Source organism: Triticum urartu, chromosome 4A (assembly GCF_056163025.1).
Source record: "Triticum urartu cultivar PI428250 chromosome 4A, HENAU_Tu73, whole genome shotgun sequence".
Classification (NCBI taxonomy): Eukaryota; Viridiplantae; Streptophyta; class Magnoliopsida; order Poales; family Poaceae; genus Triticum; species Triticum urartu.
In genome coordinates this window covers 26,386,856-26,458,944 of record NC_141876.1, presented here as the reverse complement: position 1 = coordinate 26,458,944, position 72,089 = coordinate 26,386,856, and the positions used below count along the sequence as shown (strand labels likewise).

General features: G+C 43.1%; 2 protein-coding genes across 2 annotated transcripts; one reads left to right on the top strand and one right to left on the bottom strand.

Annotated features, from left to right (window-relative positions):
• Nucleotides 1-31,286: 31,286 nt before the first annotated feature.
• LOC125550385 (Phosphatidylinositol 3- and 4-kinase family protein) lies at nucleotides 31,287-53,280 on the top strand. The gene is made up of 26 exons (XM_048713373.2): nucleotides 31,287-32,220; nucleotides 32,370-32,711; nucleotides 32,799-32,960; nucleotides 34,466-34,636; nucleotides 34,752-34,910; nucleotides 35,008-35,135; nucleotides 35,878-36,178; nucleotides 36,701-36,869; nucleotides 41,201-41,412; nucleotides 42,026-42,184; nucleotides 42,267-42,449; nucleotides 43,003-43,479; nucleotides 43,555-43,914; nucleotides 45,272-45,486; nucleotides 46,151-46,319; nucleotides 46,813-46,949; nucleotides 47,040-47,193; nucleotides 48,235-48,501; nucleotides 48,752-48,829; nucleotides 48,983-49,030; nucleotides 49,720-49,892; nucleotides 50,013-50,208; nucleotides 51,414-51,554; nucleotides 51,690-51,898; nucleotides 51,976-52,137; nucleotides 52,725-53,280. Exons 1-26 carry the CDS (start codon nucleotides 31,489-31,491, stop codon nucleotides 52,981-52,983), a joined length of 5,763 nt encoding a protein of 1,920 aa, XP_048569330.2. The 5' UTR covers nucleotides 31,287-31,488; the 3' UTR covers nucleotides 52,984-53,280.
• A 4,149-nt stretch (nucleotides 53,281-57,429) lies between these two features.
• LOC125550386 (zinc finger protein CONSTANS-LIKE 16) lies at nucleotides 57,430-59,568 on the bottom strand. Its single transcript, XM_048713374.2, has 2 exons — nucleotides 58,497-59,568; nucleotides 57,430-58,374 (listed from the first exon to the last, which is right to left on the bottom strand). Exons 1-2 carry the CDS (start codon nucleotides 59,454-59,456, stop codon nucleotides 58,102-58,104), a joined length of 1,233 nt encoding a protein of 410 aa, XP_048569331.2. The 5' UTR covers nucleotides 59,457-59,568; the 3' UTR covers nucleotides 57,430-58,101.
• Nucleotides 59,569-72,089: the final 12,521 nt, after the last annotated feature.

Here is a 72,089-nt window from a genome sequence, read left to right as displayed (position 1 = left end):
GAGTCCGGGGATCGTCATCGAGCTGAACGTGTGCTAAAACTCGGAGGTGCCGTAGTTTCGGTGCTTGATCGGTCGGGCCATGAAGACGTACGACTACATCAACCGCGTTGTGCTAACGCTTCCGCTGTCGGTCTACAAGGGTACGTAGATCACACTCTCCCCTCTCGTTGCTATGCATCACCATGATCTTGCGTGTGCGTAGGAATTTTTTTGAAATTACTACGTTCCCCATCAATGGTATCAGAGCCTAAGTTTTATGTGTTGATTTTATATGCACGAGTAGAACACAAGTGAGTTGTGGGCGATATAAGTCATACTGCTTACCAGCATGTCATACTTTGGTTCGGCGGTATTGTTGGACGAAGCGGCCCAGACCGACATTACGCGTACGCTTACGCGAGACCGGTTCTCCCGACGTGCTTTGCACAAAGGTGGCTAGCGGGTGTTAGTTTCTCCAACTTTAGTTGAACCGAGTGTGGCTACGCCCGGTCCTTGCGAAGGTTAAAACAACACCAACTTGACAAACTATCGTTGTGGTTTTGATGCATAGGTAAGATTGGTTCTTGCTTAAGCCCGTAGCAGCCACGTAAAACTTGCAACAACAAAGTAGAGGACTTCTAACTTGTTTTTGCAGGACATGTTGTGATGTGATATGGTCAAGACATGATGTTAAATTTATTGTATGAGATGATCATGTTTTGTAACCGAGTTATCGGCAACTGGCAGGAGCCATATGGTTGTCGCTTTATTGTATGCAATGCAACTGCGATGTAATGCTTTACTTTATCACTAAGTGGTAGCGATAGTCGTGGAAGCATAAGATTGGAGAGACGACAACGATGCTACGATGGTGATCAAGGTGTCGCGCCGGTGACGATGGTGATCATGACGGTACTTCGGAGATGGAGATCACAAGTACAAGAAGATGATGGCCATATCATATCACTTATATTGATTGCATGTGATGTTTATCTTTTATGCATCTTATCTTGCTTTGATTGACGGTAGCATTATAAGATGATCTCTCACTAATTATCAAGAAGTGTTCTCCCTGAGTACGCACCGTTGCGAAAGTTCTTCGTGCTGAGACACCACGTGATGATCGGGTGTGATAAGCTCTACGTTCAAATACAACGGGTGCAAAACAGTTGCACACGTAGAATACTCAGGTTATACTTGATGAGCCAAGCATATACAGATATGGCCTCGGAACACAGAGACCGAAAGGTCGAGCGTGAATCATATAGTAGATATGATCAATATAGTGATGTTCACCAATGAAACTACTCCATCTCACGTGATGATCGGACATGGTTTAGTTGATTTGGATCACGTAATCACTTAGAGGATTAGAGGGATGTCTATCTAAGTGGGAGTTCTTTAAATATGATTAATTGAACCTAAATTTATCATGAACTTAGTACCTGATAGTATCTTGCTTGTTTATGTTTGATTGTAGATAGATGGCCCATGCTGTTGTTCCGTTGAATTTTAATGCGTTCCTTGAGAAAGCAAAGTTGAAAGATGATGGTAGCAATTACACGGACTGGGTTCGTAACTTGAGGATTATCCTCATTGCTGCACAGAAGAATTACATCCTGGAAGCACCGCTGGGTGCCAGGCCTACTGCTGGAGCAACACCAGATGTTATGAACGTCTGGCAGAGCAAAGCTGATGACTACTCAATAGTTCAGTGTGCCATGCTTTACGGCTTAGAATCGGGACTTCAACGACGTTTTGAACGTCATGGAGCATATGAGATGTTCCAGGAGTTGAAGTTAATATTTCAAGCAAATGCCCGGATTGAGAGATATGAAGTCTCCAATAAGTTCTATAGCTGCAAGATGGAGGAGAACAGTTCTGTCAGTGAGCATATACTCAAAATGTCTGGGTATAATAATCACTTGATTCAATTGGGAGTTAATCTTCCAGATGATTGCGTCATTGACAGAATTCTCCAATCACTGCCACCAAGCTACAAGAGCTTCGTGATGAACTATAATATGCAAGGGATGAATAAGACTATTCCCGAGCTCTTCACAATGCTGAAAGCTGCAGAGGTAGAAATCAAGAAGGAGCATCAAGTGTTGATGGTCAACAAGACCACTAGTTTCAAGAAAAAGGGCAAAGGAAATAAGAAGGGGAACTTCAAAAAGAACAGCAAGCAAATTGCTACTCAAGAGAAGAAACCCAAACGTATGTTGTTATGCGGTTTGAGCGATAAAGTGAAGGAAATATGCCCTAGAGGCAATAATAATGTTATTATTTTATTTCCTTATATCATGATAAATGTTTATTATTCATGCTAGAATTGTATTATCCGGAAACATAATACTTGTGTGAATACATAGACAAACTAAACGTCACTAGTATGCCTATACTTGACTAGCTCGTTAATCAAAGATGGTTATGTTTCCTAACCATAGACATGTGTTGTCATTTGATCAACGGGATCACATTATTAGAAGAATGATGTGATTGACATGACCCATTCCATTAGCTTAGCACCCGATCGTTTAGTATGTTGTTATTGCTTTCTTCATGACTTATACATGTTCCTATGACTATGAGATTATGCAACTCCCGTTTGCCGGAGGAACACTTTGTGTCCTACCAAACGTCACAACGTAACTGGGTGATTATAAAGGAGCTCTACAGGTGTCTCCAAAGGTAAATGTTGGGTTGGCGTATTTCGAGATTAGGATTTGTCACTCCGATTGTCGGAGAGGTATCTCTGGGCCCTCTCGGTAATGCACATCACATAAGCCTTGCAAGCATTGCAACTAATGAGTTAGTTGCGGTATGATGTATTACAGAACGAGTAAAGAGACTTGCCGGTAACGAGATTGAACTAGGTATTGGATACCGACGATCGAATCTCGGGCAAGTAACATACCGATGACAAAGGGAACAACGTATGTTGTTATGCGGTCTGACCGACAAAGATCTTCGTAGAATATGTAGGAGCCAATATGGGCATCCAGGTCCCGCTATTGGTTATTGACCGGAGATGTGTCTCAGTCATGTCTGCATTGTTCTCGAACCGTAGGGTCCGCACGCTTAACGTTACGATGACAGTTATTATGAGTTTATGCATTTTGATGAACCGAAGTTAGTTCGGAGTCCCGGATGTGATCACGGACATGACGAGGAGTCTCGAAATGGTCGAGACATAAAGATTGATATATTGGATGACTATATTCGGACACCGGAAGGGTTCCGGAAGAGTATCGGATAAAACTGGAGCACCGAGGGGTTACCAGAACCCGCCGGGGGGTTAATGGGCCTTATGGGCCCAAAGTGGAGAAGAGGAAGGGCCTGCCAGGGCAGGCCGCGTGCCCCCTCTCCCCCTAGTCCGAATTGGACAAGGAGGGAGGGGCGGCGCCCCCCCTTTCCTTCTCTCCCCCCCTCTCCCCTAATTGGACAAGGAAACGGGAGAGGAGTCCTACTCCCGGTAGGAGTAGGACTCCTCCTGCGCCCTCCTCCTGGCCGGCCGCACCCCTCCCCTTGGCTCCTTTATATACGGAGGCAGGGGGGCACCCTAGAACACACAAGTTGATCCACGTGATCGTTCCTTAGCCGTGTGCGGTGCCCCCTGCCACCATATTCCACCTCGATCATATCGTTGTAGTGCTTAGGCGAAGCCCTGCGTCGGTAGAACATCATCATCGTCACCACGCCGTTGTGCTGACGAAACTCATCCCTGAAGCTTTGCTGGATTGGAGCCCGGGGAGCGTCATCGAGTTGTACGTGTGCTAAGAACTCGGAGGTGCCGGAGTAACGGCGCTTGGATCGGTCGGATCGGGAAGACATACGACTACTTCCTCTATGTTGCGTTAACGCTTCCGCAGTCGGTCTGCGTGGGTACATAGACAACACTCTCCCCTCTCGTTGCTATGCATCACCATGATCTTGCGTGTGCGTAGGAAATTTTTTGAAATTACTGCATTCCCCAACAGTGGCATCCGAGCCTAGGTTTTATGGTTTGATGTTATATGCACGAGTAGAACACAAGTGAGTTGTGGGCGATATAAGTCATACTGCCTACTAGCATGTCATACTTTGGTTCGGCGGTATTGTTGGATGAAGCGGCCCGGACCGACATTACGCGTACGCTTACGCGAGACCGGTTTCCCCGACGTGCTTTGCACATAGGTGACTTGCGGGTGACGGTTTCTCCAACTTTAGTTGAACCAAGTATGGCTACGCCCGGTCCTTGCGAAGGTTAAAACGGAGTCAAATTGACAAACTATCGTTGTGGTTTTGATGCGTAGGTGAGATTGGTTCTTGCTTAAGCCCGTAGCAGCCACGTAAAACTTGCAACAACAAAGTAGAGGACGTCTAACTTGTTTTTGCAGGGCATGTTGTGATGTGATATGGCCAAGACATGATGCTAAATTTTATTGTATGAGATGATCATGTTTTGTAACCGAGTTATCGGCAACTGGCAGGAGCCATATGGTTGTCGCTTTATTGTATGCAATGCAATGGCGATGTAATGCTTTACTTTATCACTAAGCGGTAGCGATAGTCGTGGAAGCATAAGATTGGCGAGACGACAACGATGCTACGATGGAGATCAAGGTGTCGCGTTGGTGACGATGGTGATCATGACGGTGCTTCGGAGATGGAGATCACAAGCACAAGATGATGATGGTCATATCATATCACTTATATTGATTGCATGTGATGTTTATCTTTTTATGCATCTTATCTTGCTTTGATTGACGGTAGCATTATAAGAAGATCTCTCACTAAATTATCAAGAAGTGTTCTCCCTGAGTATGCACCGTTGCCAAAGTTCGTCGTGCCCAGACACCACGTGATGATCGGGTATGATAAGCTCTACGTCCATCTACAACGGGTGCAAGCCAGTTTTGCACACGCAGAATACTCAGGTTAAACTTGACGGGCCTAGCATATGCAGATATGGCCTCAGAACACGGAGACCGAAAGGTCGAGCGTGAATCATATAGTAGATATGATCAACATAACGATGTTCACCATTGAAAACTACTCCATCTCACGTGATGATCGGTTATGGTTTAGTTGATTTGGATCACGTGATCACTTAGAGGATTAGAGGGATGTCTATCTAAGTGGGAGTTCTTAAGTAATTTGATTAATTGAACTTAAACTTATCATGAACTTAGTACCTGATAGTATCTTGCTCGTTTATGTTTGATTGTAGATAGATGGCTCGTGCTGTTGTTTCGTTGAATTTTAATGCGTTCCTTGAGAAAGCAAAGTTGAAAGATGATGGTAGCAATTACACGGACTGGGTCCGTAACTTAAGGATTATCCTCATTGCTGCTCAGAAGAATTACGTCCTGGAAGCACCGCTGGGTGCCAGGCCTGCTGCTGGAGCAACACCAGATGTTATGAACGTCTGGCAGAGCAAAGCTGATGACTACTCGATAGTTCAGTGTGCCATGCTTTACGGCTTAGAATCGGGACTTCAACGATGTTTTGAACGTCATGGAGCATATGAGATGTTTCAGGAGTTGAAGTTAATATTTCAAGCAAATGCCCGGATTGAGAGATATGAAGTCTCCAATAAGTTCTATAGCTGCAAGATGGAGGAGAACAGTTCTGTCAGTGAGCATATACTCAAAATGTCTGGGTATAATAATCACTTGAATCAGATGGGAGTTAATCTTCCAGATGATTGCGTCATTGACAGAATTCTCCAATCACTGCCACCAAGCTACAAGAGCTTCGTGATGAACTATAATATGCAAGGGATGAACAAGACTATTCCTGAGCTCTTCGCAATGCTGAAAGCTGCGGAGGTAGAAATCAAGAAGGAGCATCAAGTGTTGATGGTTAACAAGACCACTAGTTTCAAGAAAAAGGGCAAAGGGAAGAAGAAGGGGAACTTCAAGAAGAACGGCAAGCAAGTTGCTGCTCAGGAGAAGAAACCCAAGTCTGGACCCAAGCCTGAAACTGAGTGCTTCTACTGCAAGCAGACTGGTCACTGGAAGCGGAACTGCCCCAAATATTTGGCAGATAAGAAGGATGGCAAGGTGAACAAAGGTATATATGGTATACATGTTATTGATGTGTACCTTACTAATGCTCGCAGTAGCACCTAGGTATTTGATACCGGTTCTGTTGCTAATATTTGCAACTCGAAACAGGGGCTACGGATTAAGCGAAGATTGGCTACGGACGAGGTGACGATGCGCGTGGGAAACGGTTCCAAAGTCGATGTGATCGCGGTCGGCACGCTACCTCTGCATCTACCTTCGGGATTAATATTAGACCTAAATAATTGTTATTTGGTGCCAGCGTTGAGCATGAACATTATATCTGGATCTTGTTTAATGCGAGACGGTTATTCATTTAAATCAGAGAATAATGGTTGTTCTATTTATATGAGTAATATCTTTTATGGTCATGCACCCTTGAAGAGTGGTCTATTCTTATTGAATCTCGATAGTAGTAATACACATATTCATAATGTTGAAACCAAAAGATGCAGAGTTGATAATGAAAGTGCAACTTATTTGTGGCACTGTCGTTTAGGTCATATCGGTGTAAAGCGCATGAAGAAACTCCATACTGATGGACTTTTGGAACCACTTGATTATGAATCACTTGGTACTTGCGAACCGTGCCTCATGGGCAAGATGACTAAAACACCGTTCTCCGGTACTATGGAGAGAGCAACAGATTTGTTGGAAATCATACATACCGATGTATGTGGTCCAATGAATATTGAGGCTCGTGGCGGATATCGTTATTTTCTCACCTTCACAGATGACTTAAGCAGATATGGGTATATCTACTTAATGAAACATAAGTCTGAAACATTTGAAAAGTTTAAAGAATTTCAGAGTGAAGTTGAAAATCATCGTAACAAGAAAATAAAGTTTCTACGATCTGATCGTGGAGGAGAATATTTGAGTTACGAGTTTGGTGTACATTTGAAAAATTGTGGAATAGTTTCGCAACTCACGCCACCCTGAACACCACAGCATAATGGTGTGTCCGAACATCGTAATCGTACTTTACTAGATATGGTGCGATCTATGATGTCTCTTACTGATTTACCGCTATCGTTTTGGGGTTATGCTTTAGAGACGGCCGCATTCACGTTAAATAGGGCACCATCAAAATCCGTTGAGACGACGCCTTATGAACTATGGTTTGGCAAGAAACCAAAGTTGTCGTTTCTTAAAGTTTGGGGCTGCGATGCTTATGTGAAAAAGCTTCAACCTGATAAGCTCGAACCCAAATCGGAGAAATGTGTCTTCATAGGATACCCAAAGGAGACTGTTGGGTACACCTTCTATCACAGATCCGAAGGCAAGACATTCATTGCTAAGAATGGATCCTTTCTAGAGAAGGAGTTTCTCTCGAAAGAAGTGAGTGGGAGGAAAGTAGAACTTGACGAGGTAACTGTACCTGCTCCCTTATTGGAAAGTAGTACATCACAGAAAACTGTTTCTGCGACACCTATACCAATTAGTGAGGAAGCTAATGATGATGATCATGAAACTTCAGGACAAGATACTACTGAACCTCGTAGATCAACCAGAGCGAGATCCGCACCAGAGTGGTACGGTAATCCTATTCTGGAAATCATGCTGCTAGATCATGATGAACCTACGAACTATGAAGAAGCGATGGTGAGCCCAGATTCCGCAAAATGGCTTGAAGCCATGAAATCTGAGATGGGATCCATGTATGAGAACAAAGTATGGACTTTGGTTGACTTGCCCGATGATCAGCAAGCAATTGAGAATAAATGGATCTTCAAGAAGAAGACTGACGCTGATGGTAATGTTACTGTCTACAAAGCTCGACTTGTCGCAAAAGGTTTTCGACAAGTTCAAGGGGTTGACTACGATGAGACCTTCTCACCAGTAGCGATGCTTAAGTCTGTCCGAATCATGTTAGCAATTGCCGCATTTTATGATTATGAAATTTGGCAGATGGATGTCAAAACTGCATTCCTGAATGGATTTCTGGAAGAAGAGTTGTATATGATGCAACCGGAAGGTTTTGTCGATCCAAAGGGAGCTAACAAAGTGTGCAAGCTCCAGCGATCCATTTATGGACTGGTGCAAGCCTCTCGGAGTTGGAATAAACGCTTTGATAGTGTGATCAAAGCATTTGGTTTTATATAGACTTTTGGAGAAGCCTGTATTTACAAGAAAGTGAGTGGGAGCTCTGTAGCATTTCTGATATTATATGTGGATGACATATTATTGATTAGAAATGATGTAGAATTTCTGGATAGCATAAAGGGATACTTGAATAAGAGTTTTCAATGAAAGACCTCGGTGAAGCTGCTTAGATATTAGGCATAAAGATCTATAGAGATAGATCAAGACGCTTAATTGGACTTTCACAAAGCACATACCTTGACAAGATTTTGAAGAAGTTCAAAATGGATCAAGCAAAGAAAGGGTTCTTGCATGTGTTACAAGGTGTGAAGTTGAGTCAGACTCCATGCCTGACCACTGCAGAAGATAGAGAGAAAATGAAAGATGTTCCCTATGCTTCAGCCATAGGCTCTATCATGTATGCAATGCTGTGTACCAGACCTGATGTGTGCCTTGCTATAAGTTTAGCAGGGAGGTACCAAAGTAATCCAGGAGTGGATCACTGGACAGCGGTCAAGAACATCCTGAAATACCTGAAAAGGACTAAGGATATGTTTCTCGTATATGGAGGTGACAAAGAGCTCACCGTAAAAGGTTACATTGATGCAAGCTTTGACACTGATCCGGACGATTCTAAATCGCAAACCGAATACGTGTTTACATTAAACGGTGGAGCTGTCAGTTGGTGCAGTTCTAAACAAAGCATCGTAGCGGGATCTACATGTGAAGAGGAGTACATAGCTGCTTCGGAAGCAGCGAACGAAGGAGTCTGGATGAAGGAGTTCATATCCGATCTAGGTGTCATACCTAGTGCATCGGGTCCAATGAAAATCTTTTGTGACAATACTTGTGCAATTGCCTTGGCAAAGGAATCCAGATTTCACAAGAGGACCAAGCACATCAAGAGACGCTTCAATTCCATCCGGGATCTAGTCCAGGTGGGAGACATAGAGATTTGCAAGATACATACGGATCTAAATGTTGCAGACCCGTTGACTAAGCCTCTTCCACGAGCAAAACATGATCAGCACCAAGACTCCATGGGTGTTAGAATCATTACTGTGTAATCTAGATTATTGACTCTAGTGCAAGTGGGAGACTGAAGGAAATATGCCCTAGAGGCAATAATAAAGTTATTATTTATTTCCTTATATCATGATAAATGTTTATTATTCATGCTAGAATTGTATTAACCGGAAACATAATACATGTGTGAATACATAGACAAACTTAGTGTCACTAGTATGCCTCTACTTGACTAGCTCGTTAATCAAAGATGGTTATGTTTCCTAACCATGAACAAAGTGTTGTTATTTGATTAACGAGGTCACATCATTAGTTGAATGATCTGATTGACATGACCCATTCCATTAGCTTAGCACCCGATCGTTTAGTATGTTGCTATTGCTTTCTTCATGACTTATACATGTTCCTGTGGCTATGAGATTATGCAACTCCAGTTTACCGGAGGAACACTTTGTGTGCTACCAAACATCACAACGTAACTGGGTGATTATAAAGGAGCTCTACAGGTGTCTCCAAAGGTAGATGTTGGGTTGGCGTATTTCGAGATTAGGATTTGTCACTCCGATTGTCGGAGAGGTATCTCTGGGCCCTCTCGGTAATGCACATCACATAAGCCTTGCAAGCATTGCAACTAATGAGTTAGTTGCGGTATGATGTATTATAGAACGAGTAAAGAGACTTGCCGGTAACGAGATTGAACTAGGTATTGGATACCGACGATCGAATCTCGGGCAAGTAACATACCGATGACAAAGGGAACAACGTATGTTGTTATGCGGTCTGACCGATAAAGATCTTCGTAGAATATGTAGGAGCCAATATGGGCATCCAGGTCCCGCTATTGGTTATTGACCGGAGATGTGTCTCAGTCATGTCTGCATTGTTCTCGAACCATAGGGTCCGCACGCTTAACGTTACGATGACAGTTATTATGAGTTTATGCATTTTGATGTACCGAAGTTAGTTCGGAGTCCCGGATGTGATCACGGACATGACGAGGAGTCTCGAAATGGTCAAGACATAAAGATTGATATATTGGATGACTATATTCGGACACTGGAAGGGTTCCGGAAGAGTATCGGATAAAACCGGAGCACCGAGGGGTTACCGGAACCCCCCGGGGGGTTAATGGGCCTTATGGGCCCAAAGTGGAGAAGAGGAAGGGGCTGCCAGGGCAGGCCGCGCGCCCCCTCTCCCCCTAGTCCGAATTGGACAAGGAGGGAGGGGCGGCGCCCCCCTTTCCTTCTCTCCCCCCCTCTCTCCTAATTGGACGAGGAAACGGGAGAGGAGTCCTACTCCCGGTAGGAGTAGGACTCCTCCTGCGCCCTCCTCCTGGCCGGCCGCACCCCTCCCCTTGGATCCTTTATATACGGAGGCAGGGGGGCACCCTAGAACACACAAGTTGATCCACGTGATCGTTCCTTAGCCGTGTGCGGTGCCCCCTGCCACCATATTCCACCTCGATCATATCGTTGTAGTGCTTAGGCGAAGCCCTGCGTCGGTAGAACATCATCATCGTCACCACGCCGTTGTGCTGACGAAACTCATCCCCGAAGCTTTGCTGGATCGGAGCCCGGGGAGCGTCATCGAGCTGTACGTGTGCTAAGAACTCGGAGGTGTCGGAGTAACGGCGCTTGGATCGGTCGGATCGGGAAGACGTACGACTACTTCCTCTACGTTGCGTCAACGCTTCCGCAGTCGGTCTGCGTGGGTACGTAGACAACACTCTCCCCTCTCGTTGCTATGCATCACCATGATCTTGCGTGTGCGTAGGAATTTTTTTGAAATTACTGCGTTCCCCAACATATTATTTGGGCCACAACATTTTTAGATGCCAAATACTATTAGGTCCCACTTGTCAGTTTCATCCCAGGTTTCAATTTCCATAATTTGAAGCAATATTTCATTGAGAACAGTTAACAATGAAAATTATCAATACACATGCCAATTTTGGCTAATAGCACAATCTTTACATAGTACATTTCACCCAGATACTATCACAACATATAACTAGCTCTACAAGTATACTTCTGCTTTCTTCACTTTCAGGTTGGAGCTCTTGTTTGTAGAGGCTGAACATACAAAGGCATCTAACAATTGCACAATCTTGTCTGGAGAGGCATCTAACAATAAACAAAAGGAGTTAGAAGCAGAATAAAAACAAACATACAAAGCACCTAGGGACTGAATCATGAAGCATATGTACATGTAACAGTAACAACCACAAGGACAACGCAACACAAGAGAAGAAAGCACAGTTGTAGCATTAATACCAACATGGACAGAATGGTTCTAGATGTTGAACACAAAAAATGATTCATTCTCAGATGGTTCATTAAGCATGCCCAAATGACTTAAGATAACAGGACAAATCTATTGCTAGATGCTACTCAGAATAAGAAATAAAAATTAGATTAATGCAATGAGACTAAGGATAGGATAAATGGTTTATCAAAACTTATTTTCAACATAATCATCCTCATATAGTTAAGTATCACAAAGAGGCATCTATAAAGCAATACCAAGCAAATTATGCATTCAAACAGATTATTATTAGGATTTAGGAGTGCTGATACAGGAGCTAGAAGACAAATTTGTGAGTGGGTTTTAGTAATCAAAGATGAGACATAATACAAGTTTGATATCAGACCATGAAAAATGAGCAAAAGAATTATGGTACAAGTTTAATTATGGTAAAAATGGAACTTGATCCATTTGTGATGCACGGCATGAGCTAACAAAAAACACATTCCAAAACTATCTGTATAAAACATTTATGGATGGATACATTCAAGAAATAGAAAAGTTCAAATAGTTTTATAAATGCACAAATAACTTGAGGAAAAGTAGCCAACTTATGTATGAATCCTGTTCAATAGAGCATTTTATGAAAAAAATATGATGGCCATGGAACAGAGCAAGGTACTTCTACAGCAGCACAAAAGAGGGAGCTAGAGGTAGGAGGTGGGCTCACCAGAGAGGAGGCTGTACTTGATGCTGCAGACAACCGCGGCCGCTGTACGTGGTAGAGGAGGTTGTAGCCGAGTTGGACCATGTGCGGAGCGTCTTCGTGGTGGTGGATGCCCTGGTTGTCATCATTGTCCACTAAGGATGCCTGCTGCTCCAAAACGAACAAACAGGTAAGAGCTGGTGTTGTTGAGCTAAGTATATAAACGAATTAAAAAGAGAGCCCATTAGTTTGAGAGGACAATCCTTTTTTTAACTGATTGGGACATAATCATGCAACTACATTTTGATTGCAGCAGTAGGCACTACTCTCTATACAGGACAGTGATGGCATTTTAGCACTCTTTTGCGTAGGACAGTGATGAATAGCCTCAAAAGGCCTAAAACATTCAGCAAAAAAACATGGTTAAAGATGCAGTTGGTTTGGGTACTCAAACTCAGGCAATTAGTAAGAATCTGACAGGTTCAGCGAGATAATGTGGAAACAATTATCAGAAAAGCATCTGCACTAATCATTTCAGACATCTCAGTGAGGTCACACTTGTAGTTGGGAAGAGAAGAGTATGCAAATGTCTCCAAGTGAATTAAGCAGTAACGGTTTCCAAGTGAATTAGTCCTTCTGAATATAAACACATCAGGAATCTGAGCCAAACAAACAGTGCTCCAGCTGTAATTCTTGCACAAAGGCAAAGAGTATGAACTCTAACAGAGTCCAACAGTCCAATAGTCAGCCAAATTAGTGAATTTCACAGCAAACAAGGCAACTTTAAGTGTGTGCACACACTCCAACAAGGTTGCAACCTAGCATAGCAAGCTAAAAACACCACTAATCAGAACTCCATGTACCAAAAGACTACATGATATGCTTATCTAACATAGCAACAGTAGCAGCACAGCACCAATCAAGAAGCTGATTCCACTAACAAGCAGTCTAGCAACACATCCGAGTCGAGTAACAGCGCCAAAGCAGGGGAGGAACGAGGAAGCGGCAGTGCATACCTTCATCTTGGACTTCTTGGCCCGCAGCTTCTTGGCATGCTCCTCCTTGGCCTTCTTCTCCCCTGTAAACACACACACACGCACGCACACGATCAATTCAAACCCAAACAAATCAAATCACGCTCTTCATCTGAACCGCTACTGATCCATGGAGAAAGAAACCGACATGGAGGGGAGAAAGAGCACGAGCAGGCGGTCGAACACGATGATCGGGAGCGTCGCGTCCTCGGGCACCTCCTTGGATAGGTACAGCAGGTACCTCTCGGCCGCCTCGCTCCCCTCCTTGGGCAGCATCACGCCGTCCTCCTGCGCGCCGGCCTCCTCCACCGCCGCCGCCAAGCACCTCCCGATGGCCCGGATCCTCCCACTCCTCCCGTCGATCCCGACCCCCTGCCACCGCACGCCACACGCTGGGCTCATCGCCGCGGAGATCTTGGTTCGAGGGAGGGCGTGGTAGCGCGGTGGTGGGATGTTGGTTGGAGGTTGGAAGGGGAACTGGTTACCCGGAGCAGGAGGGAGGAGGACGTCGACGGGAGATTGGATCTCTTCTGATGAGGGAGGGGGGAGAGCCGAGGTCGTGGCCGGCGGCGAGGTGAGGGAGATGGGGGGGGTGGGTGGCGGCGATGGGAGGGATCTGGATCTGAGCGTTAGGGTTCGTCACGCGGGGAGAGAGAGGAGTGGTGTGCGGTGGGGCTGGAGGTGGAGGCCATGCGGAGGCGGACGGCGGCGGATCTGAGGGAGGGAGAGGGGAGACGGTGGGAGACAGAGGCGAGGCGGAGAGGGAAGGACGGTGGCGGTGGCGATCTAGAAAGGAGGAGGTGGCGGCTGTGATCTGGAAGGGAGGAGGAGTGGTGTGCGGGGAAGAGAGGGGCTAGGGTTCGCTGCACGGGGGAGAGGGGGGAGGGAGAGAAAGAAAGAAAAAATGGAGGCAGGGGGGTGGGTGGGTGGAAAATGTCCATGAGGATAGACCTAGGGTTTCGGCTCGGGTGGGTTTGGGCCATTGGATCCGGAAGCATCCGACGGTGGTTGATGTGTGATCCGCGTGATATGCTCATGGTCCAATCAGAACACAGCAAACCATTTGATGACCTTATGACCATATAAATTGGTCGTGATCGATTCAAGATAAAAAATTTCATTCCATTTTTCAGTGCTCAAAATGAGTATTTTTGTGAAAGTCCTATCAAATATTTGTTCAAATGATATCATATTTTGCACAAGTTTACATCATGGATTTGCAAACAATATTGACAAAGGGAGTTTTTATTTCCTTTGCACGAAAAATCAATTTTCCATTTTTCGAGTGCCCAAAATAAGTTTTTTTGTGAAGGACCTATAATATATTTGTTGCAAAATTGGACCAAATCATTTTTCTAAAATACTAGGCCATATTTAATGCACAATTGACCAAATGGTTGGGTGTAAAAAGTTTTGATCCACCTCTGGTGAAAAAGACAAATTCCCGCTGATTCAGTTGGAAGCGGGTCAAATTTGAACTGTAGCTGCCTCGTAGTTTGCTCTTTATTTTTTCCAAAAATCATTTCTAGATACATAAGTATCTTTTTAATCAGAGAAACACCAACAAAATTCCAAGATTCAACCACTAGCTAGGAACGGTCATTCCCGCCGTTTTGACCGCATTTTGAAACGGGCATAAAAAATTCAAAAAAATTCAAAAAATTGGGAAACCTTTGCATTGTGTCATCATATGTGGCCAAGTTCCTAGGAAAAATAACAAACTTGTAATACGGCAATTATTTTAAAAAAGTGTTCTCAGAAATGAGCTATCATGTGTGGAGATCAATGGCTTTCAAGCCAAATGATCAATCTTATGGCCACATTCATGGCATAGTTTGTTCAAATGATCTCATATTGTGCACAAGGGTGCATATTGGAATGGCAAACAATGTTGCCTAAGGAAGTTTTCATTTTCGTTGGACGAAAAAACCATTTTCCATTTTTCGAGTGCCCGAAAGGAGGTTTTTTTGTGAAGGAACTACCAAATAATTGTTGCAAAATTGGACCAAATCATTTTTATTAAATACTAGGCCATATTTAATGCACAATTGACCAAATGGTTGGGTGTAAAAAGTTTTGATCCACCTCTGGTGAAAAAGACAAATTCCCACCGATTCAGCTGGAAGCGGGTCAAATTTGAACTATAGCTGCCTCGTAGTTTGCTTTTTATTTTTTCCAAAAATCATTTCTAGTTACATAAGTATCTTTTTAATCAGAGAAACACCAACAAAATTCCAAGATTCAACCACTAGCTAGGAACGGTCATTCCCGCCGTTTTGACCGCATTTTGAAACGGGCATAAAAAATTCAAAAAAAATCAAAAAATTGGGAAACCTTCGCATTGTGTCATCATATGTGGCCAAGTTCCTAGGAAAAATAACAAACTTGTAATACGGCAATTATTTTAAAAAAGTGTTCTCAGAAACGAGCTATCATGTGTGGAGATCAATGGCTTTCAAGCCAAATGATCAATCTTATGGCCACATCCATGGCATAGTTTGTTCAAATGATCTCATATTGTGCACAAGGGTGCATATTGGAATGGCAAACAATGTTGCCTAAGTAAGTTTTCATTTTCTTTGGACGAAAAAACCATTTTCCATTTTTGAGTGCTCGAAAGGAGGTTTTTTTGTGAAAGAACTACCAAATAATTGTTGCAAAATTGGACCAAATCATTTTTATAAAATACTAGGCCATATTTAATGCACAATTGACAAAATGGTTGGGTGTAAAAAAATTTTATCCACCTCTCATGAAAAAGACAAATTTCCGTCGATTCAGTTGGAAGCGGGTCAAATTTGAACTGCAGCTGCCTCATAGTTTGCTATTTATTTTTTCCAAAAATCATTTCTAGTTACATAAGTACCTATTTAATCATAAATACATGGTTTGGTGGCGATACATCGAGGTTTGGGTGGTGGCCGAGGGCCCCAACTCTAGAGCGCGTAAACTCGCATGCCGGCCGCGTGGTCATCGCGTGACCTGGTGTTGCCATGTGTTCTGGGCGGCCTAGGCATGTCTAGTGGGTTGGGCACTCCCCAGGTAGGTGCTAGGAAGAAAATTACAACATAAGATTCTCACGAGGAGACCGATCGATGCTCAAACATGAATTAGCAGCCAAGTGTTTGATTAGCGGTAAGGGAAATATACATGGCTAATGGGCGTGAGTTTTGGCTGAGGATGATCAGTTACTAAGGAGACCGTCTTCACAAATTTTTAGCTCAAAAGGAGGAGCCTAGGTGGTACTTGCTTTGCAAACTACCACGCTGGACATGACTACGAATGTTGAAGCTCGGCTCAAAATAATAAATGGATTGAGCTGGCATTTGGTGAAGGATGGTTATTTGGGCATAGGAAAGCACTGTAGAAAATGGATACTATTTGGACATGCCAAAGTAGTACTTCCTTCACAATGCTCTTCTATGGACAGAAACTTGGGAAAACTAGTGAGAGAGATTGGATGAATGAAATGAGCTCAAAATTGGTGTAGGTAAGTTACTTAGGTATGGTCATGCGCTGGTAAATTTTCAGATCATTTCGGTAAGCCTAGCTAGTACTTACTTCACAAAGCTTCTCTCGAGGTAGAAACTTTGGAAATTTCCCGAGAAAGATTTACTAGGAAAATTGAGCTGAATATTATCATGTGGCAATGATTTGGGTATGGAAGAGTGCCCGAAAAGTTTGAGGGTAATAGGAGGGGTCTATATAACACTTGCTTTGCAACGTGCCAATTTGGCCATAAAATATAAATTGAACCCGGGCTCACATAGATGACTTGACTGAGCTGCAATTTGGAGGAGGGTGATAATTTGGGCATATGAAGGAACTATATAAATTTCATGTCATTTAGAGATATAAAAAAGGTACTTCCTTCACAATGCTTCTAGGTGGACAAAAACTTTAGAAATTTGCCGAAGAAGATTTGCTAGGCAAATGGAGCTGAATTTCGTCATGCGGTAATGATTTGGATAGAAAAGAGTGCCCAAAAATTCCGAGGGCAATCGAGAATATATAAATAGCACTTCCTTCATAAAGTGTTGTTGTGAACAGAATAGGAAAATGAATATTGTTGAATTAGTTTTGAACTAGGAAAGGAAGGATTTTTACATATTTGATGAAGATATGCCCCAAAGAATTTATGAGATTTTTTTGGGAATTTTGGGAATGATAGAAATATAAGTTGCTTCACAACCTAGGGCAAAAACTGCCACATGACATGACACATAGGCAAAACTGATGAGATGGCGCCTAGTCATCACAACCCACCACAATCTACAAGGCTATGACCATCTATATTGGTCATTAACAACTAGAAATAAGGCAGCGGACTAGCACTGTTTGCTTTGTGACCATTTCGTGTAAGGAAATTACGACCTTTCTGACCAAAATGGTCGCAATGGTTTAGGGTTTGGAGCCCCCTGAACAGCTTTTGACCAATTGGTCTAAAATGGTCATAAATTTATGACCAATTCTTCGAGGGTCACTGACAGAAGGTTATAAGTTGACATATTTCTTGTAGTGATGCATCACCATGATCTTGCGTGTGCGTAGGAATTTTTTTGAAATTACTACGTTCCCCATCATAAAGATCTTTGTAGAATATGTAGGAGCCAATATGAGCATCCAGGTTCCGCTATTGGTTATTGACTGGAGATGTGTCTCGGTCATGTCTACATAGTTCTTGAACCCGTAGGGTCCGCACGCTTAACGTTCGATGACGATTTGTATTATGAGTTGCGTGATTTGATGTACCGAAGGTTGTTCGGAGTCCCGGATGAGATCACGGACATGACGAGGAGTCTCGAAATGGTCGAGACATAAAGATTGATATATTGGAAGGTTATATTCTGACACCAGAATGGTTCCGAAGTGTATCGGGTATTTTTCAAAGTACCGGGGGGTTACCGGAACCCCGAGGGGGGGGGGTTAATGGGCCTTCATGAGCCCTAGTGCAAGAGAGGAGGCAGCAGCCAAGAGGAGGTGCACGCCCCCCAAGCCCAAACCGAATTGGACTAGGGGTTGGGGGCGGCCCCCCTTTCATTTCTCTCCTCCTCCTCTTTCCCCCTTCTCCTTGTAGGAATAAGAAAGGGGGGCGAATCCTACTTGGAGTAGGACTCCCCCCCTTTGGCGCGCCACCCTTTGCCGGCCTCCTCCTCCCTCCCTCCTTTATATACGTGGGGAGGAGGGCACCCTAGAACACACAAGTTGATCTTTTAGCCGTGTGCGGTGCCCCCCTCCACAGAAACACACCTCGGTCATATCGTCGTAGTGCTTAGGCGAAGCCCTGCGCTGGTAACTTCATCATCACTGTCACCTTGCCGTCATGCTGACGAAACTCTCCCTCGTCCTCAACTGGATCAAGAGTTCGAGGGACGTCACGAAGCTGAACATGTGCAGATTGCGGAGGTGCCGTGCATTCGGTACTTGGATCGGTTGGATCGTGAAGACGTTCGACTACATCAACCGCGTTACTAAGCACTTTCGCTTTTGGTCTATGAGGGTACGTGGACACACTCTCCCCGCTCGTTGCTATGCTTCTCCTAGATAGATCTTGCGTGATCTCGTAGGCAATTTTTTTTTGAAATACTACGTTCCCCAACTGTGGCATCCGAGCCAGGTCTATGTGTAGATGTTATATGCACGAGTAGAACACAAAGAGTTGTGGGTGATAATAGTCATACTGCTTACCAGTATGTCTTACTTTGATTTGGCGGTATTGTTGGATGAAGCGGCCCAGACCGACATTACATAACCGCGTTCATGAGACTGGTTCTACCGACGTGCTTCGCGCACGGGTGGCTAGTGGGTGTCTGTTTCTCCAGCTTTATTTGAATCGAGTTTGACTACGCCCGGTCCTTGTTGAAGGTTAAAACAGCACACTTGATGAAAAATCATTGTGGTTTTGATGCGTAGGTAAGAACGGTTCTTGCTAGAAGCCCGTAGCAGCCACGTAAAACTTGTAACGACAAAGTAGAGGACGTCTAACTTGTTTTTGCAGGGCTTGCTATGATGTGATATGGTCAAGACGTGATGATATATAAATTGTTGTATGAGATTCCCATGTTTTGTAACAGTTATCAGCAACTGGCAGGAGCCATATGGTTGTCACTTTATTGTATGAAATGCAATCGCCATGTAATTGCTTTACTTTATCACTAAGCGGTAGCGATAGTCGTAGAAGCAATAGTTGGCGAGACGACAACGATGCTTCGATGGAGATCAACATGTCATGCCGGTGACGATGGTGATCATGACGGTGCGTTGGAGATGGAGATCAAAGGCACAAGATGATGATGGCCATATCATGTCACATATTTTGCATGTGATGTTTATCCTTTATGCATCTTATTTTGCTTAGTACGACGATAGCATTATAAGATGATCTCTCACTAAATTTCAAGGTACAAGTGTTCTCCCTGAGTATGCACTGTTGCTACAGTTTGTCGTGCCGAGACACCACGTGATGATCGGGTGTGATAAGCTCTACGTTCACATACAACGGGTGCAAGCCAGTTTTGCACACGCAGAATACTCGGGTTAAACTTGACGATCCTAGCATATGTAGATATGGCCTCGGAACACTGAGACCGAAAGGTCGAGCGTGAATCATACAGTAGATATGATCAACATAGTGATGTTCACCATTGAAAACTACTCCATCTCACATGATGATCGGACATTGTTTGGTTGATATGGATCACGTGATCACTTAGATGATTATAGGGATGTCTATCTAAGTGGGAGTTCTTAAGTAATATGATTAATTGAACTTTAATTTATCATGAACTTAGTACCTGATAGTATTTTGAATGTCTATGTTGTTGTAGATAAATGGCCCGTGCTACTGTTCCATTGAATTTTAATGCGTTCCTAGAGAAAGCTAAGTTGAAAGATGATGGTAGCAACTACATGGACTGGGTCCGTAACTTGAGGATTATCCTCATTGCTGCACAGAAGAATTACGTCCTGGAAGCACCGCTAGGTGCAAGACCCGCTACAGGAGCAACGCCGGACGTTATGAAAGCCTGGCAGAGCAAAGCTGATGACTACTCGATAGTTAAGTGTGCCATGCTTTACGGCTTAGAACCGGGACTTCAACGACGTTTTGAACGTCATGGAACATATGAGATGTTCTAGTAGTTGAAGTTAATATTTCAAGCAAATGCCCGGATTGAGAGATATGAAGTCTTCAATAAGCTCTACATCTGCAAAATGGAGGAGAATAGTTCTGTCAGTGAGCATATACTCAGAATGTCTGGGTACCACAATCACTTGACTCAACTGGGAGTTAATCTTCTGGTTGATAGTGTCATTGACAGAGTTCTTCAATCACTACCACCAAGCTACAAAAGCTTCGTGATGAACTATAGTATGCAAGGGATGGATAAGACAATTCACGAGCTCTTCGCGATGCTAAAAGCTGTGGAGGTAGAAATCAAGAAGGAGCATCAAGTGTTGATGGTTAACAAGACCACTAGTTTCAAGAAGAAGGGCAAAGGGAAGAAGGGGAACTTCAAGAAGAACGACAAGCAAGTTGCTGCTCAAGTGAAGAAGACTAAGTCTGGACCTAAGCCCGAGACTGAGTGCTTCTACTGCAAAGGGACTGGTCACTGGAAGCGGAACTGCCCCAAGTATTTGGCGGATAAGAAGGATGGCAAAGTGAAAGGTATATTTGATATACATGTTATTGATGTGTACCTTACTAATGCTCGTAGTAGCGCCTGGGTATTTGATACTGGTTCTGTTGCTCATATTTGCAACTCGAAACAGGGGCTACGGATTAAGCGAAGATTGGCTAAGGACGAGGTGACGATGCGTGTGGGAAATGGTTCCAAAGTCGATGTGATCGCCGTCGGCATGCTACCTCTACATCTACCTTCGGGGTTAGTTTTAGACCTGAATAATTGTTATTTGGTGCTAGCGTTAAGCATGAACATTATATCGGGATCTTGTTTGATGCGAGACAGTTATTCATTTAAATCAGAGAATAATGCTTGTTCTATTTATATGAGTAATATCTTTTATGGTCATGCACCCTTGATGAGTGGTCTATTTTTGTTGAATCTCGATAGTAGTGATACACATATTCATAGTATTGAAACCAAAAGATATAAGTTTAATAATGATAGTGCAACTAATTTGTGGCATTGCCGTTTAGGTCATATTGGTGTAAAGCGCATGAAGAAACTCCATGTTGATGGGCTTTTGGAATCACTTGATTATGAATCACTTGATGCTTGCGAACCATGCCTCATGGGCAAGATGACTAAGACTCCCTTCTCCGGAACAATGGAGCGAGCAACAGACTTGCTATAAATAATACATACTGATGTGTGCGGTCCGATGAGTGTTGATGCTCGCGGCGATATCGTTATTTTCTGACCTTCACAGATGATTTGAGCACATATGGGTATATCTACTTGATGAAACATAAGTCTGAAACATTTGAAAAGTTCAAAGAATTTCAGAGTGAAGTAGAAAATCATCATAACAAGAAAATAAAGTTTCTATGATCTGATCGTGGAGGTGAATATTTGAGTTACGAGTTTGGTCTTCATTTGAAACAATGTGGAATAGTTTCGCAACTCACGCCACCTGGAACACCATAGCGTAATGGTGTGTCCGAACGTTGTAACCGCACTTTATTAGATATGGTGCGATCTATGATGTCTCTTACTGATTTACCGCTATCGTTTTGGGGTTATGCTTTAGAGACGGCTGCATTCACGTTAAATAGGGCACCATCTAAACCCGTTGAGACGACACCATATGAACTGTGGTTTGGTAAGAAACCCAAGTTGTCGTTTCTTAAAGTTTGGGGTTGCGATGCTTATGTGAAAAAGCTTCAACCTGATATGCTCGAACACAAATCGGAGAAATGTGTATTCATAGGATACCCAAAGGAAACTGTTGGGTACACCTTCTATCACATATCTGAAGGCAAGATATTCGTTGCTAAGAATGGATCCTTTCTAGAGAAGGAGTTTCTCTCGAAATAAGTGAGTGGGAGGAAAGTAGAACTTGATGAGGTAACTGTACCTGCTCCCTTATTTGAAAGTATTTCATCACAGAAATCAGTTCTAGTGATTCCTACACCAATTAGTGAGGAAGCTAATGATAATGACCATGAAACTTCTGATCAAGTTACTACCGAACCTCGTAGGTCAACCAGAGTAAGATCCGCACGAGAGTGGTACGGTAATCCTGTTATGGAGGTCATGTTACTTGACCATGACGAACCTACGAACTATGAGGAAGCGATGATGAGCCCAGATTCCGCGAAATGGCTTGAGGCCATGAAATCTGAGATGGGATCCATGTATGAGAACAAAGTGTGGACTTTGGTTGACTTGCCCAATGATCGGCAAGCCATAGAGAATAAATGGATCTTCAAGAAGAAGACTGACACTGACGGTAATGTTACTGTCTATAAAGCTCGAATTGTTGCGAAAGGTTTTTGACAAGTTCAAGGAGTTGACTACGATGAGACCTTCTCACCCATAGCGATGCTTAAGTCTGTCCAAATCATGTTAGCAATTGCCGCATTTTATGACTATGAAATTTGGCAAATGGATGTCAAAACTGCATTCCTTAATGGACATCTTAAAGAAGAGTTGTATATGATGCAACCAGAAGGTTTTTTCGATCCAAAAGGTGCTAACAAAGTGTGCAAGCTCCAGCGATCCATTTATGGACTGGTGCAAGCCTCTCGGAGTTGGAATATACGCTTTGATAGTGTGAGCAAAGCATATGGTTTTATACAGACTTTTGGAGAAGCCTGTATTTACAAGAAAGTGAGTGGGAGCTCTCTAGCATTTCTGATATTATATGTGGATGACATATTGTTGATCGGAAATGATACTAAATTTCTGGATAGCATAAAAGGATACTTGAATAAGAATTTTTCAATGAAAGACCTCAGTGAAGCTGCTTATATATTGGGCATCAAGATCTATAGAGATAGATCAAGACGCTTAATTGGACTTTCACAAAGCACATACCTTGATAAAGTTTTGAAGAAGTTCAAAATAGATCAAGCAAAGAAAGAGTTCTTGCCTGTGTTTACAAGGTGTGAAGTTGAGTCAGACTCAATGCCCGACCACTGCAGAAGATAGAGAGAAAATGAAAGTCATTCCCTATGCCTCAGCCATAGGTTCTATCATGTATGCAATGCCGCGTACCAGACCTGATGTGTGCCTTGCTATTAGTTTAGCAGGGAGGTACCAAAGTAATCCAGGAGTGGATCACTGGACAGCGGTCAAGAACATCCTGAAATACCTGTAAAGGACGATGGATATGTTTCTCGTTTATGGAGGTGACAAAGAGCTCGTCGTAAATGGTTACGCCGATGCAAGCTTTGACACTGATCCGGATGACTCTAAGTCACAAACCGGATACGTATTTATATTGAATGGAGGAGCTGTCAGTTGGTGCAGTTCTAAGCAAAGCGTCGTGGCGGGATCTACGTGCGAAGCGGAGTACATAGCTGCTTCGGAAGCAACAACTGAAGGAGTCTAGATGAAGGAGTCCATATCCGATCTAGGTGTCATACCTAGTGCATCGGGTCCAATGAAAATCTTTTGTGACAATACTGGTGCAATTGCCTTGGCAAAGGAATCCAGATTTCACAAGAGAACCAAGCACATCAAGAGACGCTTCAATTCCATTCGCGATCAAGTCAAGGAGGGAGACATAGAGATTTGCAAAATACATACGGATCTGAATGTTGCAAACCCATTGACTAAGCCTCTCTCACGAGAAAAACATGATCAACACCAAGACTCCATGGGTGTTAGAATCATTACTATGTAATCTAGATTATTGACTCTAGTGCAAGTGGGAGACTGAAGGAAATATGCCCTAGATGCAATAATAAAGTTGTTATTTATATTTTCTTAGATCATGGTAAATGTTTATTATTCAAGCTAGAATTGTATTAACCGGAAACTTAGTACATGTGTGAATACATAGACAAACAGAGTGTCCCTAGTATGCCTCTACTAGACTAGCTCGTTGATCAAAGATGGTTAAGTTTCCTAGCCATAGACATGTGTTGTCATTTGATGAACATGATCACATCATTAGAGAATTATGTAATGGACAAGACCCATCCGTTAGCTTAGCACTATGATCGTTTAGTTTATTGTTATTGCTTTCTTCATGACTTATACATGTTCCTATGACTATGAGATTATGCAACTCCCGAATACCGGAGGAACACTTTATGTGCTATCAAATGTCACAACGTAACTGGGTGATTATAAAAATGCTCTACAGATGTCTCCGATGGTGTTTGTTGAGTTGGCATAGATCGAGATTAGGTTTTTTCACTCCGATTGTTGGAGAGGTATCTCTGGGCCCTCTCGGTAATGATCATCACTATAAGCCTTGCAAGCAATGTAACTAATGAGTTAGTTGCGGGATGATGCATTATGGAACGCGTAAAGAGACTTGCCAGTAATGAGATTGTACTAGGTATGGTGATACCAACGATCGAATCTCGGGCAAGTAACATACTGATGACAAAGGGAACAACGTATGCTGTTATGCGGTTTGACCGATAAACATCTTCGTAGAATATGTAGGAGCCAATATGAGCATCTAGGTTCCGCTATTGGTTATTGATCGAAGATGTGTCTCGGTCATGTCTACATAGTTCTCGAACCCGTAGGGTTTGCACGCTTAACGTTCGATGACGATTTGTATTATGAGTTATGTGATTTGATGTAACAAAGGTTGTTTGGAGTCCCGGATGAGATCACGGACATGACGAGGAGTCTCAAAATGGTCGATACATAAAGATTGATATATTGGAAGGTTATATTCGGACACCAGAATGGTTCCGAAGTGTATCAGGTATTTTTCGGAGTACCGGGGGGTTACCGGAACCCCCCGGGGGGTAATGGGCCTTCATGGGCCCTAGTGGAAGAGAGGAGGCAGCAGCCAGGAGGAGGCGCACGCCCCCCAAGCCCAAACCGAATTGGACTAGGGGTTGGGGGCCTTTCCTTTCTCTCCTCCTCCTCTTTCCCCCTTCTCCTTGTAGGGATAGGAAGGGGGGGGCGAATCCTAATTGGAGTAGGACTCCCCCCTTTGGCGCGCCACCCTTGGCCGGCCTCCTCCTCCCTCCCTCCTTTATATACGTGGGGAGGGGGGCACCCTAGAACACACAAGTTGATCTTTTAGCCGTGTGCGGTGCCCCCCTCCACAGAAACACACCTCGGTCATATCGTCATAGTGCTTAGGCGAAGCCCTGCGCTGGTAACTTCATCATCACCGTCACCATGCCGTCATGCTGATGAAACTCTCCCTCGGCCTCAACTAGATCAAGAGTTCGAGAGACGTCACCGAGCTGAACGTGTGCAGACCGCGGAGGTGCCGTGCGTTCAGTACTTGGATCGGTTGGATCGCGAAGACGTTCGACTACATCAACCGCATTAGTAAACGCTTCCGCTTTCGGTCTACGAGGGTAGTGGACACACTCTCCCCGCTCATTGCTATGCTTCTCCTAGATAGATCTTGCGTGATCGTAGGCAATTTTTTTGAAATACTACGTTCCCCAACACATATGTCCTAAACCTAAAGTCAGACTCGGCCCCACCAATTTGATCTATCCGGCGCCACTGAGTTCACTTGACATAGCCATAGCCAAAAACCCTAATCAGTTTGGTCTCACTGATAGGGATCTCGGTCTCACCGAGATGGGATTGCAAACTCTCTGTTTTCGTTCGTAACGTTTCGGTCTAACCGAGATGAGCGATCAGTCCCACCGAGTTGGCAATGCAAACTCTCTGTTTCCTTTTGGTAACATTTCGGTCTCACCGTCGGTCCCACCGAGTTTGCCTGGCCAAGTCTCCGTTTGCTTATTACTGAAATCGGTCTCACCGAGTTCATGTGATCGGTCTCACCGAGATAAGGTTTCACCCTAACCCTAGCACATCGGTCTCATCGAGTTGGTATTGTCGGTCCCACCGAAAAGCCTAACGTTCACATTTTAAACCAGGTCGGTCTCACCGAGTTTCACCATTCGGTCCCACCGAGTTTGGTAAATTGTGTGTAACAGTTAAATTTTGTGTGGAGGCTATATATACCCTTCCATCCTCCTCTCCATCTGAGAGAGATCCATCAGAACGTGCCTACACTTTCACTACTCATTTTTCGAGAAAGAACCACCTACTCATGTGTTGAGACCAAGACATTCCAATCCAACCACAAGAATCTTGATCTCTAGCCTTTCCCAAGTTGATTTCCACTCAAATCATCTTTCCACCATATCCAAATCTGTGAGAGAGAGTTGAGTGTTGGGGAGACTATCATTTGAAGCACAAGAGCAAGGAGTTCATCATCAACACACCATCTATTACCTTTTGGAGAGTGGTGTCTTCTAGATTGGTTAGGTGTCACTTGGGAGCCTCCGTTAAGATTGTGGGTTGAACCAAGGAGTTTGTAAGGGTAAGGAGATCGCCTACTTCGTGAAGATCTACCCAAGTGAGGCAAGTCCTTCATGGGCGATGGCCATGGTGGGATAGACAAGGTTGCTTCTTTGTGGACCCTTCGTGGGTGGAGCCCTTCGTGGACTCGCGCAAACGTTACCCTTCGTGGGTTGAAGTCTCCATCAACGTGGATGTACGATAGCACCACCTATCGGAACCACGCCAAAAATCTCCGTGTCTACATTGCGATTGCTCCCTCCAAACTCCTCTCATTTACCTTCATATGCATTGATTTATATTCCGCTGCTATGCTCTTAGAATTGCATGTGTAGATTGATTGCTTGACTTGTGTTAAGTTGCGAAAAGCTGCCAAGACTTCAAATTGGGAAAAGACTAGATTTTTATTAGGTCAAGTAGTCTAATCACCCCCTCTAGACATACTTTCGTCCTACACTTCGCCTAAGCACTACAAAAAATGACCGGGGGAGTAAACGGTGGAGGGGGCGCCGCACGCGGCTAAACAATTGTCTAGTTTGTGCTAGGGTACCCCCACATATATATAGGTGGGAGGGAGAGGAGAGGCAGCCAGGAGGCGCCCCAAGTAGGCCGAATCCTACTTGGGGTCCTCCCAAGTGGCGCACCCCTTGCCTTATTTGTCGGAGGGGGAAGGAAAGAGGGGGAGGGGGAAAGGAAGGGGGGATCATATTCCCTTTCTTTCCTTTCCTCCTTCCCCTTTCCTTCTCCACCTTGTCCAGCCCATATGGGGGGTGCACCGGCCCCTTGTGGCCGGTGCATTTCCCCTCTTGGCCCATAAGGCCCATATCTTTTGCCGGGGTGCCCGGAACCCCTTTCGGTGACCCGATATGTACCCAGTACCTTCCGGAACACTTCAGGTGTCCGAATACCATCGTCTTGTATATCAATCTTTACCTCTCAACCATTTCGAGACTCCTCGTTATGTCCGTGATCTCAACCGGGACACCAAACAACATTCGGTCACCAAATCACCTAATACTATATCGTCATCGAGTGTTAAGCGTGCAGACCCTACGGGTTCGAGAACTATGTATACATGACCGAGGCACCTCTCTGGTCAATAACCAATAGCGGTACTTGGATGCCCATATTGGCTCCTACATATACTACGAAGATCTTTATCGGTCGAACTGTTATGACAACATACGTAATTCCCTTTGTCCATCGGTATGTTACTTGTCCGAGATTCGATCGTCGGTATCTTCATACCTAGTTCAATCTCGTTACCAGTAAGTCTCTTTACTCATTCCGTAATACATCACCTCGTGACTAACTCCTTAGTCGTTTGCTTGCAAGCTTATGATGTGTATTACCGAGAGGGCCTAGAGATACCTCTCCGGTACTCGGAGTGACAAATCCTAATCTCGATCTATGCCAACTCAACAAACACCTTCGGAGATACCTGTAGAACATCTTTATAATCACCCAATTACGTTTGTGACGTTTGATAGCACAGAAGGCATTCCTCCGGTATCCGGGAGTTGCATAATCTCATAGTCGGAAGAATATTTATTTGACATGAAGAAAGTAATAGCAACAAAATTGAACGATCATTATGCTAAGCTAACGGATGGGTCTTGTCCATCACATCATTCTCCTAATGATGTGATCCCGTTATCAAATGACAACTCATGTCCATGGTTAGGAAATCTTAACCATCTTTGATCAACGAGCTAGTCTAGTAGAGGCTCACTAAGGACATGATGTTTGTTTATGTATTCACACATGTATTAAAGTTTCCGATCAATATAATTCTAGCATGAATAATAAACCTTTATCATGAATACGGAAATATAAAATAACAACTTTATTATTGCCTCTAGGGCATATTTCTTTCAGGTAGGCCGTCGCACTGCCTCGTTGGGGATAGCGCAACCCAGTTCTTTTGGGTGATTCTCCCATAATCTTGAGAATCACCCCTTCCTTCAGCTTGTCCCAGAATCTTAAACTCATATATTTTTTAGAGCATCTCCAACAGCCGCCGAATGCGCCGCGCGCTAAAACTACTTTGCCGCGCACCCATCTCCTGGTTTGGCGCGGCGGGCAACGCTGGCTCCAGCAGCCGCGCTAAAATGCAGCGCACGCGCGCAGCTCCAGCAGTGCGCAAAAATGCAGCGCGCGCGACTCTCGCATAAACAACATATGCATTCCAAAACAGAAGCAAAAATATCAAACACAAACAAAATAAATCAAAATAAATAGTTCAATTTGGTTATTATAACTCAAACAAACAGTTTATCGTTCAATACAACAAATAGTGCAATAAACACAACAAATAGTTCAACAATACAATATCGAACGCACAAATCATGATGCTCTTTGTCGTTCATTCCATGCCCACCACTCCTCAATGAGATCCTTCTGAAGATTATCATGCGCTGCGGGATGTCGAATGGCATGATAGGAGGCAACAAAACGGGCCACCCTTTCAGCCCTCCGTCGCACTCGCACGGGATGTCCCAAGAGCTCATACTGAGAGTAGTCTACATCTTGGCCACGCTCATTCTTGATGATCATGTTATGCATGATCACACAAGCGTGCATGATGTACCAAAGCATTTTTTGATCCCAAAATCTAGCCGGTCCTCTCACAATAGCAAACTGGGCTTGCAAAATCCTAAAAGCTCTCTCCACATCTTTCCTAGCCGTCGCGTGAGCATTGTGAAAATCAAGATTTTTCTTACCTTCCAGCTTTTTCAACGGCTTCACAAAGGTTTGCCACTTTGGATACATGCCATCTGCTAGATAATAGCCATAGTTGTATGTACGACCATTTGCTACAAACTGCACCGGTGACAAATCACCATTTGCAATCTTATTCATCAGTGGCGACCGGTTGACAACATTGATGTCATTCAAAGATCCAGGCATTTCAAAGCAAATCCAAATCTCTTGATCGGCCACCGCTTCAAGGATTATAGTGGAACCCTTTTTTTGGCCGTGGAATTGCCCATGCCATGCCTTTGGACAATGCATGCAATCTATTGAGCCAAGCATACCAGGAAAGCCGCGAGCTTTGTTCATCTCCAATAGCCTTACGACGTCTTCAGCATTGGGAGATCTCAAATACTCCTGGCCAAATACTTGCACAATTTCGACTGCGAAGCGCTTGACACACATGATGGCTTGGCTCTCACCCATAGCCAAGTGATCATCAACTAAATCAGTCGGGATACCGTATGCCAACATACGCAAAGCGGCTGTCACCTTCTGAAAGGTGCTATGCCCGAGCTCTCCGGCGGCATTCCTCCTTTGCTGAAAAGACCGGTCATGGCTCGCTAGTTTCTCTGCAATGCGCCTGAACAACTCGGTGCTCATCCTAAATCGGCGACGAAAGTACGACTCCGGGTATGTGGGATTCTCCACGAAATAGTGCCTCATCAATCTGTTATGGGCATCAATCATATCCCTCCAAATTTTCTGCCGACCCATAACCGAACCACCGTGCTTCGGCTTTTTATTGATGTGCATAGCTAGGATCATTGCAAGATCCTCCTCCTCTTCCATATCAAATTCTTCTTCGGAAGAATCATACAACGAACTCATCTACAATGTTCAATACTATGCTATAAAAACTACAATCAACATGCACCAAATTCATGAAGTTTGAGCAATACATACCTTGCAGGCGTTTTGTCGAACACCTTGCGGGCGTCGAGCGGCAGCGAGCGCTGTTCGTCGGAGGACGGACGCGCGGGAGGGGCGGCGGTGACTAGAGGGGGGCGGAGGAAGCCGCCGCGGCGCGTGAATAGGCCGGGGAAGCGCCGGAACGGTCTCCGAATGGCGCGGGCAGCGGCGGCGCCACGGCTGGAGGGGGGTGAGTTGCGAGCGAGCGCGCGGGAGTGGGCGCAGCAAATAAGCGGCGCGCGATGGAGTTTCGGCCCGCGCGCTGAACTAGATATGCCGCGCGCGCGGTTTTTGTGCGCCCGCTGGAGCCACTATACCGGTTGCGCGCGCGCTAAAATGGGCAATTTTACGGCGTGACGCTAGTTTGGCGCGGCTGTTGGAGATGCTCTTACAATCCTAGCTAGTTAGGATGTACTCCCTCCGTAAACTAATATAAGAGTGTTTAGAATACTAAAGTAGTGTTCTAAACGCTCTTATATTAGTACACAACTAGGATTGTGAAAAAATATGAATTCAAAATTCTGAGAGAAGCTAAGTGAAGGTTCGATTCTCAAGATTATGTAAGAACCGGCCAAATGAATTGGGCAATGTGCTACAAACACATGCTATTAATTTCACCCAACCAACACACTTTTTAATGTTGCCGAGTCTTGATGACTTTGTCGAGCCAATATGTTCAATGTACCTAGACGAAGGGAGAACAACACGACCCAACCGTCACACTCTCTGTTTCAACGAATAAGGCACGCATCCATTTCAAAATTTTAACTTTGATTATCGATTTAACCAATCAAACATAGGTTATGCGTGACAAATGTTTTTTTTTTTGAGTGGTATGCGTGACAAAAGCTATACCGTTGAATTTGCGTGGAGGGAGCTTAAACCTATGTCAACCATTTTTTTTCCAAACAAGATTGATAATTAAGTGCAATCGATCAAAAAGAAAAAGAAAATAAAAGGTCGGACCGGTCTCGCTTTCTCGCCCCTTCCTCTCTGGCCGGTCTGCCTGCCGTCCCCAACATTTCGCCGAGCGACCAAAAACTACTACCCAACCCGAGAGAGAAAGGCCCTCCTCGTCGTCCTCGGCTCCACCAATCACTCTCGCGTCAAAGAAAAAAGAGAGGGGCGCACATCTCCGTCTCCGCCCTCCCCTCCCCGTCCCCCTCTCCCTCCGCGTCTCCCTCCGCTCCGCTCCCGATCTGCTCTGCGTCGCGGCCGCAGCGGCGACGACCCCCCCATGATCTGACCGCATTGCCGCGCGCGGTAACCCGATGGAGGCGCTGAACGAGCTCTGCGACCTGGTGGCCGCGCACCCGGATCTCCTCCTCGCCGACAAGCTCACCTGGCTCACCTCCCGCTGCGCGGCGCCCGCGTCCCCCGCGCAGCGCGCGACCCGGGCGCACCTCCACTCGCTCCTCGCCCTCGCGCGCCTCCTCCCCGCGGGCGCCGGCCCGCCGGCGGCCCCGCTCCTCGCCTTCCTCGCCTCCCGCGTCTTCCTCGCGCCGGCCTTCTGGCCGCAGTCCTTCGCGCCCGCGCCCTTCCTCGCCAAGCTCCTCCCGCTCCTCGCCGCCGCGCCCGCCTCCCCCGGCCTCTCCTCCGCGCTCTCCGCCGCGCTCCTCGCCGCGCTCGACGCCGCCGACCCCGCCTCCGCGCCGCTCGCCCGGGCCTTCCTCTCCGCCGCGGCCGCCAAGCCCCCGCAGCTCCTCCCCGCCGACACCGCGCCCGTCGCCCAGCGCCTCTTCCTCGAGTTCCCCGGCTCCGACGAGGCCCCGCCCAGGGCCAAGGGGAAGGGGGAGGACGCGGCGGGGGAGCAGAATGGAGGGATCAAGGAGGCGGTGCAGAGGTTCGAGGGGGAGCAGATCGAGGCCCTCGAGCGCAAGGAGGTCGCCTTCAGGCTCATCGTTCAGATGCTCGGGGGCGAGGGCGGGCTGGAGGCCGACAAGGTTGCCAAGGTCAGGAATGCTGCCGCATGGCAGGTCCGTTCGCTCACGGATTTTCTCAAGGTGAGGCGGCGTCTTCTCTTCTCTCCGTTCGCCTGTAATATCGCGTTTTACATGTCGCCTGTCGGTGTCTGCATTCGCATTTGCACGTGTACATGGTTGAGCTAGATGTTTGCTTGCGGTCTGATCATGCTTGAGGTGATGGCTGGCAGATTAGGAAGCGGGACTGGAAGGAGCAGGGTGCACAACTGAGGGTGAGGATAAACACCAAATTATCGTGTTGCCAAGCTGCGGTGGTGGTTCTGGTCCGGAGTGTCTCGGCCTTGGAAGCTGATAGCAAAGCTTCCAAGGATATGCTTCAGCAGACTCTTGCTTGGTTCATCGAAGCCACCAAGTCGTGCATCCTCTCATCCTGGCGAAAACTCAAGATTTGCGAGGAGCTCTTCTGCACTCTGCTCAATGGGATCAGCCAGATAACAGTCTCGCGTGGGGGCCAGCTCCTGCCGGTTCTGCTGATTCCCTTGAAACCGCTTGTTGTCAGCACATGTTCGCAGGTATGTTGGTCTCATGCTTCTCTTGTTTGGACTACTGGTTTTTTTATGGAGGTGTTGCCTAATGTGAAATCAATCATTCCTTTGCAGGCTGACATGACGGGCTGTAGCCCTGGCGCTTTGTTCGAGGCAGTGGTGAAGTTGAGCTGTGAGATCATAGAGTTTGGCTGGACAAAGGATAGGGCTCTAGTTGACACATTCATTATGCGTTTAGCTGCATATGTTCGTGAACGGAATGATTATGAGGAAGAGGTATTCTTCTTAATTTTTTGTCACCGCATGAAAATTCCATGCCCTAGTAAGGTTTCCTGCAACCCTTAGGGCCTAGCTGCACAAGACAACCTTACTTGATGTCAATTTGCGCAAAGATGCTTAAAATTGTTGTCAATCAGCATGTGTTAGTCACATAAAATGCTTGGTTATATAACAAGTTACCATGCCAGCACATTGAAGAACCGAGAACTGAAAAGCGATGTTTTCTGAACTTATCACCTCAGCAAACAGCTAGAAGGTCATGCATTTGGTGCTCTCAGTCCGCCTAAAATCTTCAAAAATTTCAAGATACTACGATGCATCATTTGTACAGTTATAACTATGTTTACTTTTGTTATCTTCTTTCCTACGAGGCCATAAACTTCTTTATGTTGTGGTAGACTCATGACCTGTGAGTTTTCAATTAATCTTTCCATGTGCTCTATACCAGTCCAAAAATTAGTATTGTTTCTTTACATTTATTACATAGCGTGTTGTCCATATTTTTTTTTCATTTTGACTGCCAATATTCATGGTTGTATGGTAGTAAAAATAATAACAGATTTATTATTAGGAAAGTGATTTTAATCACGAACATTCTGGTGACTGGTGTCATTTTCCTGTGGAAAGTTGTCAATCTAGATATTAATATATATGGCACTGGTCATGTTAAAGAAGCTTTTACCTGTAACTCTTCTTTCTGAACTGGAGGGGATAATACTAATATGCCTACCAGATAAACTTTTATTCTGATAACCTGGATTCTCCTCATTCACTAAGATGAAAGATAACGAGAAGGCAATATCAGTCATAAGTTTGCATGGCTTTCATAAAACATGAGTATCCAGCTAGTATTCTGTTTGCGGTAAAACTCCAATCACTTATGTTTTTTTTCCTTTTTCTTCTTCCAAATTTAGGCTCATGGGTGTTTTAGTGCTGTAAGCAAAGAAATAGATAGTCATATAGCCTTCTGCTAATTTAATCCAACCACAGAAATCTGGAAGCACCCACCCTTAATTTATTTCAACCTAGTAACAGTATGCTGCATTATTTGGGTGCATGGAGAAAGTTGCAGCGTCATCACCTGATGTGCTGGTAGGTTATATATCAAGACAATATTCCCCATGGTATCAGAATAATTTCCAGCAGCAAGCAGAACAAGCTACACGATCTTTGTTTTGATTTTGCTAGTTGAGTCTTTTGCGATGGATCTAGCACATTTTGGAATATCTCTTCTACCAGAGTCGCAGATACATGATATGGCAGATTACAAGCACCATAATTCTGCCCATTGCTTTGTTTTACTGTTGAGGGTGGGTCATTCTGAAATTTAAATTCTTGGAACTTGGAAAATGTGTTCTATACAAAAATTAAGCTTCCCTGCTGCCGTCAGTCTTCCTTTATGGGACTTACACTGGCTAACTGTAACGACTAAAGATATGCATCACGGTAGCATGATTAACTGTCAATGGCTGGTTGTTTACTGAGGCGTGAATCTATTGCAGGATGGTAAAGGAAAAGACACAGTTCCGGTGATGCGACTTAATGTAGTACGCCTTCTGGCTGAGTTGTGTGTATGCTTGAAAAGATGGGATGTTGTAGACATGATCTTGCCCCTTTTCATTGAACATCTAGAGGAGGGTGACGCTTCATCTCCAAGTTTATTGCGTCTAAAAGTATGGAATTTTGTCTCTTACCCATTAACATACTTACCATGTGTCACTTTTGATGATATTGTTTCAAGTTTAAGCAAACACATTTATGGTAATCAATTAATTTAAACTACTGCAGTTGTTAGATGCTATATCTCGTGTGGCATGCTTGGGTTTTGAAAAATCATACCGTGAGAGCATTGTATTGATGACAAGAAGCTACCTGGATAAGGTTAAAGCTGTAGGAGCTGCAGAGAACAACACATTGCCATCAGAAGCAACAGCTGAGCGAACAGAGGTCTGTGATGAGTCCAATAAGAAATTTACATTATATACTATCATAGAGTTGTAATTTTGATTCATGTTCCATGCTAACTGTGTCAACAAAATTCTAGACTCTTCCCGCAGGTTTCTTACTTGTTGCTTCCAACCTCACTAGCACAAAACTCAGATCTGATTATCGTCATAGGTTGTTGTCTCTGTGCTCTGATGTGGGGCTAGCCGCTGAATCTAAAAGTGGGAGGTGAGATGCTTTGTCATCAATCTTATTTTTCTATTCTTAAGCTAAAATATATCTTGTTTTTGAGTCTTGAATGATGTACACACTTTTTGCTAGGCGCCAATATGTTTTCTTGTATGTTTGAGGTTGTAACTCAAGACAGTTGTAGAGTTCAGGGTTGAAAACTGGACTTAAGGGAGAGTTTCGAGTTGAAAAACTGGACCTTTTTCAAGTCAAATAACATCTATTATGGACTGGAGGTTGTATTGCTTAGATTGTGATATACTTAACTCACCATGGTGTGAATGAACGAACAGTCATGAGTGTCTGTCTCTGTTCATTTGTGGTTTTGTATGAGTTTCCTAGGATTTTATTTTTGTTTTCTGGTTTAAATGCCACAATTTTTTTGCTAGACTCTGGTCATCGAGTATACACTTTCTACAGGTATTTTGTTTTGTAAATATGTTTTACGTGCCATCTTGATTTTAATTTTGGACTGGAGCTGTAGGGACCCTCACCTCTTGAAAATAGAAGAGTCTGAAGGAAACAATCTAGCCCTTGTAGCTTTCCCTGCGAAGGTTAAATGGCTCTCATGTAAAATTATAAATCCATCTACTAATTTGTATAATACTAACGTTGTATCACCTGATTCTGTACGTGGCATTCTTTTCTTGTACCCTCTTCATTTATCATACACAATTTTATTTCATCTCTTATGCTTGTGCTAGTTAACTGTCCGTGCTTACTGTAATTTTCATTACTGTAGGAGTGGTGCTGATTTGATGGGCCCGTTACTTCCTGCAGTTGCTGAAATATGTTCAGATTTTGATCCAGTGTCCTCTGTTGAGCCATCTCTATTGAAATTGTTTCGCAACCTGTGGTTCTATATTGTCTTGTTTGGGTTAGCTCCTCCGATACAGAACAACCAGGCATCTACAAAACCTGTTTCCACTCCGTTAAACACTGGGGAGAGCTGTGTAGCCCTGCAAGCTGTTGCTGGACCCTACATGTGGAATAGCCAATGGTCTGTAGCAGTGCAACGCATTGCACAAGGATCTCCGCCGCTGGTAAGTTTTTTAGGACCAAAGAGCTGGGAAACAGTATTATTATACTGCAGTTAGGAGTCTGAACTTGTTTGAATTCATTTCCTGTCACTGAGCATACATAGCTTGTAATGTAAGGGGGACAGATGTGGTTCATATAATGTATACTTTGCATACAGCTCTTTGTGCTCCCCATATTATTGTTAGCTTTCTTTTAGCAGGCCGATATATGAATAAATATCATTTTATCTCTGGAAGGACTGTGTGGTAGGATCAGGGAATAAACTTGGATCAGTGAATTTAACTGTGAAGTTGTAATTTGTATGATGCTTGTCTAGATGTTTTGGAAAACTTAGAAAATAAATATACCACTTCTCATTAAAAGGGGCCTGTTTTTTATTGTATTTTGTGGATATGGATACTACAATACTTGGTAAGAGTATGATACACGGGATTGTATAAATTAAAATGGTATATAATATTCACTGGAAAATTCAGAATTACTTTGTGACTTCGTATCTCACATGTATACTTTTTACATTTCAGGTTGTCAGTTCAGTGAAATGGCTTGAAGATGAGCTAGAGTTAAATGCTCTGCATAATCCAGGCAGTCGTCGTGGCAATGGTGATGAAAAGGCAGCTGTTGGACAGAGAACTGCACTTTCTGCAGCTTTGGGAGGTCGAGTTGAGGTAGCAGCAATGAGTACAATTTCAGGTCAATGTTTATTCTCTGTTGAGCGCTTTACGGCTTATGCAGATAGTTGTTTGATTCCAGAAAATGTAAATTGCCCTCCATCAAATATAACAAAGAAACTCTAGAAACTAGATGATGCCCCGTGCGTTGCTACGGGAATTTGTAGCGCCGCATAGAAGAAGGATTTACAGTGATAAAATAGTGTAACCACTAAAGAAATATGAAAATATATGTTTATTTGAATTTTTATTGGATAGAAAATTAGTATATTTTTTGCGGGGTACTCCCTCCGTTTCAAATTACTCGTCGCAGGATTGGATGTATCTAGAACTAAAATACATCTAGATACATCCATATCTAGGACAAGTAATTCGGAACGGAGGGAGTAGAAAGTTAGTATATTGTGGTCGATAAACGCATTGCTAATGTGTTGGATTGCTAATATATTGCAAAACATCAATTAGAGTGATCTAAGTTTAGCAGGATATCTCAAAAATACCTATTTAGTTTGAGCGATCTAACATTTGTACCAACGAACTACCATCATAGTCCAAGTGAGGAAATGCAAATAAAAATATTATGAAAATGTCTGAATGTGTGTGTGTGCACGCCCATGAGAGAGAGAGAGACCTCTTAAAAATTATAATGTTGGTATTATCCATTGTGTGCAGCCCAGGACTCCTCATTCTCCAATTTCCTCGTGCTACTGTGCCTTAAACGGACCGCAGCTGCCACGACACTGTTGTTTCTACATATAGTAAAAAAAAAATCTGCTTCTGTCCATTGCAAATGCTACTTCCCTACCTTACCTAGGCTTGCTCCTCTACTACAACTGCACCAGATGTACACCATACACGTGCACCTCGACGTAGCCTCTCTGTAACTGAGCTCTAGCACACCTTCTCCATCATAATTTGGGTCCATGAGCCACATCCCCACACAGTTCCTCATGAGTCCAAGGGCTCTGGGAATGGAAGAAGAAAGGCGATGACATGAAGCTGATGACTCTTCATATCCTTGAAAACTCAAATGTGTACCCGCAAAAAAAAACTTAAATGTGTAAAATTTTGTAGCAGATTATGTAAATTGTATCACAATTGTAGCACGGCTGATTGAATAAAATCTCATCAATTGCACTGATATAAGCTCAACGAATTGCAGAGTATTAGCAGGATAGTAACAAAATTTTATTTCCACTGTTATCTAAGGACGGCGAATTGGACGGATTGCTTACTGGATTGGTAAAACCTAGACGATTAGACTTGCTGTAAGCATTCCCTGTTATTTAGAGAAAACCATCTCTTCTTTTTTGCCGGTGAGATAAAACAACTCCGATCACATAAACAACGCATACCTATCTATGAAGTAGAAACTGATAGGAAGCTCGAGTCCCCTCCTGTGGTCTGATGCAACGTATATGCGCCTCGAAGAAGAAAGGCAGCCGGAAGTGAGAAGAAGCCAGAGTTAGCGTCTACTAATTAGTCGGTCCTAGAAAAGGTGAGAGCATGGAAGATGGGGTGATTACCTTGACCAGGACCGTGAGAGAGCCAAGGGAGCATGTGAGGAGGATTGGGCTTTATGCAGGAGCAATTTCTACTAGGAGACGAATCGGTGGCTTGACTGTTGAAGGATTTAGTGATCATAAGACTGGTCGGTTACTAAAGGCAGAAGACGAAACAATAGCTTGGCTTGGGTGACTGTCTTAAAAAGAGAAACATACTCGTACGCTGATTACGGAAGCCACGACGTGGCATCATGCAAATAGAAACGGAAGACAAGACTTGCTCATGTGGCGAGATTGCTGATGTGGGCAGGCTGCATGTAGACATAAATCCTGTAGTGAGGATGAACTTCTTAAGTATATAGGATGAGTGTGATGCATTATAGGTACCTAAGGGCATCATTTCCAACACCGTGCATCAAACCGCCCATATACGTCCGGACCGCGTTGTCCGGACACTTTGTACCGTCCAACGCCGTACATCAAACGTCAGCACGTCCGAATTCCTGCAACCAGAAGCAAACCCAGGGGAGGTTTCTTTGTAAACCCCACCTTCTAGGAGGATTGTACCTGTACCTATTTTTTTTTAATGCAATGAAAAACAAAGGTCCTTTGCGTTTTCTCGAAAAAAACTTGGGGGAGGTTTGCAGACGTCCGGACAGCTGCCACCTTGGACTCCGACACACCCGGCCCGCACAAAAGCGAGGCGGAGCCTATGCATTTGGACATTTCCTGCACTGTTTCCGCACGAAAGCCTGCCCTTTCCCCACTGTCTCCACTCCGATCACCGTCGCCACCTACTCCAGTTGCCGCTCGTTTCGCCGTCCACCGTCACGATGGAGCAGGATGAGGTACCGACGGAGATGTTCGTATTCCCGACGGGCCTGAGGCGGAGGATTCATTGGTGCTGGCTGCCCGCAAGGTCAACACGGTGACACGCACCACCCGCCGCCACAAACAGAGGAAGAGGGAGGATGCTTTGCCAGTGGCCGGTCACCCAATTAGGTGTTCGATAAAGCTTGCGACTCGGCGGGTGCCGGTCGTGCAATCTTCTCCGCCCTGTCCGGCACAGATGATTCCGCCATATTACTTTGCCGCCACACAAGGCACCCACAGGGTTTGGGTACGGGTGGAGCCACCCCATACCTTTACCCACCCCCCTTGAGCTTACCTATCATCCTTGACTATACCTGTGGGTAGAATTAACCATGTTTGCAAAGCATCAATTTGTACAACTCACATCCATAAAAAGCAACAAATAGTCACAATTTATAAACAACAACAGATCATAAAGAACAACACATTTAATAAACAACTTCACTTTCTCGTAGACAACAACACATCAAAACAACATTACAGTCATAAATAGCAACACATAGTGATACATTTTGAGTTCATAAATTCACAAAGTGTGACATAGTTTGGCCATCCTCGTTAATATGGCTACATGGGTATATAGGTATGGGTTATACGATTCCATACCCGTACCCGCTCTACCCGATGGGTTTCAGATTTTCCTATTTGTATACCCATGGGTAACTATTTATCCCATACCTTACCCTAATAGGGTTTTTACCCGCAGGGTACGTGGGTAAAACCCATTGCCATCACTACTCGGTCAGCAGCAGCCCGCGCCTACCGTCAGCGCCGGCCATCACGTCTCGTACAACATCGACCTCAACGGGGAGTACAACTTCACAAAGTCGCAGTCGCCGGCGCTTGTCCGTTCGCGGATGCCCCGCTTCCACGCCCGTCGGTGCCCGGTCTCTGTTTGCCGGAATGTCTCAGCCGGGCGCGATGGTGGATGATGAGGAGGTGGCTACGAAGACGGGCAAGTGGACGACTCCCGGCCGGAGGTGAACATCCAGCAGACTAACACTCAGAGGCCGGACAGCCAGCAGTCGCAGGCCCAGTCGACGCAGATCCAGCAGTTGGACATTTGATGTATATAGGGTTGGATGTCCGGCTCCGCTAGCGCTGTCCGTGGACACGTCCGGACGTGTCCGCGGACGTTTAGGGTGTCTGTTTTGATGGACGGCATCGGACATGCTCTAACATGCAGGGCTGTCTCATTAAGTCCCTATGTTTCACAATATTCTTGGCAGTTTACTAGCCAAATGGCCCATATATCTATGTGCTAGTTGAGCTACCAGAATGTGCAGCCCCACAGCCCTCGTGTAGTTTGAGCAGTATATCAGGTGGAAGCCATGCCCAATCCTCCCCATCAATGTGTCTGACGATCCAGATGCCATGGCTTGACACACCTTGGTGGCCCACAACTGGTATACTGGATGACGTGCAGAACATGACAAAGATCAAAGAGCTGGGAAACGCTTCAATGTCCACATATTTGGATGATTGAACTAACAGTCTAACATGCAGATTTCTGCGAGACCTACAAGTGAGACCTACCAGGATGAGTTTGCATTTTTTGAACCCAAGTGAGAGAACCATAAAAGAAGGGATCCACGGTGCAATTTATTTTGAAAATATTATCACAAAGCGGGTCTTACAGAAGTTACCTGTAGAGCCAACCTCTCTTCTCATAATTATAGTTCATTATAGTGCAACAGGTACATCCTGTTATGTTCCATTTGCTGCACTTGCACAATTTACACCTCCAACCACTGCTTCTTGCTATTGTTTTGCTCTCTACAGGGATTAACTTTCACAAGTGCAAATCTGTAGTTTAAAAGAAAATAAAAAAATGTTCGCCACTGCCCTCCCTCTTGTTCTGAATTATCGGGATTTGCATTCCCCTGGCTTTATTCGCATGAATGGTACACATGAGAGATGGAATTTTGTGAAGTATCCCACTAATTTGTTTTTACATTATTTTTTTCATTTTCAGGAGTTAAAGCTACATATCTCCTCGCAGTTGCTTTCCTTGAGATATTGCGTTTTAGCGGCAGTGGTGGCATACTTTCAGCTACATTGAATAAATCAAATAGTTCGTTCGGTTGTGTGTTTGAGTATCTGCTTACTCCCAACTTGACACCAGCAGTAACTCAGTGTTTGACAGCAGTTGTGCACAGAGCTTTTGAAACAATGTTGTCATGGCTGGTATGTTTCATACTTTAATTAACAATCTGTGGAGAATATCTGAATATGTAATCATATTTGTTCTGTTGTCTTTGTATCCCGTCATGTGCTATGTCCTCTGTTGTTTTCTGTTGAATCAAATCACTCCCCATCTCATGGCAACTTCGATTTTTATAAGTAAAAAAAGGCTTACAGCTTTCTGTTGTGAAAGAAACACACATTCTACGCCATTGTTGCATCCTTGACAGCTTTTGCCAGGCACTTACATTTCCCTAGTGTTTCAGATGCATGTTATCATATCTAGGATTCTTGTTGAGACACCCAGTTGTTAGAAAAGATGCACAAAGATGCACTGGCAGACAGATGTTTTAGTTTTCCTTTGGGCAGTATGGGACATCAAACATTACTTGCATCTTGTTCCAAGGTTTTAAACCGGCTCTAGATGTTGCATCATACAACATTAGGAATTTGATCTGCATTGGTGTTATCCGTCCTCTGTTCATCGACTTTGCATTGTAGATTGTAGTTCATCTGTCGAATTATACTACTGTTATTTTATCTTTAGAGAGATGAGAAATTTGTAACCTGTAAGGCTGTAACCATGCACCAGATTAAGTGTATTTTATGTTCCCAGGAGGAACGTACGTCTGACATAGGCGAAGAATCTAATGTGAGAGAATCTGTTCTTTCCGTTCATGCTGGCTTCCTTATAAAGAGCATGTCACAAAGGGATGAACATGTTCGTGATCTGAGTGTTAAGTTGTTAACTCAGCTAAAGGAAAAATTTCCACAGGTTAGGTGCTTTGATTTGGTTTCTCATGTTTTAGTTATTTGTTTTGAGCCACACTGATGACACTAGTATACTGAACTTTCAGGTTCTGTGGAACTCCTCATGCTTGGATTTACTTCTAATATCTGTTCATAATGAGTTGACTTCTGGTCCTGTCAGTGATCCTGCTTGGGTTGCCACTATACGCTCACTATATCAGAAGATTGCTAGGGAATGGATAACAAGTGCTCTTTCATATGCTCCATGTACCACTCAAGGCCTAATACAGGTTCAGTCAATATAACATTATTTGGCCTTGCCTTTTTGAGCACCATTATTCTTACTTTGTATGAAGCCGATGCATGATTTGTTGTTAGAACATGGTCATTGCCGTGTAAATGTTAAGGTTGCAGGTCACTTGTAGGGCACAGTTTTACTTTGACTGAAACATCATTGTTTTTTATTTCATTAGATATTTGGTGCAGCATGCTTTTCAGTTTTCACACTATTCTGGTAAACAATCTATGCTCTTAAAGCAGTGTCGCCTCTTTTATCTATTCTTCCTCTCGCCTTGTGACTACAAAATTCCTTCTTTATCCTTGTTTGCATACCCAATTATAGTTTTCTCAATACAAAATGCTTGTGAGCACCAACTGCTGGATTATTTTAGGGTTCAGGATTTAGTCACAGCACTATACTTTTATGGCAGCCTTTCTTGAATCGTTTATTGCACAAGCTTTGTGCCAGAGGCATCATTAAGCTGGCAATAAAGTTTGTACTCTTTGTTTCCCCGCCACCCAATGCATATATTGATTGTTAATATTTTTAATGGTATTGTTTAGGAAAACTTTTGCAAGCCGAGTGGTGCACAAAGAACGCAGCATACGGCAGATGTTGTCTCACTTTTATCCGAGATACGTATTTGTATTGGAAAGAATGATTGGAATGGCATCAGGACTGCTAATATCCCAGCAGTTATGGATTCTGCTGCAGCAGCATCAGGAGCGAGAAAAGAAGCACCTGACATCACCCTGGAAGTATTGTCAACTGCAGTAGTGAGTGCAACTGTGAAATGTAACCATGCAGGGGAGATTGCTGGTATGAGAAGGCTGTTCAGTACTATGGGCGGCTTAAACATGGGTGTGTCTCCTCCTGGTACACAGTCTGGGCAGGCCCCACAGTCATTTGATGAAGTTTTTCTGTCCAAATTTGTTCGGCTTCTTCAGGACTTTGTTGTTACGGCGGAAAAACAACCAATAGATAATGCACAATTTCGTGAAACTTGTTCTCAGGCTACAGCATTACTTCTTGATCATCTGGTAATTTGTTTGCACCCAGGTGGTTTGTTACTTCCTTATTTCTTGGCTTTGATTGTATTCTAATGTGTAACACAGGTATCTGATTCTCGAACGAATCTGGAAGGGTTTTCTCAGCTTATACGACTTCTATGCTGGTGCCCTGCTTATATTTCTACCCCTGATGCAATGGAGACTGGAATTTATATCTGGACATGGCTAGTTTCTGCAGCACCTTCTTTAGGTCCTCTTGTGCTTGCGGAACTTGTTGATGCATGGCTGTGGACAATGGATACAAAACGTGGTTTGTTTGCATCTGATATGAAGTACTGTGGGCCTGATGCAAAATTGAGGCCACATCTTATTGCTGGTGAACCTGAGGCACCACCAGAAAAGGATCCAGTTGAAGCAATAATTGCCCATAGGCTCTGGCTCGGCTTCTTTATTGATCGCTTTGAGGTTATAACCAGACTTTTTCATTGTTTGCCTTGTGATTTTCTACAGTTGTTTTCTTTGCCTGTCTAAGATGTTGTGCATGCAACCAAACTCCACTTGTTCTTATGCTACAGCTGTTGAACCTTATATGACAATGTATTGTGATGTATAATTTGCGTGTTCAGTTTGTGTCTTGTTTGGATTATGACAGACATCACCGCTGAAGATCTACTGACATACTATAATCTTGACACTTTTTTTTAAACCCGCTGCTGCAGAGAGGGGTTCTTCACACGTTCTATTTTGACAGACCAAATAATATGGAGGGAAATATGCGAGGGAGAAGAAAAACAAATAATGCATAAGAAAATTCTGCCTTTCTAAAATAATTTAAAATAAGGAAAGTTACAGTTATATAAAGGAAATTTCTCCCCTGGTATTTACTTGTCACTTATCTCAGGATTAATTTATCTGGTGTAGAACTTCTATATTTGACACCAGTCAGCGCCGAATAATAAACAGTTTAAATGGTTTCAGTTCTCCTGTTGGCAGAAGTATATGTCGATTATACCACAAGTAGTATCTAGATTTTCATTAATGCGCTGAGACATGCTTCAAACTGATCAGAATTGTACATTTTGAATATAGGGTTGTCCATAGGGTAATATTTTCGTGTTTATGGTCTGGCGGTACTTTTGGTAGTCTGCAAATGTGTTGCATTTCTAAACCACATCTTCGCAAGCAATTACGTTACTACTCCCACCGTTCTGAAATATAAGGTGTATTAGTTTTTTCAAAGTCAAACCTGTGCATGTTTGACCAAGTTTCTAGAAAAAAAATCAATGTATACAATACCAATTTTTTATAATTTGATACATCATGAAAAGTATTGTCATAGTTTATCTATTAGGTATCGCAGATGTTGATATTTTATTCTATAATCTTGGTCAAACATGCAAATGTTTGACTTCCATGAAAGTTGATGCACCTTATATTCTGTGACAGAGGGAGTATCATTTAATGCCCTGATATTTTTTCTTGTGGAACTAGAATCTTTAACATTCCATTAGCGATTGATTTATTCTCTGCATATTATCAGCAAATGCTGCTTACCCTCGTACTATGTCTTCAAACCATCTTTATGTATGTATTAAAAGTGACAAAACTTGATGTCTTTTATCGTCAGTACATAATTAAAGTTGCTTGCATTTTTTGTGGTCCAAAATAAGAGTCGCCTTGTGATGTCCAATAGGATAAAATGAAGATTCATTATTGACCCTTTGCGCAATGTTTTGATTGATTGCTAGCTAGGTCGTATACATCCGCTGTTCTCTTGTTGTGTTGTTTAATCAGCTACCTTGTGTGCGTGTTATTTAAACAGGTGGTTCGGCATGATAGCATTGAGCAACTTCTACTTCTAGGCCGTATGCTGCAAGGGATGATGAAGTCTCCAACTCATTTTTCTCACCATCCTGCTGCTACTGGCACTTTCTTTACCGCGATGCAACTTGGTCTGAACTTTTGCTCGTGCCAGGATCAATTTAACTTGCAGAAATGTAATATGGGGCTTCAGTTGTTAGAGGACAGAGTATACCGGTAATAATCAATTCGTTACACAGTTTCCTTGTCTTACTATATTGTTCTTCAGTGTATTTTACGATATTTCTGCTGCAATATTTGGTTTGCTGCTTTCTATATCTTTCAATCATATTGGTGCAAATAATATTTATTTGGAAATCATGTTAAGAGGAAGATGTCAGAGTCAATTAGGATGGGAAGGTAGGGAATAAAGGGTGTAATTAAGAGAGAGATAATGCATTTGAGAAAGACGAGAACTGAATGCCACAGGATTCTCAAGCTGACTACATACCACAACGCTTTATACTGTTAATTACATGAGATTATGAGCAAACGTCCAAGCATTAGCAAGTTTAGGGAGTTGAGAAGATCATTCGTCACAAGGTGGATAGTAGTACTAAACAATTGCTACAGTTGCTAAAAGTTACATTTGGTAATTCAATAAAATACTTTATGAACATGTGGTTAGGACACTTATCTTTTGTTATTAGCTTGATACTGTGCAGTTGAGTATTCTGTATGCGTCGTCTACCTCTTCATTAAACGTGTTCATGTAATATTCAAAATTTGTTTTTATGCGTCGTGCTTATGTAATGATATGCAAGTTTGCATCTTTTCTGTTTCCTCCCATTATGTTATGGTACTTGATAATATAGTTTGCTTGTCCTGTCTTTTCTTGCAGTGCTGCTTTGGGATGGTTTGCTTATGCACCTGAATTTTATGAGTCTCCAAACAAAAGTTTTGCTCAGAGAGAGGCCCAGTCTGTTTCAATATTTGTGCACAATCTGCAAAATACCAGTTCCACTGATTCTGGTTCGAAGCCACAGGGACGTGAAGGTGAACTTAACACGGTATGATAGTCCTCCTCTATCTCTCTGCCCTTCCCCACCGAACATAAAATGCATATCCAGTTGTCTTGTGCTTGTGATATAAAACACGGGGAGATAACTTGGTGGAGAGAGGAGAGCTTCTGGGAGGGAGAGAGGGAGGAGTGTGGCAGGAGGGGAAGGTGCGCCACAGAGACAGAAAGAGAGAGATGGCTACCAGTTTATTCTTTTCTTGGTAAAATTGAACTAGATCAACTCTACTTATAGGAGTTCTTACATATGATGACCAATTGAATATTGAATGCAAGCAGTAGATAAAGATGGATTGTTGAATGTGACTAAAAAGTAATATATAACCTAATGCATGGACCTAATTTGCTGCTACGCTTAATAAGTTAATATTGCTGTTGCTGCCCTCCTTGCACGCATGTGCCCATTGGGGTGCTGTGGCATTCACTTCTATTATCTATGTGATGAAAAGCTTAACATTTCTCTCTTGTTTTCCCTTTGGTGGCAGGCGGATCAGATCCACCCAGTGTGGGGTTCTGTGGATAACTATGCAACTGCGAAAGAAAAGCGTAAGCAATTACTTTTGATGCTTTCTCAGAATGAGGCGGACAGGCTTGAAGTCTGGGCACAACCAATAAACACAAAGTAACTACTACTGTGATGTTATGTTATCTATTGTTTCTTATTTGTGTTATGAGTTTAAACTCACATGTGTTGCATATTATATCTGGGCAGAGACACGTCAACATTTCGTGGCAAAATTAGCTCAGACAAATGGATTGATCACTGCAGAACCGCTTTTGCTGTTGATCCTCGAATTGCACTCTCTATGCCTATGAGGTTTCCGACAAATGCAACATTGCAGTCTGAAATTACTCAGTTGGTACAGGTATGGTTCTTGCCTATAGCTGCTGCCTTTCAGATATAGTTCTCCACTGTGTCCCTTTCTTCACATTTAAGTTATTTTTTGGAATATCTCCGCATTTCATCTATACTGTAGGCATTCATTCACAGGAAATGTAATATTTCTCTTGTTGCATTTCGCAACTTAATGTTAGCTGAAGATGTTATCTTTCATAATTATCTACTCTTAAAGATTTGTAAATTAGTCAGGGAAATGTAGTCATGAATATACTTAATTTAGAATAACATGCAATAATGTTAATCACTGCCTAACCAGAGTTGCCACTATTTTAAGGGCATTGCTGTGATCTGTCTGCCCCCTTATTAGTATGTAGTCAAATGGCAAATCAGAAATGAATTAGTTAGGATATCTTGAATGTATCAACTACAGAAAAATGTATAAGTACAAGGACAGATATGTGACAATGTTATGTTGGCTGCCTTACCTATGGAGGTAAAATTCATATTGTGGTAAAATGACGAACTGGCAGTTATGTCTTGTTAATCATGATACCTAATATAACATACTGCTGGCTTGGGCTATTATGGTTTCAGTTTCTTTTGGGTGTGACATCTGGATATTTAAATGGCATGAGAAAAATCTTATCTGAAGATAAGAAAGTGCACTGTGTGATGCTTGCAAGCTCAGCATTTTCAGCCTTTTATTTTCTTGTCATTATCTTACATTTTTCTAGATTACTTTCCCCTTACCTTTAACCATAGTCATTAAAACCGAACCAGACCGGTTCAACCAGAGCCGAAGTACTGTCTGGTCTGGTTTGCTAGGAAGACCGTCGATTACAGATTCAGTTTCAATGCTTCAATACTGGAAGTTTGTAACTAGTGGATGCTCTCACATTATTAAGCTTATGCTTCAATGCATGTGACCATTAAATGAAGCGTCTAATGTGCTTCATTCGTGTTTAAAAAGAAGTACTTCATTCTATATTGAGCATCTTTAGCCCTACCATCTGTTCAGTTTCAGGGATAAGGGTGAATTGCCATATCATTTTTTTTGTCTTTGCAGACACACATACTGGAGCTCCGTACAATTCCTGAAGCATTACCGTTTTTCATCACTCCAAAGGCAGTGGACGAAAACTCAGCACTGTTACAGCAACTTCCACACTGGGCTCCGTGTTCTGTTACGCAGGCATTGGAGTTTTTTACCTCTCCTTATAAAGGACATCCCCGTGTTATGGCATATGTTCTTCGTGTCATGGAGACTTATCCACCTGAGACTGTCACCTTTTTTATGCCACAGTTGGTACAGTCTCTCAGATACGATGATGGGGTGAGAATTTCTTCTATGTGTTTCTATCAGTGCAGACCAGAAAAAAATACTACCCCCTCCGATCCAAAATAAGTGTCGCTGTTTTGAGTTTTGAACTAACTACAGTTCAAAACACTGCGACACTTATTTTGGATCGGAGGTAGTAATAATTAAATCTGCGTTTTGATTTATTATTCCTTGTAGAAGACATGTCACCTTCTTAAAAATAATAATGTGCTTCTCTTTTTTTCCTTGCCTTTTATCTCATCAGAAATTAGTTGAAGGATACTTGCTTGGAGCTGCTCGAAGAAGTAATATATTTGCTCACATCTTAATATGGCATCTGCAGGTGAAATTATTTAGTTTGTATTTTCTATATTTCTAAAATTATGGGAACTTGTGTTTGTTCAAATGAAGATATAAATTTTATTTTATTCTCCCATATTCCTACTGGGAAATTCTTCGCTGACTTTCTTGTTCATTTGCAAACTGGAAATTCCAGGGGGAATGTGAGGAAGATGACAATGAAAAGGAAGGAGCTGCCCCAAAGGTACAACACCTTGTCATCTTTCTATAGCTGGAATCTTCCTTTCATTGTCCTTTGGGTTTCAAAGTATCCTGTTGCATTACCCAAAGAATCCATTACAGCCCCTTTATGGAAGTTCCTTGTAACGGTTGGTTCCCCATAAATTAATAAGCTTGAGGGACAGCAAGAATGTTAGTTTGTAATCAGGGTTATGCTTATTTGATAAGGTACCTGGAAGATTTTATGAAATGTTTGTTTACTTTTGACTCATGCGCTTCATGAAATTAACTTCCGTCGTTTTTGCAAGTAAAGCTGTTGTAGTGGTGAATAAATGATGGATTGAACAGTTAAGTCGTGCAATGTTATTTTGAATGGGAAGAATCCATATTATATTCAGACTTACAGTAGGCATGAACATAGGACTCTATGTCTTGTATGTGTCACCCTGTTAGTCTGATGCTTTTCTGTTTTGTACGTACTGTATATGGCCCACCCAGCACCAAGTTAGGGAGAGGATCCCCGTGATCTCTATATATCTAACTTGCTTCCAGGGCCAAGTGCCTCTTCTAGCCTAGTGCACAACATTTTCTGAGTAAAATCTTGTCTTGGTCATTTCTTATCTTGTAACTTAGTCATAGTAATGTGTGCTGTTTTGCCAAAGCACATTGCAAGCTTTGAAGGTAATGTGTATAATGTTAAACATTTTTTTTCAGCCCAATGCATTCCAGTCCTTGCTTCCTGCTGTTAGGGAGAAAATTGTTGACGGTTTCACTCAGGAAGCTCGGGACATGTTTGAAAGAGAGTTTGATTTTTTTGACAAGGTCACCTCGATTTCTGGTGTTCTTTTCCCTCTCCCCAAGGAAGAGCGAAGAGCTGGTATTAAAAGGTATTTATAGAAATTTCATTCTTGTGTTTTGTTGAAGAACTAAGACCCTACTACCAAGAGAACTTCTTCTCATCTGGAAATTTGTGCTAGTGAACTCATCATTTTGAATTCTTAATGCAGGGAGCTGGAGAAGATTACTATTCCAGGTGACGACCTCTATCTACCTACTGCAACAAACAAGTTAGTACGGGGCATACAGCTGGACAGTGGTATTCCCCTCCAGTCTGCCGCAAAAGTTCCAATAATGATTACTTTTAACGTGATTGATCGTGACGGGAACCCAAATGATGTAATGCCACAGGCTTGCATTTTTAAGGTAAATAATTCTTTTGTCGCAATGAAATCTGCGCAACTAATTTCTTTCATGGGCGTAAACCTATAATTCTGGGTCATGTGTATTTATCTATTATTATGGGAACATAAACCTCAGCTCACATTTCCGTCTTTGGAAGGACAATGAGATTGCTGACTCCATACCAAGGTTTTAAACTGATGTGTGCCTATATAGCAAGGACCTGGAAAGCTTAGCGTCGATTTTCAAATCATGTCATAAGCTGATGACCAGCATAATTAAAACCACTGTACAACCTGCGGCTGTTGGGAACAGTCTTCTCAAGTATGATCAGAGGCTCCCATGGGAACTGTACAGTGTTCTTTTGGTGTCTTGCATTCTCTTGATACAAAAACATACAGCTTGAGGTTAGGAAAAAAAGAGTGCTAAATTTGTTGAGGTACATCAGTTGTGGTAGGAACCTTGACCTGAGAAATATCTTCACCTCTACAAAATCGGGTGGGCAATTTTACAAAGTTACCGCTGAAAGTTCCCAGCATGTTTCAGTCACATTGTTCACTGCTGATAATCTCATTATTAGTTTCATTTCATTGTCACCTGGGTACTTATACGTGATATGCAACTACTTTTCGCATGTTCTCTAAAAAAGTTACAAGTGAAGACTGCAGACACTCACACCACCACACCCATGCACACGCGCGTGCATGTCCTACTGAAACATATCCTTTCTGGGTGCAGTTGTACACAATTTATTTTTTAGGCTTGATTACAGCCTTTCTGTGCTGCTGTCGTGGTTTTGTGCAACTAAAAGCTAGCTATCAACATGGCTCATTTCTCATTCTGATTTTGCTGGCAACAGACCGTAATAGTTCCTTTGACATGACAGTTTGTAAATACACTTTTATCATTGCCACAATATGGTTATCATGTGGACTATAGGTAACATGGTGAAATACTAAATGACCTTGATCAATTGCGTCATTATAATTTACACCATAAACAATATTGTAGGCATAATGATAAAGGTACACAAATTACTTCAGTCGAGTGTAAACTAATTAAAAGTGAGGTCAAGTTCATTTTAGTTGACTTGTAGTTCAGGACTTTGAAAAGGTAGTATGTCTACGACGTCTTTCTGATAATGTTATAATTTTTCATCCTGTCCTGGTAATCTTATATCGTTCACTGTGCTTGACAGTTCTTACAAGCAACTTTCTATGCTATGACAGGTTGGTGATGACTGTAGGCAGGATGTGCTGGCCCTTCAAGTTATTGCCCTATTAAGGGACATATTTGAAGCAGTCGGATTAAACCTGTATCTCTTTCCCTATGGTGTTTTGCCCACTGGCCCTGAACGAGGCATAATTGAGGTCAGCATAGACCTGCAATTGTTTCATTTTTCACCCTATGGACTACGGAACCAACTAGTGGTCTTGGAAAGAGTTATTGGCTGTTGTTCTTGCTTTCCTGTATGGTTCATACATCTTAACCTGAGCATGCTGCAGGTTGTCCCAAATACTCGTAGTAGAAATCAAATGGGTGAAACAACTGATGGTGGTTTATTAGAAATATTTCAGCAAGATTATGGCCCTGTAGGGTCACCTTCTTTTGAAGCTGCACGTCAAATGTTTATTGTTAGTAGTGCTGGATATGCTGTTGCCAGCCTGCTTCTTCAACCAAAGGATCGGCATAATGGCAATCTTCTCTTTGATAGGTTCTAACTTAGTCCTATATAATTAATTAACCACGTAAAGCTGGAATTATCACTTAACCATCACCTTGCTTATGCAGCCAGGGGAGACTAGTTCATATTGATTTCGGATTTATTTTGGAGATTTCCCCTGGAGGTAACATGGGGTTTGAGAGTGCACATTTCAAGCTAAGCCATGAGATGACTCAATTGCTTGATCCATCTGGAACTATGAAGAGTGACACCTGGAATCAATTTCTCAGGTATGCAATTTTTTCACAGTTCTAGCAAACTGTAATTGGGAGTGACTCTTTAATACTCTCTCTGTTCCTATATATAAGTCTTTTTAGAGATTCCAGTGTGGACTACATACGGAGCAAAATGAGTGAATCTACACTAAAATATGTCTATATACATCCGTATATAGTCTCAATTGAAATCTCTAAAAAGATATATTTAGGAACGGAGGCAGTACATGTCTTTGCAATTTATGCAAGTTTGATACACTTTTTCCACCATGAGGGTGAGGGAGCTAGGCAAGAAAGTCATGACCTTTGTAGATAAAATTATGCATAGAAAATATAGGTTGAGACATTTTGTAGAGAAAATTATGCCTAGAAAATGCAAGGGGAGGGAAAAAAAGTTGGGCGACCTTTTGTACATAAAGTTATGCAAACTGTAGCTATCCCTCAGTATGAATTTGTGGAGGGAGATTGTCCGTCTGCAAACTTTCTACGATGTTTGGAAAACGATACTGAACACTATATGAAGCGTAGTTTGTACGAATCCATGGACTGCATTGACCTTCACCTTGCACTGCATTGTTCTGATTACAATGTTGTCTGTCCAGACTGTGTGTCAAGGGATACCTAGCGGGAAGGAGACACATGAATGGCATTGTAACTACAGTACAGTTGATGGTGGACAGTGGACTCCCTTGCTTTAGCAGGGGAGAGCCCATTGCTAATCTTCGGAAGCGGTTTCATCCAGAGATGAATGAGCGTGAGGCGGCCAATTTCATGGTACGGACATGTGTCGATGCCTACAACAAATGGACCACCGCTGGGTACGATTTGATTCAATACTTGCAGCAAGGTATTGAGAAATAGTTAATTTCCCATTTTGTAAATGGTATGGGTCGTGTACATCAATTGTATGTAGCACACTAACTCCAGCATGTAGAGTTATATTGAGCAGTTCCTTTGTACCGAGAGAACTGAGAATGTATGTTTAACAGAGGTGTGATGTATTTTCCTATTGAAAGATAGTCTAGCTAGTAAGTAAGCCCAATAGTATCATCAGTTCACCGGGTCTTTTTGTAACAGAGCAGCAGATTCAATTCTTTGTCTTCTGCTGTCCACATATTTGTTTCTTGATTTTATCACGTCGTCGACATATTCTCTGGATGAGGTTGTGCAATTTCAGCAGTCACTTTTTGTTTTGTTTGAGAAGGATTTGGTATGTCATTTTTCTCCCCGTCCAGAAGTAGTGTAAGATTTCTTTTGACAAAATACCACAATTTCGTTTGCGCTTTGACACAAATATCGCAACTGTGTCTTATTTGATGTACCTACATCTCATCCAGAGATGCCATTAAGAATATATATTGCCTTTCTCGCGTTTATTTTTTGTGGCTCTGTTATCCAGTTTTAGGGGCATAAGAACTTTCGTTGCTGGCTTTCTCTCGCTCTCTTCGTTAAAGGGATTATGATGGTCGTTCTTTTCTCCTCCATATCAGTACTGAGTGCTATACTGATACTCATGGGAATCGTACAAGTCTACATCATGGAAGTGAATGTGTGGTAACATGATCTTTTTTTTTGAAAAACAACACCTTTATTAATTAGAAACAACGGTTACATCGTCTATAAGAAGAGGTACAATATTTTCATAGGCTCCTCGAACCAATCCCTTGTCAAGGAACATTTCATGAACCTAGCAAGTTCATGAGCGAAAGTCCTATTCTGATCCCGAGCTCAAATGCACCATGGTAAAAATTAAAAATATATAGAAAAATTCAAAAAAAAATGTGATAAAATTTTAAAAATGTTTTGTATGTTTAACAAATTGCAGCACGAAATGACATTCATGGAAGTTGTGGCAAACAAAAAGTACTCCAAAATGTTTTCAAAACTAGCATGTTTGGAGCATCGCTTTTTTCATGACTTCCTCGAATGTCCTTTCGTGTTGAAATTTTGCAAGCATACAAAACATTTGTCAAAATTTACCACAAAATAATTTCAGAATTTTTTGAATTGTTTTACTTTTCTTTTACTATTCATCAGGGTGCATTTGAGCTCGGGAGCAGATACTTCATGTCCGTTCATGAGCTACTTTATTTGTTTCCCTATTACAATGTTCAAAACTAGTAAGAGAAAAATCACCTGCCATAAAACAACAATCATCAAAAACTGCCGCCGCCACTCCTGCAGAATGTCCTCTATTCTTCATCGTGTCAATAACTTTCATGTTATCAGAGTTAATCATGAGACGATTGCAGCCTGCCTTTTGTGCCAATAATAAGTCAAACCTAAGCGCCAACGCTTCCGCTGTCAGAACATCAGCACACCAATCAATCTTCCAATTTCCTTCAACAATGAATTTTCCTTTGTCATCCCTGATTACCAGACCATGAGCATCCACATTTAGCTTAACAAACCCCTTAGGAGGTTTGCTCCATCCTCCATTTCTCCTAGTAGTATTAGGGGAGTGGGCATTTACATAGTTTGCCATTATAACTTGAATCCCCATCGAGGTTTCATATGCCCCTCTTGAAATTTACCCTCACCAGCTTACATCTATCACATCATAAATGCCAAGCAGTTATAGCGATCAATTAACGCACATTGAGGCCCAAAATAGATAGTTCTTGATCTGCATGAGTAGTAATTCAAGTACTGCCTCTCCCGCATGATCAATAGCACAAGCTTTCAAGCAATGAAATCCGGCATATTATGCATAGGGAGGGGAATCACAAGGACTCGTTGAGCATCATCTATTGGCCACAACGTTTGTCTCATCAAATCTTCATCCCAAAAATTCATGACGGGATCAATAGGATCATAATAAACCTTTGACAGAAGGTGCCCTCGTCTAGGAGTAATAATTTTCCTATTTGCACAATTTGGGATCTAAGCATTTCGCCAAATATCAATAGTTTGTCCATTTCTAACTCCATATATAACCATTTCTGAGAGAGTTGACTCCTGCCATAATGTTTGCCAAGTAAAAGAGGAGCCCTTTCTTAAACTTGCGTTCATCAAAGCATCCTTAGGGAAATACTTGGCTCTTCTGTATATAAGGAATCAGGATTATCCAAAAGACGTCAAGCTTGTTTAGCTAACAATGCTAGATTAAAACAATTTATATCTCTAAAGCCCATATATCCTTGGTATTTTGGAACACACATCTTTCACCACGCCATCCAATGCATCCTTTTCTGGTTGTCCTTGTCACCCCACCAAAATTGCGACATCGCGTCAATGATTCCTTTGCAAATTTTTGTAGGAACTTTAAAGAAGAAAATGGCATAGGTGGGAATAGCTTGTACAACAGGTTTGAGCAAATTTTCCCTCCCTCCAGCAGATAATAATTTTCTTTCCATGCACTATTTTTCATAATAATTTATCAACCAGGAACAGAAAACCACCACTTTTGTCCATACCCACATTGGCAGGCAAACCCAAATATTTATCATTGAGGGCTTCAGTGAGAATATTCAAAATAGTACAAATTTGCGCCTTGTCTTCCACGTTTGTATTGGGGCTAAAAATATGCTAGATTTTTTGACACTCACCATTTGCCCCGAGGCGGCACAATAAGAATCCATAACTGATCTCAAAGCCTCCACATTCATGGTGTTGGCTCGCATAAGGATCAAAGAGTCATCGACAAAGAGCAGATTGGAAATTGAAGGGGCGTCTCTGCTAACCTTAATACCGGAAATATCACCCTTCTCCGTCTTAGCTAAGAGGGCGGTCAAGCCCTCCATACATAACAAGATCACAAGTAGGGAGAGAGAGGACCCCCCCCCCCCCTTCCTCAATCCTCTAGTAGGTTTAAAATTCTCAGTCTCTTCAACATTAAAACAAACTCGGTACTCCACAGAGGATACACAAATCCACCCAAATTTCTTGGAATCCCAGTTTCAACAAAATTTCCTTTAAAAAGCACCATTCCACTCGGTCATATGCTTTGTGCATGTCAAGTTTGATAGCACACAAGCCTTCTTTACCTGCCCTTTTCTTCTTTATTGTGTGGGAACACTCATTTGCTACTAAAATATTTTCTGTAATCATTCTTCTAGGCACAAACGCACTCTAAGTTGGGCTGAGGATATCTGATAGAATTATCTTCAAGCGAGCATCAACCATTTTTGAAATAACCTTATACACCACATCGCACAAGTTGATTGGTAACATGATCTGAATTTACTTGTTGAAGCAAAGGGTTAGGATTTTAATTCATTAGAAATTTTCTTATAGATACCCCTATGACCATATGAATCAGGTTGTATAAATAGACATCCTACTGGATAACTCAAACCAGAGGAATTTTGAAAGAACTGTAACACGAGATTGGTTGCATGAACCGCATCTCTCTTCAAATTTTCGTGAATTTCAAAGAGATGATCCAAAGAGCTGGTTTTGTAATTTTCGATGCATTGTCACAGCAAAATAAATATGTGGAGATTATAAATTACACTAAGGATTTCCGACAGATATGTGAAGTACATCCTACGCTATCCCATTTCGATTACGGTTGTGTTTACCATTATTGAACCAAAGCCTAAGGAAAAGAGGCCACTCTAATCGTTACTTTTCCTGTTTCTATGATCGGAAATCTTGTAAACCGAATGAGCCCTTAGAAATTGTTTTAATCCAAGAGGCGTTAAGATATGTGAGTGGCATGCTCTTCAGTCTATAGCTACTAGATGCAAAGCTAGCGAAAAATTTCATATATATCTACATACAAAGTGTCAAGACGTTTAGATCCAAAAAATGGTACAAGCCTTTGATCGAGAAAAAAAAAAGACATGCAACCTTTACACCAGTAGAAAATACCAGATTTCTAGACTTACAAATAAGCACATTGTGATTGTGATTCAAACAATAGGTGAATTTCAAAGAGATGATCCAGAGAGCTGGTTTTGTAATTTTCGATGCATTGTCACAGCAAAATATATATGTGGAGATTATAAATTACGCTGAGGATTTCCGACAAATATGTGAAGTACATCCTACGCAATCCCATTCCGATTATGGTTGTGTTTAGTGTTTACCATTATTGAACCAAAGCCTAAGGAAAAGAGGCCACCCTAATTATCATTACTTTTCCTGTTTCTATGATTGGAAATCCTGTAAACCGAATGAGCCCTTAGAAATTGTTTGAATCCAAGAGGCGTTAAGATATGTGAGTGGTATGCTCTTCAGTCTATAGCTACTACTCCCTCCGTCCTATAATATAAGACGTTTTTTGACACTACACTAGGGTCAAAAAACATCTTATATTACGGGACAAAGGGAGTAGATGCAAAGCTAGCAAAAAATTTCATATATCTACATACAAAGTGTCAAGACATTTAGATCCAAAAAATGGTACAAGGCTTTGGTCGAGAAAGAAAAAAAAAAGACATGCAACCTTTACACCAGTAGAAAATACCAGATTTCTAGACTTACAAATAAGCACATTGTGATTGTGATTCAGAGATTGTGCCCTGCTGGTTCGAGGCTACCCAACACATCAGGAATGGAAGGCTGGAAGGCATGCATTGACATACACCAACCAGGCTTGATCTCCCTCTACCATTCTCAGTTACAACTCCTTACCCACCCTAACTCTAGCGTACCATGAATGTATCTCCTACGTTTTGAGATCAACATCTACAGTACAACCTTTGTAATCAGTACAACTTCCTTACAAAAACGACGAAAGTAACAACAACAACAATAACCCTAAACCATGGAACGTATATACAGATGCTTGCAGTACATAGCTACTACTTACTTTGCACATGAAATTCTACGAGTGTATATTCAGTCGTACGTACGTGGTGAGGGCGTCCTATTTCACAGAGGTTTCTGCTCAAAACTAGCAAGAAAGAACGAGCTACGTAGGTGAAGTGTATTTTATTAGCGGATTATCGTTCGAGCGGCGGCGAGGACGGTGCATGCACAGGCGTGCATGCATGCGGCTGCATCCACGGACGAACGATCGAGCGCTTGCTTTCAAAAACGGAAGCGCCCGTGCGCGCCGCCGTGGCCGTGGCCCGCGAGCACCATCGGCGGCCGCGGCGGCAGCGGTGGCAGCGCGGTGCGCTTGACGAACCGGCCCTTCATCCGCGGCCGCTTCTCGGCGTTGAGCTTGCGCACCTCGTACCGGATCTTCTTGGCGAACAGCCGCGTCCGCCGCTTCTCCCGGTACCGCGACACCCGCGCCTCCCGCTCGCCGCCGGTCACCGCCGTCACCGCTGCGCCGAGTCCGAATCCACGGCTCCCCGCCTGTCCATGCCAAGCAACAGATCGAGCTTGATTAGACGACAAGTCTAGATATACAGAAATGAAATGAGTGTATAGATCCGTAGATCACATGGCAGGACTCAGGACTCGGGGCAGGTCCTTACCGGCAAGTCCAGCCAGGAATCATCACTGGGGTCGATGTGGGGGCGCTCGCCGTAGAACCACGGCGAGCCGCCGTCATGGGCCCAGGAGTCGATAACCCTCTCGTAGTCGAGCTTAAGTATCATCCCCGAGTCCGACCGCTTCCTTTTCCTGTCCTCTAACTCTTGCTCCGGCACCGGCGCCGCGGTACTCTGATCATCGAAGTCCGCCATGTCGAAGTCAAGGTTCAGCTGGGGCTTCTCTTCGTCCAAGAACCGCAGGTCGTCGAACCCCTCTTCTACTCCTCCCATGAGCAGGCTCTCCATGTCCGCGGCGAAGTTGGCGAGCTCCATGTCCGGCACGACGTCGAACCCGGTGAACCCGTCGGCCGCGTCCGCCACGCCGGATGCATACTCCGACGACGGCTGACCGGCAAGCGACGAGAAGCAGCAGATGGAAGGCTTCTGCTCGAGGGGCTCCCGGAACTCGTCGACCGGCATGGGGTTGTAGAGCTCGGCGAGCATGGGGTCGAACACCGGGACGCGGTACAGGAGATCCTCGTCGTCGACCTCCACCCCGTGGCCGTCGTCGTTGTCACCCACGATGCCGGAGCCGGAGTCCTCCGCCTCGAGATCGGGGACCGCCGAGGCAGCCGCGGCCTTCGTGGCGGCTGGCGCACCGTGCTTGCTCACCATCCCGGGCTTGGACCGCGGCGTGCGCGGCCGGCGCTTGAGGCCGTGCAGCCACGCGGGCTCGTCGGGGTCGGCGTGCTGGAGGGAGGAGGTGGCCGCCGGCGAGGACGAGGAGGGGAGGCGCACCCGGTGGTGGCGCCGCGCGAGCGGGTTGGCCGAGTGGACGGAGGCGTCGCACGCCTGGCACAGGTAGGCGTCGTCCGCGGCGCAGTGCCACCGCGCCCGCCGCCGCATGCAGCCGTCGCAGGCGCGGGCCGCGCGCGCCCCGATCGCCGCGCCGGCGCTCGCCATCTCGTCGGACACGAGCGACCGAGCTAGCTGGGCACCCTCGCGCCTGCCCCGCTGACACTAGCTCAGTAGAGTTAAGCGAGCGCTTAACCCAGAACAGTGTGGGGTGAGAGGTCGGAGCCCTTTTCCTCTATTAAACCGCGAGCCCGGACGGCGACCGCGGGCCCACGCTCCAGCGCCCGTGGGTTCGTGTGTGGGTGATTCGGGTAAAAGGGCGGGCCGGTGGGCCTGGCAGGGCCTTTTCGATGACGTGGCCCGATGGGAGTGGGCTGGAGGAGGGGCGGGACCCAGGGAGGGGGTTATCTCGAAGCTGATTGGCTGGCGGGCGCGCGGAATCCGGAGAGGCGGAATTCTATTGGGCGAGCTGTCACGCCGTTTGGATTTCCGGCGGGCCCCGTGGGGGATGGGCGACGACCATGGGGCTGCAGCTTGTGATGGCGGTGATCGCTGGTGACTCATCATCAACCCGCGTAGAATCATGATATTTCTCTTTTTTGAAATGAGCCCTTTTTTTAGAATCTTTTCGAACAAGTTCAAACTTGTTTGGGCGCCAAGGCATAGTTAGCTTGACTCGACAAGTTGAAACATAAGACTCTTTGAGAAGTGCACAAGAGCACGAGATTGCAGAAGGTGCAGTTTTGGACATAATCCTAAGAAAGCAACTTCATATTTGAAATTGTGCTATGATGCTCTAGGTCAATAGATAAAAAGGCAAAAAAGTGCCTCCATTCCTATAAAATGAATGCCGCACATAGGTAAAAATCCCGCAGGAAGAAATCCTATAGGAATATTGCAAAAATCCAACAAACCGCGTGAGCCCTTTAATGCAAGAGAAACACAATCTTGGAACAATCAGGCATTTGGAGTTTCACACTTACAACCAAGCCAAAATTATCACCTAAACACAAATTAGGTAGCAAATCATCCTTCACACATAATTAATATATAATGGTTCGTATTAATGGCCACATGCATGATTCATGCAGAGACAAGGGGTTTATCCTTTTTTTTTTCAAAAAGTATAATGGTGGTTTAAATGAAGGATTTAAGGTAGAGAATCATCCGACTTTACTTTCGACAGAAGACATGCGAAAATGTGTGTTGCACAATTAATCAAAAAAATATGTGTTCCGCAATTAATCACACAAACCACAATTTGTGGAACGGGGGGGGGGGGGGGAGCAGAATGGTTACGTATGATTTTGATATTTCTTTTCTATAGTTGTGTTGTAGAGTGCATAGGGGTACTAGTAACATGAATGAAACAAATAACAGGGTCCCAATTGCTTTTTTTAAATAACATGGACCCGTTTGCTTTTTAAAAAAACTTACATGCACCTAATTTCTTTTAAATAAGCTTACATGGACCTGATTGTTTTTTTGTAGGGACCTGATTGTTTTTTTGTAGGGACCAACATCTAGGCTCCACCTATCAAAATGGTCAAAGCTAACGGTGTTGACTTTTATGCCACATCACACTTGTCGAGTGACCCAATCTGTCACAATTGCAATTAAAATAACTAACGCAGTCATTAGCATAACATGGTACTTTTTTCAAATCAAAACCCAATTTTGTGGTAGCTTTAAGAGAATTTTAAAAAAGTGGTAGTTTTCCATAACCCTAGCCCCAAATGTGGTAGTTGATACGTCTTTATCGTATCTACTTTTCCAAACTCTTTTGCCCTTATTTTGGACTCTAATTTGCATGATTTGAATGGAACTAACCCGGACTGACGCTGTTTTCAGTAGAATTGCCATGGTGTTATTTTTGTGCAGAAACAAAAATTCTTGGAATGACCTGAAAATCAATGGAGAATATTTTTGGAATATATAAAAAATATTGGCGAAAGAATCAACAGAAGGGGACCCACTGTATGTCCACAAGGGTGGAGGGCGCGCCCCCTGTCTTGTGGGTCCCACGAAGCTCCACCGACCTCAACTCCAACTCCATATATTCACGTCCGGGGAGAAAAAATCGAAGAGAAGGATTCATCGCATTTTACGATACAGAGCCTCCGCCACCTCCTGTTCTTCCTTGGGAGGGCAGATCTGGAGTCCGTTTTGGGCTCCCGAGAGGGGAAATCGTCGCCATCATCATCATCGACCATCCTCCATCACCAATTTCATGATGCTCACCGCCGTGCGTGAGTAATCCCATCGTAGGCTTGCTGGACGGTGATGGATTGGATGAGATCTACCATGTAATCGAGTTAGTTTTGTTAGGGTTTGATCCCTAGTATCCACTATGTTCTAAGATTGATGTTGCTATGACTTTGCTATGCTTAATGCTTGTCACTAGGGCCCGAGTGACATGATTTCAGATCTGAACTTATTGTGTTTTCATGAATATATTTGTGTTCTTGGTCCTATCTTGCAAGTTATAGTCACCTACTACGTGTTATGATCCGGCAACCCTGGAGTGACAATAGTCCGGACACTTCCCGGTGATGACCGTAGTTTGAGGAGTTCATGTATTCACTAAGTGCTAATGCTTTGGTGTGGTTCTCTATTAAAAGGAGGCCTTAATATCCCTTAGTTTCCAATAGGACCCTGCTGCCATGGGAGGGTAGGACAAACGGTGTCATGCAAGTTCTTTTCCATTAGCACGTATGACTATATTCGGAATACATGCCTACATTATATTGATGAATTGGAGCTAGTTCTGTGTCACCCTATGTTATAGCTATTGCATGATGAATGCCATCCGACATAATTATGCATCATTGATCCATTGCCTACGAGCTCGTTTCATATTGATCTTTGCTAAGTTACTTTTCCGTTTCCACTATTACAATTGCTACAAAACTGCTACTGTTACTTTTGCCACCGTTACCGTTACTTCCATACCACTTTGCTTCTAAATACTTTGCTGCAGATATTAAGTCTTTCAGGTGTGGTTGAATTGACAACTCAGATGCTAATACTTGAGAATATTCTTTGGCTCCCCTTGTGTCGAATCAATAAATTTAGGTGGAATACTCTACCCTCGAAAACTGTTGTGATCCCCTATACCTGTGGGTTATCAAGACCTTTTTCTGGCGCCGTTGCCGGGGAGGATAGCTCTATTCTCTGAGTCACTTGGGATTTATATCTGTTGATCACTATGAGGAATCTAAAAGACAACAAAACCAAGATCTATCCCTCTACTACGAGGGGAGGTAAGAACTGCAATCTAGCTCTGCACTTGATTCACCTTTTGTTTTAAGTAAACTTGCAACACCTACACCTGCTGTTGATTCTGCCATGTCGCATGTTATTGATGATGCCACTTCTGCTATGAATGATTCTTATGATGATACTACTTCTTTGCTTAATAATACTGTGCCACTAGGTGAGTTTCTTGATGAACAACTTGCTAGGGTTAGAGAGAATGAAATTACTAAAACTGATGACATTATTAAAACTGAAGATTATGATTCTCCCCTAGATATGAATTGCCTCTTATACCCGAGGGTTATATTATGGATGAAGAAACTGCTAGAGACTTCTTTGCTTGCAATGATAGAGATGATCTTAAGAAACCACTCCCTCTGTCCAGAAATACTTGTCCTAGAAATGGTTGTATCTAGACTTATTTTAGTTATAGATACATCCATTTTCAACCATTTCTAAGACAAGTATTTCCGGACGGAGGGAGTATTAGCTAAGCTTAATGAAAGTCTTTGAATGCTAGAATGCAATATGATCCTAAGTTTGCCAATTCACCTATCTTTGTTACTAATAAGGATTATGAATTCTCCGTCGATCCTGAGTTAATTACTTTGGTTGAATCTGATCCTTTCTATGGCTATGAATCTGAAACTGTTGTGGCACATCTTACTAAATTGAATGATATAGCCACCCTATTTGCTCACGAGGAAAAAATCGCTATTACTATATTCTTAACTTGTTTCCTTTCTCGTTAAAGGGTGATACTAAGTTACGGTTTAATTCTCTTGCTCCTGGTTGTGTGCGTAGTCCCCAGGATATGATTTACTACTTCTCTGAAAAATATTTCCCTCCTCATAAGAAACAAGCCGCTTTAAAGGAAATATTTAACTTTGTGCAATTTGAAGAAGAGAGTCTCCCACAAGCTTGGGGGAGGCTTCTCCAATTACTTAATGCCTTGCCTGATCATCCTCTCAAGAAAAATGAAATACTTGATATCTTTTATAATGGACTAACCGATGCTTCCAGAGACCACGTAGATAGTTGTGCTGGTTGTGTTTTCAGGGAACGAACTGTTGATCAAGTTGAATTGCTATTGAATAATATATTGAGTAATGATAATGATTGGACTCTTCCTGAACCAACTCCTAAGCCAACTCCAAAGAAAAGAGGTATTCTATTTCTCAGTCCAGAAGATATGCAAGAGGCAAAGAAATCTATGAAATAAAAAGGTATTAAACCTGAAGATGTAAAGAATTTACCACCTATTGAAGAAATACATGGTCTTGATAACCCGACACGGGTAGTAGAGGTAAACTCTCTTTATAGGTTTGATGAAGGTGATATTCCTCATAATAAGTCTGCTAGTCAATGCTTGGATGAGCTTGATAATTTTATTGTTAAACAAGAAAACTTCAATGCTTATGTTAGTAGACAATTGAAACGTAATGCTTACATGCTTGACCACTTGGGTGATTATATGAGTAGAACTGTTAATGATCTTAAGCTTATTAGTAAACATGCTTCCATGGTTACAACTCAAGTAGAACAAGTACTTAAGGCCCAAGATGAATTGCTCAATGAGTTGAATAGTAAGAACAATGATAATGCTGTTAGAGTTATTGACTAGAGGTGGTAAAATGACCCAGGAACCTCTGTATCCTGAGGGCCATCCTAAGAGAGTTGAGAAAGATTCTCAGAGAATTAATACTGATGCACCTAGTCCTAGTAATAAAAAGAAAAAGAAACCTGATAGGACTTTGCATGCTTCTAGTGAACCTGTTATAGACACACCTGAGAATCCTAATGATATTTATATTTCTGATGCTGAGACACAATCTAGTGATAAACATGAACCTAGTGATAATGTTAATGATGATGTTCATGTTGATGATCAACCTAGTAATGATAATGATGTAGAGATTGAATCCGTGATCTTGATAACCCACAATCAAAGAATCAACGTTATGATAAGAGAGACTTCGTTTCTAGGAAACATGGTAAAGAAAGAGAACCATGGGTTCAGAAACACATGCCTTTTCCTCCTAAGCCATTGCTACCTCTTGAGCTTGCGTTGGATTTCCCCGAAGAGGAAGGGATGATGCAGCAAAGTAGCGTAAGTATTTCCCTCAGTTTTTGAGAACCAAGGTATCAATCCAGTAGGAGGCCACGCTCAAGTCCCTCGTACCTACACAAAACGATAGCTACTCGCAACTAATGCGATTAGGGGTTGTCAATCCCTTCACGGTCACTTACGAGAGTGAGATCTGATAGATATAATATTTTTGGTAGTTTTGGTATAAAGATGCAAAGTGAAAAGTAAAAGGCAAAGTAAAAGCAAAACAAGATTAAAGTGATGGAGATTGATATGATGAGAATAGACCCGGGGGCCATAGGTTTCACTAGTGGCTTCTCTCAAGAGCATAAGTATTCTACGGTGGGTGAACAAATTACTGTTGAGCAATTGACAGAATTAAGCATAGTTATGAGAATATCTAGGCATGATCATGTATATAGGCATCATGTCTGTGACAAGTAGACCGAAACGATTATGCATCTACTACTATTACTCCACTCATCGACCGCTATCCAGCATGCATCTAGAGTATTAAGTTAAAAACAGAGTAACGCTTTAAGCAAGATGACATGATGTAGAGAGATAAATTCATGCAATATGAAATAAACCCCATCTTGTTATCCTCGATGGCAATGATGCAATACGTGCCTTGCTGCCCCTTCTACCACTGGGAAAGGACACCGAAGATCGAACCCAAAGCTAAGCACTTCTCCCATGGCAAGAACTACCAATCTAGTTGGCCAAACCAAACGGATAATTCTAAGAGACTTGGAAAGATAACCAATCATACATAAAAGAATTCAGAGAAGATTCAAATATTATTCATAGATAGACTTGATCATAAACCCACAATTCATCGGTCTCAACAAACACACCGCAAAAAGAAGATTACATCGAATAGATCTCCACAAGAGAGGGGGAGAACTTTGTATTGAGATCCAAAAAGAGAGAAGAAGCCATCTAGCTACTAACTATGGACCCGAAGGTCTGAGGTAAACTACTCACACTTCATCGGAGGGGCTATGATGATGTAGAAGCCCTCCGTGATGACGGCCCTCTCCGGCGGAGCTCCGGAACAGGCCCCAAGATGGGATCTTGTGGATACAGAAAGTTGCGGCGGTGGAATTAGGTTTTTTTGGCTCCTCTTCTGATCGTTTAGGGGTACGTAGGTATATATAGGAGGAAGGAGTACGTCGGTGGAGCTCTGAGGGGCCCACGAGGCAGGGGGCGCGCCCTAGGGGGGCGCCCCCACCCTCGTGACCGCCTCTCTGATGCCTTGGCGTAGGGTCCAAGTCTCCTGGATCACGTTCGGTGAGAAAATCACGTTCCCGAAGGTTTCATTCCGTTTGGACTCCGTTTGATATTCCGTTTCTTCGAAACACTGAAATAGGCAAAAAAAACAGCAATTCTGGGCTGGGCCTCCGGTTAATAGGTTAGTCCCAAAAATAATATAAAAGTGGAAAATAAAGCCCAATATAGTCCAAAACAGTAGATAATATAGCATGGAGCAATCAAAAATTATAGATATGTTGGAGACGTATCAGCCATCCAAGAAACAGGATGATAAGGATTTTGAGCGCTTTGCTGAAATGATTAGACCTATCTTTTTGTGTATGCGTTTGACTGATATGCTGAAAATGTCTCCTTATGCTAAGTATATGAAAGATGTTGTTACAAATAAAAGAAAGATACTGGAAGCTGAAATTTCCACCATGCTTGCTAATTATACTTTTAAGGGTGGAATACCAAAGAAACTTGGAGATTCAGGAGTACCAACTATACCATGCTCCATTAAAACAAACTATGTTAAAACTGCTTTATGTGATCTTGGAGCCGGTGTTAGTGTTATGCCTTTCTCTTTATATCATAGACTTGAATTGAATAAGTTGACACCTACTGAAATCTCTTTGCAAATGGCTGATAAATCAACTGCTATACCCATTGGTATTTGTGAGGATGTGCCTGTTGTGGTTGCAAACGTTACTATCTTAACAGACTTTGTTATTCTTGATATTCTCGAGGACGACAATATGTCGATCATCCTTGGTAGACCCTTTTTGAATACTACAGGGGCTGTTATTGATTGCAACAAAGACAATGTCACTTTTTATGTTAATGGTAATGAGCATATGGTACACTTTCCGAAGAAACAACCTCAAGTTCATAGTATCAATTCTATTGGAAAATTTTCAACTATTACTACTAGAGGTTTTGAATTCCCTCTTCCTACTATAAAAAAGAAATATGATATTCTTATTGTTGGGGACATGCATACCCCCGTTGAGGTAACCTAGTGATATTCAAAAGTTCTCCGGTTTCATGTCATTCAGAAGAAGTTTGTTAATAAGACTTGATCAACCTTGTTAATGAATTCCTTTTGATGAGAATGAGATGGACGAATTTAGAAAGCACAACTCTCTGTAACCACTTTTTACTTTCTGTTATTTAGATTAAATAAAGCAAAAATAGTATTTCCTGTCTGTTTTCTGAATTATCCATGCAATGGCACTGAAAATATACCAGGGGTTTCACTAGTGGGCCACACGAGTGGAGGGCGCGCCCCCTGTCTTGTGGGTCCCCTCCACTTATTCTGGCACCCATCCACTTCTTCTTCCTCCAGAAAAATCATCCCGTAGCTCAAACCCGTGTTCTTGCTCATCTTGCTGCCACTTTCGATCTCCTTGTGCAAAGCTCCATTTGCAAAAATGCTTTGGGGGATTGTTCTTCGGTATGTGACTCCTCCATTGGTCCAATTAGTTTTTGTTCTGGTGCTTTATTTATTGCAATTTTTTGCTGCTATGTTGACCTTGTTCTTGAGCTTGCATGTCAAATTTATATGGTCCAAAGTAGTTTTGTTGCATGATATAGCTTCTAGGCACTTGTAGGAGTAGTTGCTATCAATTTTATTGAGTATGGGTCACTTTTATTTTGAGTCACTAAAAATTTCAGAAATTTTTCAGAGGAAGAAAAATGTCTAGGAAAATGTACCAAGGTGGTTCTTCAAGGAAGCAAGCACCGATGCTCGCTATAAGGGAGCCGGACCTTGGACCACCATGGGAAGATCAAGTGTGGCCTTGTGAATGGTCGTCGGATGAATTCATGGTTCATGCAGGTTTCAAGGATGAGTTTGATGAATACGTACAAAATGCCGGCCTTGAGGACTTCGTGTCAGATAAGTGCCGACAATACTATTACCTCACTGATTCCTTTGTGCGGAGGTTTGAATTTTCATCTAAGCGCAATACCCATACTGTTTTATTTGATCTTTATGATGAATCATATACCATGGACCTTGAGGATTTTAATACTGCATGTAAAATCCCACAATGGGGCCTTCTTAGCCAGCCTCACAAAGCTGAATACAATGATTTCCTTGCTAGCATCACTATGGGAGAAACTAGAAATATCACACTGTAAGTGCATCTAGTGCCACCCCTAGTTGGTTTTGGAGTATTGACGACAAACCTAGTTGAGGGACTAATGTGTTTGTGAGAATTGCAGGAAAACACAGGTAGAAGTCCCTCATTGATTCGGTTTTACTACCAGAGATGACCCCTAAAAATGTACGAAGACATTGAAGACAATGGTGGTTTATGAAGATATTCATATTGAAGACAATGACATGAGAAGACTCCCTATGAAGCTTTTGAAACTCGAAGACCTAGATCCTTCGTAGTTTTATTTCATTCATGTTGTGTCATAGGAACCACCGTACTGTTAAGTGGGGTCGAAGAGAACCAGTCAGAATGACTGAAGTGATGCCTAATTCAAATCCTATGTCTTCGAGCGAAGACTTTGAGAGAGAATCTTTTCCAGAGTCAGACAAGTCAGCTTTACTTGTAGCCCAAGTAAAGTTGCCGTGTGAGTTCAAAATTCGACCGTTGGTACACGTGTCAGTTCCTTAGTGACCCAGGGTCATTTCGGACAGATCAGGTCGGGTTGCCAAGTGGCTATAAATAGTCCACCCCCACAACCATAAACGGTTGGCTGCTCAGATTTCAGTGCACGGCTTTTGTCGTTTGAGAGCAACCCACCTCGAAGCCTTTGAAAGAAAAAATCCCAGTGAGGAGAAAAGCCCTAACCACCCAGAGCCAGAGTAAATTGGGCATCACTTAAGTCTTCGTGTCTGTGTGATTTGAAGACTTATTACACTTGAGGACTGTGCATCCTCCAGACGGTTAGGCGTCGCGTTCAGAGCATCCAGGAGAAATTGTGGATTGCCAGTGAACGAAGTCTGTGAAGGTTTGGGAGTCTACCTTGAAGACTTACCAGAGTGATTGGGCGAGGTCTGTGTGACCTTAGCTCAAGGAGAAAATGGTGAGGACTGGGTGTCTTGGACTAAGTGTCCTTGACTAGGTGTCCGGGACTGTGTGTCCTTTGGTTTAAATACCTAGCCGCTCCAACCAGACGTACAGTTGTCACAGCAACTGGAACTGGTCCAAAAAATCATTGTCTTCAACGTGTCACTGGTTTCATCTTCACTTCCCTTCGCTTACAGTTATTCATTGTGAAGCCATTGCATGCTTGCTTTATCTTTTGTCTTCACAACATGAATGTATGATCTGTTCGACTTCATAACTTCTTCCTACCTGATCCTTATTACACTGAAGCTGTTTGTCATTGCGCTTTCGCTCTATTGAATACATGACCATGGCTGGCCTAGTGTAATCTAACTTCCGCTGCATAGTAATAGGCATGATCTTCACTGTTTGTCTTCACAACTCTCACGTTTTGAAGACTTTCATAAAAATTGCCTATTCACCCCCCCTCTAGTCGATATAACGCACTTTCAATTGGTATCAGAGCAAGGTGCTCCCTTGTTCTGTGTGATTCGGTTTAACCACCTGGAGTTTTAGTTATGTCGACTGCAGGGATAATCAAAGTCTCCGCTGCTTGTCCCGTCTTCGATGGAACTGAATATCCCTACTGGAAGAATAAGATGCGCATGCATCTTGAAGCCATTGACGTCGACCTATGGTATGTCGTCGAAAACGGCGTTCCCAAGGCTGGAGAAGGTGTCACTGCTGCTGATGTCAAGAAGTTCGTTCAACTGGACTCTACTGCCAAGAATATCATCTGTGGTCATCTGACCAAAGGACAGTATGGCCGTGTGAGTGCCTTGAAGACATCCAAACTGGTCTGGGTTTGGCTCTCCAAAGTTAATGAAGGCATATCAACCCAGAGAGATCAAAGAATCAGTGTCCTTCGCAATCTCTTCAACCGCTTCAAACGAAATGACAATGAGAATGTCCAGCACACCTTTGATCGGCTCACTGACATCACAAATGAGCTTCAAGCCCTCGGCGCTACTGAGATCACCAAACATGAAATCGTCAAGACGCTGCTGAGATCACTTGATAGTTCGTTTGACATTCTGGCCCTGATGATTCAAGAACGTCCTGATTTCAAGACACTCGATCCGTCTGACATACTTGAGAGGCTCAACACACATGAGTTTCAGCTTTCTGAGAAAAGAGATATCTACGGTCCAAACTATGGGCGAACTCGTGCCTTGAAGGCAAAAGCTGTCTCCTCATCTGAAGAAGAATCTGACTGCAGTTCTGATGATCCTGAAGACATTGGAAGAGAACTTGCAATGCTAGTGAAGAAGTTTCAAAAATTCACTAAGAAGAAAGGCTTCAGAAAATCTTCACGATCAAGCTCAAGGAATGATGAAGCTTCTGCTCATGACTACAAGAAGAAAACATGTCACAAGTGCAAGAAAACTGGGCATTTCATCTCTGAGTGTCCACAGTGGGACAATGAGAACAGAAGGAAGAAGAAGAGCAAGGAATATGATTCTGACGACAAGAAGAAGAAGAAATACTCAAAGTCTTCTTCCAAAACTTCATCAAGGTCTTCATCACACAAGAAGAGCTCATCTGGCAAGGCACGTGCGTTTGTTGGAAAGGAGATGGATTCAGAGGAGGAGTCCGCATCTGAGGAGGCAGAGGTGGAGTCTGAGGAGGAGTCTGATTCTGGCATTGCGAGTCTGGCTACAGCATACGTCGCCAAGTCCATCTTCAATACTGAAGACAATGACTGCATCACCTACACCGACGCAAATGACAAGAACGACTCCACTCCTACCTACTGCTTCATGGCACGCGGTGCCAAGGTAAACACACGCACAACTCGCTATGAAACATCTAGTGACGATGACTCTGAATGTGATTCAAAACCTAGCTACAAAACACTTGCTAAAATTGCAACTGAACAACAGAAAGCTATGGAACATATTCAAAAATTGTTAGACAGAAGCGATGATCTGTTGGGTGCTGAAATGACTCGATCTGAATCCTTAATTGAAGACATAAAAAACCTTCACGTTAAGTATCAGGAACTTGAAGATCGTCATGATACTCTCTCAACAACTCATGAAAAGCTTTCCTATGATTATCTTCAAAGGAAGCAAGAACTAGAAAAATTGAGGGTGGCTCATGAAGATCTTCAAAAGGAAAACGAGTCACTTCGCGCTGAACAGATCAGTCCCGCTCAGGAAGGATTTGAACCACCATGTCTTAAATGCATTGAGCGTGATAATGCTGCTTCTGTTGCTGAATGTTCCACTGCTACTACTGTTTCAATATCTTCAACTGTTGATGTGGTAACTAACCCCTCTGCTGAGGATACCACTGCTATTGCTGATGAGAATGCTAGGTTGAAGACATTGCTTGAAACAGGGATGTACAAAAGTCTGAAAGGGCATCAGACATTATGTGATGTCCTTAAGAAGCAGATTCTGAACCGAAACCCTAGGAAAGAGGGTGTTGGGTTCGTGAGGAAAATTAATGCAGATGGGTCTTACTGGAAACCTGAGCAGTACCCCAAAACCACATGGGTTGCTGCAAAGGAATCCTCAGCAGATCCATCCAATCTGTCTGGCTTCACTTGTGCTAACCCAATTATCATTGATGAATCCTTTGATGCAAACTATAAACTGTTTAAGAATCAGAATGATGAAGTGTTTGCCAGGTACATTGGTACTAACTGCAGGAATGGACCGCCTATGAAGAAGATCTGGGTTCCGAAAACATGTCTGGAAAATCTTCCTGTGAATGTCTTCATGACACCTCACTTGAAGAAGACAAACCTCAGACCAAAGGCTTCATATGGTCCAAATGCTTCATACAAACAGGGGACTCACCTGAGTCGCACTAACGCAAATGTTTTGCAGGGGAACCATACTCAGGCATATGAATATGAGAGTGGTTCATCGAACCGTCATGTTCATATGACCAAAAATTACTCTGCTTATTCCTATGAGTATTATTGTCCACCTGCTAGACTGTTTGCTAAGGTTTCAAAGCCAAAATTCTCAGATGTTGCACTTAGACTTATAGCTTCTAAACCACCCTTGAAGATGTGGGTGGTTAAGAAAGCTTAACTCTCCTTTGCAGGGAAAGGTCTCC

What these genes read in the sequence shown, in the direction of transcription:
- LOC125550385 (XM_048713373.2), top strand. Translation starts at nt 31,489, where the DNA reads ATGGAGGCGCTGAACGAGCTCTGCGACCTGGTGGCCGCGCACCCGGAT. An exon ending in CAAGTTTATTGCGTCTAAAA is followed by an intron (nt 34,637 to 34,751) that starts GTATGGAATTTT and finishes AAACTACTGCAG; the next exon opens with TTGTTAGATGCTATATCTCG. An exon ending in TCTTTATTGATCGCTTTGAG is followed by an intron (nt 43,915 to 45,271) that starts GTTATAACCAGA and finishes TTATTTAAACAG; the next exon opens with GTGGTTCGGCATGATAGCAT.
- LOC125550386 (XM_048713374.2), bottom strand. Translation starts at nt 59,456, where the DNA reads ATGGCGAGCGCCGGCGCGGCGATCGGGGCGCGCGCGGCCCGCGCCTGC. An exon ending in ATTCCTGGCTGGACTTGCCG is followed by an intron (nt 58,375 to 58,496) that starts GTAAGGACCTGC and finishes TGGCATGGACAG; the next exon opens with GCGGGGAGCCGTGGATTCGG.